This window comes from Nelumbo nucifera, chromosome 1 (assembly GCF_055504915.1).
Source record: "Nelumbo nucifera cultivar China Antique chromosome 1, China Antique-T2T, whole genome shotgun sequence".
Classification (NCBI taxonomy): Eukaryota; Viridiplantae; Streptophyta; class Magnoliopsida; order Proteales; family Nelumbonaceae; genus Nelumbo; species Nelumbo nucifera.
In genome coordinates, this window is record NC_142649.1 from 111,033,979 (window position 1) to 111,106,067 (window position 72,089).

A 72,089-nucleotide genomic window follows, 5' to 3' on the forward strand; every position below is an offset into this window, starting at 1 on the left:
CAAAGTTCAATTTAATGAACCCCAAAGCTGGCGGAGTCCAAGCTGGACTAAGGGATGTAGTCAAGGGAGCAGACCAAGCCACTTCTTTGCATTTTCTAAAGATGTCTCCTGCTGAATAACCTTCAAAGAGCTTGAGCTTCATAGACTTGACCCAGTGAACCACCCTAACATATATTAATTCAATGATGGCTTCCTTGCTTTTTTCGTCTTCATGAAAAGTTCTTTGATTTCTTTCTTCCCACACCGTCCAGCAAATGATGGCTTCATAGACTTGACCCAGGACCATTATGAGTTTAACAGCTTGACTCCAATGATTATTATGAATTTAGATTCTATAAATATGTATGGGCGTTTTACACAAAGAGCAATGAAGCTTATGAGTTTTCTTCAGCTTATGCTAACTATGGTGAGTGATTCCAGGTATTTTCTCTCTTCTTTCTCTCCATATTTTCTCTCTTATTCCTTCAAGAAGCCATTACAGCCATCAACAACCATAAAATTCTGATCAAAGAAGACCGTTCAACATTTTTTTGATAAGTAAAGAGTCATATTCCATTAATTCAAAGATCAGTTACATGAAAATCCCCTTAGAGATGCGTGCGAGGTGCTGCCTCTCCATACAGAAAACACAAAAACTACATCAAAAAGTGCATGACTGTTAAAAAAGACAAATTACAGTTGCGCCCAGAACAATGTTTCCCTGTTTGTCCCTTGTTTTGCCAAGACATCAACAAATGCATTAACTGATCTCCCAACCCACTGTACTGTTACAAACATATTCCTTGTCAATCATTTGAATTTCTTTATCTCATTCTTGTAGTCCCACGTGACATTCTCCGGATTATTTAACCAATTCACCACTGTCTTAGAGTCCCCTTCAACCAGAAGCTGCTCCACACCCATTTCTTTTGCAAGAAATATTCCTTGTACTGCAGCTAACAGCTCTGCCCGAATAGAGTTACCAACACCTAAAGGGCCAGAGTCTAGTACGACAGCCTCCCCAGCCTCATTCATCAATACACCTCCCAAACCAGAGGGACCCGGGTTGCCCTGGCTACTTCCATCAAAATTCAGCTTCAAAGAACCGTGAGGAGGGGGGACCCAGCTTGTCATTACCTTTACCTTTGAGGAGGAACAACTTGCTACTGATAACCAATCCCTCCAACAGTCAGCTTCAAAGACCATTCAACATTCCCTAAGGACTAGAACTGAGCTGGTTCTACATCACATTTTCTTGCAATACAACCCCCACATCCTAGGATTGGAGGATACAGAAGAGAATCTAGGAAGATGCCAAAAAAGATATTTTGTGTTTTTCTTTTATTTTATTACATTATTTGACTAGCAAGTAGTGTTAGGGTTTCTTTTCTCACTATAAATACTTGTATTACTTTACCAATAATGATATTTTGAAAACCACAAAATAAACATTACTTTGAATAAAGATAGTTTTTCTACCACTCTTGGAGTTTGTGCTTTGAGAAGTCCTCTCTCTTCCATTTTTGTAAAAGTTCTTTAACTGTATTAATATGAATAGTATCACAAAAGGATGAAGGACAAGATGGACATCAAACAGAAGAAATTTCTGAGCCCATCACAAAGATGTACAAGCAGCAAGCCATTCAAGTTTCCTAATGCAAATTAGCAATCAGAACTTGTCACGTATTCCATCTCGGATCATTTCATATCTATCTAAACCATCAGTTATAGCATACAAACCCCTAGGAATCCACCTCGGAACCAGAAAACAAGAATCAAAAGAAGCCAGTTTAGGAATCAGCAAGAGGTATAGTCTCCATGGTCCTCTTCCAAAACTGTTTCCCCAGTTAATGCACTAAAGGAGTGAAGGAGAATATTGAATTAAACTAGGAAGAAGGGCTTAAGATCGCCATAGTTCTAAGTTCATATTGAAAAGGTATCACATTCACTTTTGTAGAGCCTGCTTCACTAACAAGACAATTAAAGGCCCAAACCACATCATAGTTTATGTCTAAGGGCCCTTGATTGCCTAAGGGCACTGCCATCATCAAGAATCAATATCATCTCCCTAACTCCTCATTGAGAAAAAATCAATGAAAGTTTGGACAGCTTTTTTTTCGACCAACAAGTGAAAAGATTTTATTGATATTAGGAAAATGGGCAAGGCGTAGATTTTAGTTTCCAGAGATACATGATGAAAGATAGAAGAGTACAGCCAAAGCAAAAACCCCGCTCCCCCAAAAGCCTTGCATCATGTAAAGCTTGCTTTGACCCAAAGGGTATTCACACCCAAAAAAAACATCTGTCTATTCCTTCCTAGGCAAGGGAGTAAGCTAAGGAATTATCGTATTAGGGAATCCAGCAAATTTCTGCTTGCAATTTAGCAGATAGGTGCCTTGATATTTAGCAGACAGGTGCCTTGCTAGTTTGGACAACTATTTCTACTCGGGGAGAACTCCAATACAAAAGTAGCATGGGGCTGATGCAGACTGGAAGACTGGAGGAGTGAACATGTAGTCAATCCAGACAATCCCTTTCCAATGGATGGTGCAAGTACATGGATTTAGGTCCCATGGACACTGCGCTGTGAATATCCAAATAAGTGTCTACAGCGTGCCAAGAGCGCAGTGCAAAGCCAGGTTCCCATGTTTAAATGAAATAAATTGTGCTGAAAGATACCCAAATGACTGATAGCACAAAAGCTTTCTACAGTGTAGTTTCCACTTAACGCCTAAGTCACAATATGTGACCACACTTGCAACGAGACACGCTGAATCACAGTGCTGGCATAAAACCAAGCTCACTAATGTCCTACGAACCAGCGCATCAGCGCAGTAGTCCTCCGTGCTGTGATGACACACTGCCTAAGCGTTGTAGCACTGCAACGTGACAAGCACAAATGTATGTGACAACATATCACCTAAACACCGTAGTGCAATAACACAACATACTGCAATGAATTACCAATGCATCAACACTCCAAACAAAAGGCTAAGGCATACTGAGAAGCTTCTAGAGGCAAGGATGTAGCCAAGCACGTGCTCATGTGCAGGCTCTGAGGAAAAAAGTAGGAGCCCTGATCTCAGAATCTCCACGATGACATGTGGGGAAACCCTACTAGCGAACCTTCTGTCCTAAAATTAACCGACCGATAGACATTCTTGTCCTAGGAAAAGTCTCCTTTTCCAATACGTAGCTTCCTATTCTTTTAGGAAGTTCTCTACAAATAGAATAGATCTAAGCCCTCAACACACATTCATTATCAATTCCATGCCAAAGTACTGCATGATCATGATTCCAACCCTTCTCCAACTTCCATTAAAGATCCCCTCACAACTCCCTACAGCCTGACCCTCTCACCTTCTCCTTCCTGAGGCCATATGCTGCCTTTTAGGAAGACCTACATCATTGCCTTACCACCCCACTCACAAATGGTTTGGATAGGTTACAAGATTCTTTTTTTGAGAGAAAGGGTAACTTTATAAAATAGAGAAGAGAGAGTACATGAGATGATGTACAAAAGGCTAGTCACAAACAGGTTACAAAGGCATTATACTATTACTATATAAGTTTTCCCTATGAGCACCAGACTAGGGTAATTTATCTGCTACAGAGTTTAAATTCCTGGGAATCCAGATTAAAGATGCATTCAAGGAGTATATCAGATCTCTAGCCTCATCTATGTAGTGAGCCAAAATATGATATATATTTTATTCAAAAAAGAAAACATTGTGCATAAGTGAGATGATAAGGATGTAAAGAAGGCTACTAGGCCAAGAATTTTCCCGCATAGCAAATATGGGTGGCTCTTCTAGCAAGTTTCCCTACTTGACCCTATGAGGATACCCTTTTCTTTATAAGGTCAACTCTTTTTCTCTTTCTTTTCTTCTCTTTTGAAATAAGGTCTACTCTAACTTATAATCATACCACTTCTATAGTTTCTAGTTGGTAGGACACCAAAGAAATGAGTCTCAAACTCCCAAGGTGAGTATACCTTACCCCATTCCTCCCTAAAGTTAGGAAAGATGACCTGCAGAGTTTACAATTAAGGCATTGCTCTATTCTTGTTTACAACATAAAATTATGACCCTATACTTAAATATTATATTCTTTTAAATATTTAGTTACAATGCTAGTTAAAAATCCCATAACCAATTGAGTTGCTAGAATCCAATCCCCAATTTTCCATGCACATAGAACGGGATATTTTTAAAGTCATACATATCGAAGCAATACAAGATACAACTAGCACGTATAGAATCTTTCTGTGCATAGAGCAAGCATACCTTTAAGTTCAAAAGCCCAATCTCCTTGGCCAATCTTCCACATAAATCCCCTATCATCTCCTCCACCTGTTGCCACTAGTGCCGCATCTGTTGGACTGCATGCAACCGTATAAAGTTCACCTGCCCAATTTTTTTAATATAAAATGACAGGGTACTTATGATAAATTTCTCCTAATGCATAAAATGCAAAAACTAAGTATGTGTTTGGTTCCGTTTATGTTTATTGAATAAACGTTTGTACTTTATTTGCTGGTAAAACCGAGAAATGCAATAATTGCAACCGTTTATGACAACTAGGCACCACTTCAGCGTAACAGTGAATAAACGCCTGGCCGTTTGTGGAAGCTTCAAAAATTAACTTCTACAAACGGCTGGCATGCACATAAACCAAAGTTCACTTTTTACATTTTCGATGTATGCAGAAGAGCAAGAGAGAGAAAATGCTGAGATGGTGCCTATGTGGCACCATCAATAAACGTTTACTGAATAAACGTAAACAGTACCAAACACCATATAAGTCTAACAAAAAGCAGTAAATGAAGATTGATCTCCATGTTAACGTGGTAATCCAAACCCTGCCATGGGGACTATAGGCAAGACAAATGCAATGCCAAAAACTAAAATTCAAAAACAAAAAAAAAAAAAAAGTTAGAGAAAACAGAAAAGTCCACGCGCTTTATTGGAGTCTGCATGAAATAAGCTCTAAGGACTAAAGCGATAACAATTGGCACCAAGTTTGGGTCACAAAAACATAATATTGAAAGAACAGATATCAAACATTTTATATGGATAGAGATCTGGGTATTTTACCAGTATGGCCAGTGAACACGTGCATTGAATCGTCAAGTTCCTCTGCAACCACGTAAGAGAACAAACAACTTAATAGGATAACATACTCAATAATTCAAAGCACCACCCGATTTTTCTGGACCTAGTAGCGCAATCGATTCTTTACTTTCAGTTTGACTTGAATTTCTCAGTACAGATATATCCATTGAGACGGGAGTACACTATGAACATGAAAAGGAACAGCACAAGTATCGTAATTGAACATACCAATATCTTCAGCATCTGGACCGGCTTCATCTTCCACATCAGGAAGATCTGCACGTGCAGCTAAAGAATTTAGAACTATATTTTCACAAAGAGAGAGTGGAAGAGGAGAGAATCCCGCATAGGGTACCTTCTTCGTCGACAGTGATTTCATTGATGATGTCATCTTCATCGAGGAAGACCTCTCCATTGTCGTCCTCGTCATCACCATGACCGTGCATCGTTGCTGCTAAATTGCTCAAAGAGAAAGGGTTTTGCAGGGTTTTATTCTCCCTTCGCGGGAAAATGCCCTTCTGTTTTTAAAACCCTACTTGGTCGATCACTAGTGTCATCATAATCATATCCTTCGAGTTCAGGGCCGGGCCGCAGTAACGATCCAACCGCACCCAGGGCTGTCAGACTCGGTCCGGACCGGAGAGACAAACCAATGACCCGGTGGCCTTCTCCGGGTCCTGGTTGATTGACGGATTTTCACGGTCTGGATGAGCTAACCGGTAGAACTAGAACTACGACCCAATGAGAATTCCTGTTTTTTATGTCAGTCAGAGTGCCCGTTTGGGAGGGGCATTTTTAAGAAATAATTTAAGATAAACTATTGAAATCTCCCTTGAAGTATAATAATTCCAATTACCTCCCCTGAATTTTTTAATACAGTTGCAAGTGAACCCTTTCTGGTAGAATCTTCTAAAAAAAGGCATAAAAATGTCTAAAATACCCATATAGTTACTATTGAGACTGGTTTATATGGGAAAAATAATACAAACTTTATGAACAACAAAAACAAAGGGAATTTAAAGTTTTAGCTTTACTTTGAGTGACTGATATAAAGGGCAAATTTGGAAAATAAATCAATTTCAGGAAAAAAAATGGAAGGAATTGGAGTAGTGATTCATATCAAGAGAAAATTTGAAAAACAAACGTTTTTGTTAAAAATAATTGCACGAGTATTTTAGACATTTTCATGCCTTTTATTAGAAAATTCTACCAGAAGGGTCTATTTGCAACTGTCATAAAGTTAAAGGAAGGCAATTGCAATCACTAAACTTCAGGGAAAGATTTCAACAACTTACCCTATCTATCTATCTAACTAGGTAGTGAAGAAATTTTCTATTTTTTTGAATTTTTTATTTTTTATTCATTGTCATTTTTGAAACAACTAATGAGATGCACTTTTCCAATAACCTAAATAAGCTCTTCTCCTAAAATTTCTCCTAAACCTCCCCAACTATCCCCCAAATTCTCCAAAATATCTCTAATTCATATTTATCTCCAAAATTATCTCTAATTTTGTAGGGAGTTTCTCTCCTAAATTATCTCTAATTCCTATTTATCCTCTCCCCTACTTTTTATCTATATTTATCTAAATAAAAGTTTGGATTAAAAAATTTAAGAATTATTAAATATTTTAACAAAATTATATAATAACTTTAAAATATTTATCAAAAACACAAAAAATAATTTTATATTTTTAAAAAAATATATCACAAAATTATTTACTAACAATTTAAATTATGTTTTTTCTAGATTATCAATTTAAATATTTTTCAAATATTTAATAATATGTAATAGATTTAAATAAATAAAATTAAAATAACAAAAATTTTAAATATTTTATAGATTATTTAAATATTTAAATAACTAAATTTTAAATAGTTAAAATAATGAAATTATGTAATAAATTTAAAAAATTTCTTCAAAGTAGAAAAATAATTATAACATAATATTGAAATTAATAATAATTTAATATATTATAAAATTAATAATGAAATTATGTAACAATAGTATAAATTATGATTGTATGGATAATTAAATTCAATAAATAGTTAATATTTTAAATTTAAATGTTTTACGTATTATTTAAGAATTTAAATAACAAAATATTTAACATAACTATATTTTAAATAGTTAAAATAAAGAAATTGTGTAATAAATTTGAAAATTCTAAAAAATAGAAAAATAATTATAACATAATATTGAAATTAATAATAATTTAATATTTTTACGTAATATTGTAAATAACTAATTTCACTTATATCAAGTAATAATTTGAGGAAATAACTTTCAAAAAAACTTAATATTTATTAATAATAATTTTAAACTCTTAATATGTATTTATTATATAATTATATATACTAAAATTAATATTTATTATATTTTAGTAATTATTTATTGTTTTTTGTGATAAATGCATTTTCAATGATTATGTATAAATTTATTTTGTTTTATTATTTAACAAATAACTTTCAAAAATGATTAGAGATTGAACTACTATTATTGAAATTTTTAAATTTCATTTATTGTATTTTTGTTATAACTTATTGATTAATATTTATAAAAGATTAAACTATTATTTGAGATTATGCTAATTATTGATTAAGTTAATATGTTTTTAGTACTTATTGTTGTTTTTGTAATTACTTTTTCCTTATCAATATATTTTCAATAGTTGTGTATTTTCGCTATAAATTTTCAATAATTATTGGAGATGAAATTATTGTTATTTATCATATATGAGACTACTAATTTAGCCGAAATTATGAGTGTTCATTAGTTGGTTCGGTTTGGCCACAGGCTATTTGGCCAACCAAATTGACCTGATCAGGTTGGGGAGTTGGTCAATTGAAACCGATTGACCTTTTGTGAAAATCGACCCACTAAAGTTGTATTGGTTTGGATCGATTTTTTGGTTTGGCCAGTCAGTTCAAAAGATTTAAACTTAAGAATTAAATTAAATTTTAAAAATTATAATGAAGTTATTAAAAAATAAATTTAAAAATTAGATTTATGATATAAAACATCTTAGACTAAGAAATATGGGAACTTTCCCACTTTTTCATATTAAAATTTATATTTAAAATATAAAATATGAATATATATCCATGGTTAGATTGTTCGATTTTGGTTAGTTTACAAATGGCCAAAGTGAAACTGATCTAACTTGGTCGAATTGGGAAATTTTTTAATCAAAGCCGACCTAAAATACTAGAAAAATGGTCTACTCGAGTCGAGTGTTACATTGTGGAGATGTGTAGTACTATCATCAAGAGATGTTCCCAATACACAGTGGAGATGTGTAGTGTTACATTGTGGAGCGCAGATGTGAATTCTACTCTTATGTGTTTCTATTAGGGTCATTTACTATAACACACCTTATTAGGGGTGAGCATTCGGTTTTTTCGGTTCAAAATCGAACCAAAGAAACCAACATTTTAAAAACCGATTTAACTATATGATAAACTGAAATTTAAATTGAGATATTTGAAAATTGAATAAACCAAACCGAATTTTTTTTTTGGTTATTTTGGTTAAAACTGAAGTTATTTAACCTAAGTGAAGGAAGCAGATTTTGTGATTTTTTTATGGGAAAAAATTGTGAAGAAATTCATGGAAAAGGTTTCAGATTTTTTTATGAGAAAAAATTGAAGTTTTAAACACAGATTCCATACAAAATAAAAAATAAGAAAAAAAAACTTCAAATGAATTTATGTAAAAGGTTTCAAAAGAAAAAAAAGGAGTTTGGGAACGATGGCAAGTCGGCAGTACTTAACACTGGACGGCAGCCGACGCGATGACGCAGTTTTGGGAACGACGGGCGGCACCGACGGCAATTGGAGGTGAAGAAAAACGATTGAGGTCTAATGAAGGAAGGAAGAGCGGAAGTCTAGCCGTCTGGGTCTGGGACTCTGGTTTGATGGTCTCTGGAGTTTGGAGTCTGGAAGGAAGACTTAGCGGCTTAGTCTTTGTCTCTTTGACGCCCGCACAAGCTTTCACTCTTTCAGATTGAGGAAGGAAGATGAAGAGTCAAAGAGTGAAAGTGTGAAAGACTCTTTTAGACTTTACGTAATACATACGTTATGCTTATTTTGGAAATTTGGCAAATAGTAAAATCAAATATGTATTAATTTATTAAATATTAATATAAAATTATAAAATATAATATAAATAATATTAAAAATATATAATTAAAAAATTAAATCGGTTTTTTCGGTTAATCGATTTATCAAAATGATAACCAAAACCGAAAACTGAAATACAAATGAACTGAATAGTAAAATCAAATTCGACTGATAAACCGATTAAACCGAAACTGAAATTTTAATTTGCTTTTTCGGTTTTAACCGAATTATGCTCACCCCTACCCCTTATAGTTTTACATGCTTACTTAAACCTACCTTATAGTTTTCATTTTATTAAAACATCCCATATATTTTATAATTTATTTACTTAATCAACCTTTCATTAAGGAGTGCTTGTTTGTTTTCGCTTAATAAATCTTGTGCATTGCACGGGCCCCGCTAGTATATAATAAAACAAGGCAATAAAGAAATTTTCTCATTTTTTTGAATTTTTTATTTTTTTATTCCATGTCATTTTTGAAACAACCAATGAGATGCACTTTCCTAGAACCTAAATAATCTCTTCTAAAATTTCTCCTTAACTACCTCCCCTACTATCCCCCACTTTTTCCAAAATTTCTATAATTCCTATCTATCTTCTAAATTATATCTAATTCCTATTTATCTCCAAAATTATCTCTAATTTAGTAGAGAGATTATAATTTATTAGAGAGTTTCTCTCCTAAATTATCTCTAATTCCTATTTATCCTCTCCCCTACTTTTTTATCCATATCTATATAAAGAAAGTTTGGATTAAAAAACTTAAGAATTATTTAAATATTCTAATAAAATTATATAATAACTTTAAAATATTTATTAAAAATACAAAAAATAATTTTATATTTTTACAAAATATATCATGAAATTATGCACTAACAATTTAAGTTATGTTTTCCAGATTATCAATTTAAATGTTTTTCAAATATTTAATAATATGTAATAGCTTTAAATAAATAAAGTTCAAATAACAAAAATTTTAAATATTTTATAGATTATTTAAATATTTATCATTACTATATTAAATAGTTAAAATAATGGAATTATGTAATAAATTAAAAAAAAATCTTCAAAGTAGAAAAATAATTATAACATAATATTGAAATAAATAATAATTTAATATATTACAAAATTAATAATGAAATTATGTAATAATAGCATAAATTATGATTTTATGGATAATTAAATTCAATAAATAATTAATATTTTAAAATTTAAATATTTTACATATTATTTAAATAACTAAATATTTTAAATAACAAAAGATTTAACATAACTATATTTTAAATAGTTAAAATAAATAAATTATGTAATAAATTTAAAAAAATTCTGAAAAGTAGAAAAATAATTATAACATAATATTGAAAATAATAATAATTTAATATAATATTGTAAATAACTAGTTTCACTTATATCAAGTAATAATTCGAGAAAATAACTTTTAAAAGAATAATATTTATTAATAATATTTCTAAACTCTTAATCTGTATTTATTATACAATTATATATACTAAAATTAATATTTATTGTATTTCAGTAATTATTTATTTTTTGTGATAAATGTATTTTCAATGATTATGTGTAAATTTATTTTATTTTGTTATTTAACAGAAAACTTTCATTATTATTGGAGATTAAACTACTATTATTGATTTTTTTAATTTAATTTATTGTATTTATTATATTTTGGTTATAACTTATTGATTAATTAATATTTATTAGAGATTAAACTATTATTTGAGATTATACTATTTATTGACTAAGTTAATATATTTTTAGTACTTATTGTATTTTTGTAATTATTGTATTTTTTCATTATCAATATATTTTCACTAAAAATTTTCAGTAATTATTAGAGATTAAACTATTGTTATTTATTGGATATAAGACCATTAATTTAGCTAAAATTATGAGTGTTCATGAGTTGGTTCGGTCTGGCCTTAGGCTATTTGACCAACCAAATTGACCTGGTCAGGTTGGGGAGTTGGTTAGTTATAACTGATTGACCTTTTGTGAAAACCGACCCACTCAAGTTGTATAGGTTTGGGTCAGTTTTCACAAAAGGACAATCGGTTCAAAAGATTTAAACTTAAAAATTAAATCTAATTTTAAAAAATTCAGTGCAATTATTAAAAAATTAGATTTATGAAATAAAACATTTTAGACTAAGAAATATGGGAAATTTCTCACTTTTTCATATTAAAAATTATATTTAAAATATAAAATATTAATATATGTATATATATCCATGGTTAGGTCTCTTGATTTTGGTCGGTTTACAAATGGCCAAAGTGAAACTAATCCAACTTGGTCGAATTGGGAGTTTTTTGAACCAAAGCCAACATAAAATAATAGAGAACCGATCAACTTGACCGCAATTATTAAAAAATTAGATTTATGAAATAAAACGTTTTAGACTAAGAAATATGGGAAATTTCTCACTTTTTCATATTAAAAATTATATTTATAATATAAATATATATATATATATATATATATATATATATATATATATATATATCCATGGTTAGGTCTCTCGATTTTGGTCGGTTTACAAATGGCCAAAGTGAAACTGATCCAACTTGGTCGAATTGAGAATTTTTTGAACCAAAGCCTACATAAAACAATAGAAAACCGATCAACTCGGGTTGAGTTGATCGGGTTGGTCGGTTTCATAAGTTTGATGAATAAACTTAATTGAAATTAATTATTGATATTTTTGTATTATAAAAAATTTATCAAAAGTAGTATATAAAATATGAATAATTATTAATTATTTTAAAAGTTGAAAATATAAAACAATTGTACACTCTTATGTGTTTCTGTTAAGGTCATTTACTAGAACATAGTTTGTAGTTTTACATATTTACTTAAACCTACCTTATAGTTTTCATTTTACTAAAACATTCCATATATTTTACAACTTATTTACTTAATCAACCTTTCATTAAAGAGTGTTTGTTTTGCCTTTAGGACGATAATTTTTTATTCCAAAAATACCTTTTAACACTTTTTTATACATAAAACAAAATTGGCTAAATATAGCAAATAGAGTGGTTGCCTGTGTCTTATTAAGGGCAAAAATGGTATTTTTATTTATATTTTATTTTGATTAAATTTATTTAAATGAACACTAGGGTCAATATTGTCATTTTTCACTATCATCTAATGGAAGATTGATTAAATCCATTGCAAATTATAAGTGGTGTTTTAGTAAAATGCTTATAATTATAGGGTAGATTTTAGTAAGTCCATGAAACTATAAGGGTATTTTAGTAAATGACCATTTCTATTTTTTTTTTCTTTTGCTTAATAAATCTCGTGCATCACACGAGTCCCGGCTAGTTTTTTATAACAGAAAGAAAAATAATGCAAAGGAAAGCGACAAGTTGAAATAACCCACCTGAGAAGTGAATAAAATAAAACAAACACTCACCACCCAAAACTAGTGTTTTAAGACTCAGCCCGGACCATGAAAAAAAAAGGACTTTTCATGGCGGTTTTTTACATGCTGAATGGGCAAAACCGTTTAATTAACCGGTAAATCTAACACCAGTCCAAGTCTTGAAACATTAACTCAAAAGTCAAAATCCTAGAATTCAAACGATACAAACACAACACTCACCAGTCACCACCCGAAATTCAACTACGAAAATCCGCTTCTTCCATGGGAAAAAAAAGTCAAAGCCTCGTTAATTTTCTCAGCTCCTTTTCTAGTTTTATTCAACTTTTTCGAATGCCTTATTCCAAACTTCCAGATTGTTACCATTTTAATGCTTCTTCTCGCATCAACTGCCTCCAACCCTTTTAAACCAAAAACTTCCAGATCAGTCTAAGGTTGCATTTGGCATTTTTTATTTTAAGGACTTATCTGTCAATTTTTTGCAATTAAAAATTTTGTATTCTTTAACTGCAAAAAAAAAAGATAAATCCTTAAAATAAGGAATGTAATCTAAATGTTTTCCTGAAAGTTATTCTTCCATTCCCCCTTACCTTCACATTTCCACTTATACTCTATCCAATCTCGTTTGTCCCCCTCAATCTAAGATATATGGTTTTCAATGGCTTCGGGTGTTGCAAGGTAGGCTCAACACCATGGTTTTTAAAAATGAATCAGTGATCGAACTGGTCAGAGGTCCGGTTATTGGTTCACAAAAAAATTAAAAAAATTAAAAAATTGGAAAGCGGTTAATTGGCCGGTTCAGCGGTTTGTTGACTAAAATCAACGGTTTTGAGGGAAAAAGCGGTTTTGGAGGAAAACGGAACCAGTCAGGTGACCAGTTCCCGGTTTTCCGGTCCGACCGTCCGGTCTGGTCCAGTTTTGAAAACAGTGCCCAACACTAAAAGCTCTGGAATAGTTTTTGGTGCAAAAAATAGAAAGTCAATAATAGATTTATATGATTTTGAAATCTACTTTTTTCTAAACAGCAGTTCAATCAACGCTAAAATCTTTCCAAAATAAGCCATGATGAAATCGGATTTACTCCTCACAGAATGTGCCTTACACCAACCTCAGAGCACATGGTAGTCATGCATTAAAAATGTTTCTCAGACTTGATGTTATCATTCATGGAAAGATGTTTCCTATGCATAGATGTTGATGAAGGGTGATTTGGCCCGACCTATTAATAGGGGGACACGTGGACACGACCTAACTAGTAAGATGACAACTTAGCCTGACATGCCAAGTCCGCAACAGATCGAGTTCGGATAGTGAAACCACCTCGGGACGAGTGCACCTCGGTGTAAGGTTGCATCAGGACCACCTCGGTCCCAAGGCACTTCGGTGTTCACCCCAGGTCGAATCTAAAGAGCACTAGCTCGGGTAATATTGACGGACCACTACATGGCAACCCCAAAGATCTAGCCGTCAAATTCCGAACATTGTAGGATCACACCTCGTAATGGTAAGCCTTATCTCCTCCCCGCCCGATTCGGGCAGAATTGATAAACCCTATCGGTTATCCCCCATTAACGCGGAAACGGATCTCATCGTGACGAGGATCCTGGAACCGCTCCGCGAAACCCGCGAGGACTCCACTATATAAAGGCTCTACCCCTGGAGGCCCAAGGTATGTGTGATTTCTCTGCTCTCTAAGTTTTTCAGCTCGCAACCAAGTATACTGACTTAAGCATCAGAATGACCTTGTCGGGCAAACAACCCCGGGTTCTCTGATTCTTCTTTTGCAGATCGGCCTAGTCCGCCGTTTACTGGATGCCAGATCACCTTCAGCAGGGAGTAGTCAGATCGCGCTTCATCAGATGTGATGCAATGTAAGGTTGGTGTGAGGTGAGCTTTGTGAGAAGCAAATCCAAATCTGACAGGACTGTGATAATATTGTCTAACTAACATGACAAATGTGGATAGATGCATGGAACTAACTCAGACCTTGTAGAGCCAATAAACAATTGATTCAAACCAACTTAATTATTAAGAGAAAATCTATGATGCAGAAAAAATACGGTATGAATAGAGTTTTGACCAATCAAAACCCACCCATGAACTTTGATAAATAACACATTATTCGTTACCATATTTATGATTCCAGTTTGTTGGTTAGTTGTTTTTTGAATATCATATCTTTTCCATATCATAGTCAAACCCATTTATTAATCTAGATTATTGGACCTAGAAGATGGAGAACAAGCTGAACTCATAACAAGGAGATATAGAGAAGCCCTAAAAGGATTGGAGGAATGAAACTTAAATTTTAATAGAGGCCTGACGTTCGAAGCAGAGCATAGACGATTTGTGCCATCTCCCTTCGTCCTCTCTGTAGGCCCTTTCAACTCCTCTGTTCAAAGTTGTTTGGATTTCTTCTCTATCTCATTTGTAATCGTTGTTCCTTTAATTCCCTGATCAAAATATATTGGCCATGATCTTTTATGAATAAATTTGCATGTTTCCATCACTTTTATATTGAAGCTTTGACAGATCAGTAAATAAACTTGGTAAATGCAAGTAGTCAAAAATGACATAGTAAGCAGGTTTCTTTGTTTTGTACTGTGTTGAACTATGAACAAGATTATCTGTGATTTGCATTATGTTTAGTTGTAATAAGTCAAAAAATGCAAGAAAACATAAAAAACGGCTTTTTATTTTTTAAATTATTGCAGTGGTAAGCACTTTCTATGACAAATAATAATCAATCCACAAGTTTAGTTCCATCTTGATTTTCTGGGAACAAGCTTGTGCATGGAATCCAAGGTTCCAATTAATTACTTTGTTGAGGCATGTGCTACATTCTGTTTGATATGGGAAATCCTAATTATGTCCAGAAAAATATTTTACTTTTGAAGAAATATTTATTCCACTAATCATTATTTCGGTTTGATTATTTAAGTGATGAAATCATTACTTATTAGCTTTTGAATACTAGATTTTGTAAAACTTAGAACGAAATAATTTTCTTCACATCATTGAAAAAGAAGATAGTTGTCTTGGCATGATTCTATGTCTAATAAAATTTATGTACTTGCAATCTATTCATAGTAGTAGTATTCAATATGCACTTCACATATTCTGGATAATGTGACAAATAGAAAGTTATTGCAACATAGGAACTGGTTTAGTAATAACATAGATTTAACATGGTGAGTAACAAAGTATACATGCCATAACAAGTACTAGGATTGGTTCTATCATGTATCAATAGGAGTGCCAACATCTGGAAGCATTCGGGAATCGAAGGTTAGGTTTTGCCCCTGCTAAATTTTGAATTCAAACTAGCTTTATGTTCTGATAATAACAAGATAGGAAGAAATGACAGGATTCTTGGTGGTAAAATTTTGAATTCAAAACTAGCTTCTGTTCTTGTTGTTCAGTACTTTATAGCAAGCTATGTTGTTCAAAGTTTGTTTCTGAATTTTGATTGCTATGGATTACAATGATGGAGATTTCTCCCCTGCTAGTTATTATAGTTCATTTCAGAAAGCATGGTCAATCCAGACCATCTCTTGATTCTGTTCCTTGTAATATGAAACAGTTAAATTTGTTCTTTTTTTTTTCCAACAAGTCCTATGAAAAGGCCACTGTGGTCAATGATGATGATGCCAATGATTTTCTAATGATTCCTATGGGTATACCATGTGGACATTCAATGGTTGGTACTTTTATTGGGAATGCCAACTCCACTAGAGCTGTAGTTGTTTCTCTTCTTACTGGGGTTAGGATTGCCAAGTAGAGACATTTAATCTCCATGGCCATTGGAGGTAGACCTGTTCATAGGCCAGGCTTCAGGCTTGGCTTTACACTATTTTGGGTTCAGGCTTTGGGCCAAGCCATTCAAAATTTGGCAAAAGCTAAGCCTGAGTCTGGCCCATGAACAAGTCTAATTGAAGGTAATTCCACAAATGCATTCAGGTGGAGTCTATGTATGTTGAAGTGGATCTTGAAGATTAATGTTCACTACCTCAACCAGATAAGGAAGTACACCTTACTACTTTCATGTACAGTAAGATGGATTCATCTACTACATGATTTTGACTATGATGGTATCAGAGGATCTTATTGTTCTTGAACTAGAACAACAAGATGGTATCAGAGGAAGAAGATTTTGACTATGATGAAAATGTTGATATTTACTAGCAGGGATCTTATTGTTCTTGAATTCATTATAAATAGAACTATGGGAATTGCTAAAAACTGTAAGTTCAATACTAATTTTGTATTCCTTACCATCTTTTGATATTTACTATCACGGAAGAATCACAGTTGATACAAGCTTTAGTTGAAAGGATTTTGACTGTTTCAAGTAATATTCCATTAGGTGTGGCTAAGCATCTTGTTGGTCTCAATTGCAGAAGTTGAGAAAGATTCTTCCAGATGACCTCCATAATTTGTTAAAGATCAGTAATGATGCATTGGATGAAGAGAATAAACGGATATTCCTTGACATTGCATGTTTCTTTTCTAGCATGGGCATGAGCAGAGAAAGTGCTATTGATTTAAGATAGAGAAGATTTAAATGATATCAGAAAGAAAGTGAACTAGAAGTTAGGTTAATCCAATGTCTCCAAGGCAAACCAGCAAGTTTTGACCCCAGAAGTTTGGCTACAAGAAACGTGATTACAACATCAATGTTTCTGTAAACTAAAAAATCACTAATGAACTTTTATCTATTTTTATTCTTTAGACTAGTTAACTATATTCTCAGGCAATTATTTTTGATAATTAACATCAATTATATTAATAAGATATAAGAACCCGAATCTGTCCGGAATGGACAGAAGGGGAAGTACAAAGACAACACAAATCTGAACACACACAAAGATAGTATACATAAGACAGATTACAAAGGGATCCCTGGCCCAGGCCAACCCCATTCACACCAGCTGAAACTAAACTATCAGTTAGGGAGTTGGCTGATCTTGTGACCCACTTGAATGAGCAGTTCAGGTTTCTTCCCTAATTTCTGGACTCCCTAACTAAAACTCTAAACTTCCAGGCTGGATCCACATCATAGTTGAGCCAAGAAATAACCACCTTACAATCGTTTTCCATGATGACCTCCCTATATCCATTTCTGCAAAGTCAACATTTTAAGCCCTTGAATTACTGCTAACAGTGATCAGCCTTCAGAGAAATACCAAAGCCAACTGAACCATAAAAGTTCGTTTAATGGATCCAATATCATCACTTGCCGCAACACCAATCCTGGATTCACCAGGGTTTCCTACACAGCAATCATCAAAATTTAACTTGAGCTTGCCTGCTTGTGGAGGCTGCCAGTATATAATAATCTGTGGACAGTGTGGACTTTCCCGATGAAGAGCAAGGGAAGATTGGATGTGGTTATTGGAGCAAAGCTTCTGGACTGGATGCTGATTCTACCAGAATTGAAAGTGGTTGGATTCTTAATGCCAGAGGTTATCTGCTAAGAGCTAGCTGAGGTAGTTGGTTGAATGACTTACTGTTTTGTCTTTGTAGTGAACTAGTTGAATGACATATATATGCAAGAGGAGAGATGACAAATAAATGTGCGAACTATTCGTTACAACTATATAAACATGAACAATCTAGTTATTTTAATAGAATGTTCTATCTCATCCCACTTTCACGTGGCAAATATATATGTAATCTTACACGTGCTACCCTCTAACATATTATTACTACATAAGATGCCAGGGAAAATAACACCTGATTGGCTACCACGTTTATGATTAATTTCAATTGACTGATCAGAAGTTTTTCAGATATCATATCTTTTCCATATCACAGTCGAACCTTTTTTTTTTTTTTTTTAATTTGGTTCTAGATCATACAGATATTTGGTGTTTTAGCACAATTTTTTTTAACACATTTTTTGTGATTCCAAAATCTAACTACACCGTGCTATTTTAACCTTATTTAGCATTGATTCAGTACATTTCACATTGAAAACCAGTTTATCTCAAATCCCAATATTTAGGGGGTGTTCTTTTTTTTTGGATTTTGAGAGGAGGGAAAGTTGGTCAATGGGATTATGGTTCCCATTGACCAAGAATCCCATATTCTTTTTTTAGACTTATGTGGGAACCAGGGAAAGTTTATAGGTAAGTGATACCCACCTCTTAGGTGGGTAAATAACCTTCCCACCTAAGGGGTAAGTTGCCAACACTTGAATGGGACAAAAATGCCATTTTTAATAATGGATTTTTATAACTAAAATGGTCATTGCCTTATTTACAATAGAAACAAAAGAACATGGGTAAATGCACTTACCCGAGTAAGTGTTTCCCAATAAAAACTTATCCAAGTAAGGTAAAAACTTAACAAAAAGCGAACGGGGCCTTAACACAATCACACCACGACGTGACTTGATATGCAAAAGACCATTAAGAGTTTAGTAAGTTAATTAGAGCCCATCCGGTTGAAATCTAACCGCTTCATGACTACTTCCTATAAGGTTTAGATCTCGAAAATTATCAATATAATATAAAAAAGACATGATACTTGAAAGTTTTATAACCAATCAATTGGTATCATAAAAATGATAATTAATCAGGTGGTATTTATTGCGCTTCTCTATTTCTCAAAGGTGTTTTCAATATCTCATGGGAAATCATAAATTTAGAGATATTTTATGGATTCAACACAACAGTAGTAACAAAAAGACATAATACTAGGAAAACTTATAACCAATTAGGTAATTCACATAATTTTCTTACTAACTGTTTGTGCTTTTCTTTAACATCAGTGTTATGTAGGCATTTCAACGTTAGCTAATATTTTTTGGGTAAATTTCTGAAACCTCTCTTGAAGTTATTGGTAATTGATGAAGCTTCTCCTAAAGTTTGATAATTGCAATCACCTCCCTAAACTTTCTGACATAATTGCAAGTAGACCCCTTTTGGTAGAATTTTCTAAAAAATGCATAAGAATGTCTAAAATATTCATGCAATAACTTTAAACAAAAATGTTTGTTTTCCAAATTTTCTCTTCATATGAATCACTATCTCAAACCCTTCCGATCTCTTTTCTAAGATTGATTTATTTTTCAAATTTGCCCTTCATATCAATCACTCAAAGTAAATCTGCAATTTTAAATTCTCTTTGTTTTTGTTGTTCATAAAGTTTGTATTTTTTTTTATTGTAAAAACCAGCATCGGTAGTAATTGCATAGTTATTTTGGACATTTTCATGCCTTTTATTTAGAAGATTCTACCAGAGGGGGTTTACTTGCAATTGTATTTAAAAGTTCAGGGGTAATTGCAATTAAAGATTGGTGGGGCACAACTTTGGTGGGCCCAATCCAAGTCTAGACCAACATAGTCTGCAATTTTATATGGATTGGGCTTGGATTTTTGGTTTGTGGACTAGGTTTAGGCACAAAATTTTGGATATATATATATTTTTTTTAATTTTTCAGGTTGGACTTACGCCTAGCCCTTAGGTAGCCCAAATTGATCTTATCCCAATCCAAGCCCGGCCCGGTTATATACATGTATAAATGCATATATATAGACACATATATACATGCATACATGTATATATGTATATTTTTGTTTAATAAATCATACATATATGCATATATCCATACACATACACATACATGCATGTCAATTTTTTGTGTGAACTGACTAACCAAACTGAACCTAGCTCGGGCCCAAGCCCAACCTAAATGCATCAAATTTTAGTGCGGGTTAGGCTCATGTTAGATAGTTTGGGCTTGACCTTAGGCTCAAACCAGACTTAGGCTTTATCTTAGGGTTGAGCTAAAACCCAACCTAATTGTTGGACTTGCACCCCAACAAAATAGAATGGTGAAGATAAGATTAGTCTCAAACCCCACATACTAGTGAAAATTAAACAACATTTAGGGTCTATTTGGTTCACAGTTGGAATTGGAATCAAAATTGGATTTGAAATGGTCTATTCCCATAGTCTGTTTGGTTTAGACGGAAATAGAAATGGGAATGAGAATTAGAATAAGTAGGAACGAGATTTCATTCCCAAGGGAGGGGTAGGGAATGACCATTCTCTCAAATGGGGGAATGCCATTCCAACAGGAATGAGAAAGGAATTCCGGTTCCGCCCAACCAAACAGTTGGAATTGGAATAGCCTATTCCGATTTCGATTCCAAACCCCTATTCCCGCGAACCAAACGGAGCCTAGTGTTGAGGATTATGATAATATGAATATTTTTAGTTTTTTATTTTTATAAACAGGATAAATAATAAAGACTCAAAATTCATTGCGAGGATCTTGGTAAAAAAATCATTCCAAATTTTCCGAGGACTGACCCACCGGGTAGAGGATGTAAGAGAGACCCTGTAATTGTATAATAGTCAGAGATCGGTTCGGGTCGGCCGGATCAACCCGTCTCATTGATAGGTCTACCAAAAACCTAACAGTCCTTGGGTCAAGATAGCGTTAGAACGGCATTTTTTTTTTTCCTCTAGAGAAACCTGTTAATTTCGTGTGTGGGCAACCGTAGCGCAGTATCTTACATTCTTACTCGGCTGGTCCACAATCTTTCCCGCGTTAAAATTCTGGAGACGGATTTGCGCGAGTTTGCATTATACCGAACGGCGCAGCCTAGAATTTTTATTTGTCTAGTGTTCGATCAAATTGGATTTGGGTTCGATACTTCGAGCTTAAGGAAAGCGCTTCTCGATAGGACGCGTTTGGAAGCCGAGGGAGGACGCAGCGTGAGTGAGTTTTCCTATATCGCCATCTCTTCCCCTCTTTTTCCATATTTTGTCTTTTTTTTAATGAATTAATTTAATCTATTTTTTTTTTCGCTTCCAATCTTAGTTCAGTGTTAATTGAGATAATTAACTGCAATATCCATTAGGATTTGGGAGGATTTAAGAAGAAAGCCGTGTTGCATATAAATCATATAGAAATCGAAGAGCATCTTCCCAACTGATCGATCTCTATTCTTTCGCTTTCAGATCTCCAATTATTGGATTTTTGATATTTTTAGGAGAACGCTTGTTGTTGTGGTTGCTGGGGTCGTGAAGGTTGTTGAATTAGGGTTCTGGAGCTTCAGTTAAGGCCATGTCGATGCTCGATGCATTCTTCAACAAGGGATTCAAAGGAGCCAAATGGTAAATTGTTTCTTTGAGCCTTGAATTCCTTGATTTGTTCTGTTTCTACTGATTTTAATGGATAAAATGCGTGGCACTGCTGTGTATTCATTTGAAATGTAAATTACGGTATTGGGTTTTGAAACTTGTTTGTTCGATCGGTTCCTGTCTTTTCTTTGTTTTCCGCAAGTTACGAAGTTCAAGAGTTGAGATTGTTTTCGATTGGATCATGGCGCCAGTCATATATACGTTAGTGGCTCAAAATTTCTCCTTATTATTTGCCTAGATGTTGGAGAAATAAGATATTAGTTGTTTCAATTTGTTAGGCATTTTTTGTCTGCTGAATTTAATTGTGATTATTGTTTGTGTTTCCAGTAAAACCCTTCTGAAGCTGACTATTCCGCGCATAAAGTTGCTGCGGAACAGAAGAGAGGTTCAGATAAAACAAATGAGGAAGGATATTGCCAAGCTTCTTGAGGCTGGGCAAGAAGCAACAGCTCGCATACGCGTATGATAGCTTTCTCTCCTGAATTCAAGTTTTATAAACACCTTATCCACATATAGATAAATTATAGATGTCTCCCATTTACTTAACTTGAATGCGATTATTTTGGTCTTTGGAATTCCTTTCAGGTGGAGCATATTATTCGTGAGGAGAATATGATGGCTGCGCAGGAGATTATTGAGCTGTTTTGTGAACTTATTGCCGTCCGTCTTCCCATTATCGAGGCACAGAGGTGATTTATCAACTTCAAATTGGGGCTGCCAAATATTTCATGATGCACAGATTACAAATATTTCATGTTTTACCTTGATAATTCTTGTCCTTTTTTCTGGTGGCTTGGTGATTTTAATGCATCTCCAGAATCATTAAGCTAGGCTATTAAATCATGAAGGAAAAGATCAAAATACAGTCAGGACCAATGCATAAACAAATTTGTGGCGTCTGTTATAATTCATTGGTAGGCATCCACCCTGGAAAATGTATGAACGTGCTAAGAAAAGAAATCTTATTTGCAAGGAAAAAACTTCCTAGTAACTACTGTCCCTGTGTTGAATGAATTGAAGGCCATTAATTAACTCCACTGGTATGTAAAGCTAAACTGTCAAGTAGCATTGGTGTGTTACCAATACCTTTTCCCCATTCAATAAATAACCATCTTTGTAGGTCTTTTTTAGTGAATGCCAATAACTTCCCTTACACTGTTCCTAACAATTTATGCTCAATTCAACTCAACAAGGCCTTATTTCAGTCCAGCTATATGGGTTCGGCTGCACAAATCCTACCTTCTAACTATATCTGTGCAACTATAATTAGAGGAAAAGAAGAGAAAAGATCAAGCCTCAAAAAAAAAAAAAAAAAAACAAGGGAATATGATAGACACCAGCTCCATTGAAGGTATCCTTCTTGGGTTGGATCATAGCACTTGGTAGATGTCTTACAAAGGAAAACTAGTAGTTCCATTAGGATCTCTCACAGACTTGCCTTTTCTATGTTTTTTAATGATGATCAGGACTTTTTATTACATGCATACTATTTGATGCACATAAAGATGTTTGAGTGGCTCTTAACCATCTGATTTATTGATTGTCTTCCAGAGCTTTGTAATAATTGTAATAAAATGTCTCTTTATACAAATAGATATTGGTAAATCCACATAGAGATGATTCTATTTTAATGCAGTTTTGGTCTAATTTATGTTCAAGTGGGACTCCTCCAGTTTTTGGTTCTTATCCTCTTAATATATGCAACCTATACTCCTGTTTTTATGGGTCCTCTACTTCCCGATCCAGGCTTTTTTTTTTTTTTTTTTTTTAATATCATCGACCTAAGTTTTTGACTCTCTGATAAATACTTAAATACTTTCTACTGACATTACTAGTTGTACAGGCTGGGTTTGATGAACTAAATTCAAATTATACTTTTATTTTTCCTTGGTTTATATCAATAGCAGGTGAGTTTTCTAACAGAAAGGTAAAAGGAATACAATTATCTCATTCTCAGAATGGGAAAGACCAAACAAGGAGGCAAACTTTAAGTACCGAAGCAACAAATCCCACAATAAATAGAACATCACTCCCAGATATGTTTATCACATGGATTATTCTTATAAAACCAGAGGCCTTGTAGTAAAATATGGTGTGTATTAAATTACATGGCATACTTCCACGGTCCATTTATTGATAATGTTTTCACCAGTGTTAGTTTACAAGTGCAGATGTAATTTTTGAATTGCCTAATCAAAGCGATTGGTTTAGAAAATAATATTCTTAATTTTTGGTACATAAAAGAAAAAACTAGAAGGAATGGTTCTTAAAGATCTTATACCACCATTTTGTTCAGGGAATGTCCTCTAGACTTGAAAGAAGCAATTTCCAGTGTGTGTTTTGCTGCACCTAGATGTGCAGACTTGCCAGAACTACAGCAGGTTCAGATGTTATTTGCTACCAAATATGGAAAAGAGTTTGTCTCAGCTGCAACTGAACTCATGCCAGACTGCGGTGTTAATCGCCAGGTTACATCAATTGCAATCTTAGACTGGAATTTACCTGTGAGGAGAATTCTTTTACTATGTTCTTATGCCTTATTTTTTTCTAATGGACAAAATAATGTACTTGCAGCTAATTGAACTGCTCTCAATCCGTGCCCCTCCTGCTGAAGCAAAACTGAAGTTACTGAAGGAAATAGCAGAGGAACATGAGTTGGATTGGGATCCAACTGCCTCACAAACTGAGTTATTCAAGACACATGAAGATCTTCTGGTAAATACAATATTTCACTTGATTTTTCTGTGCAATCAAGTTTTTTCCCCCCTGTTGCTTATAAAAAAAAATCAAGTTTTTTTCATCCGTTTGGTTAAATTCTTTGCCTCCTTTTGACAGAATGGCCCAACACAGTTTGCCAGTGGGTCTAAACTGCCTCTCCCTAAAGAGAAACATGATGAGTCACTGTATTCAGCATCTACTGAAGCACTTGACCAGCAATCTGATTCTGATACAGGCTTTGATACATTAGATCTTCCTGAAGTCCCTAAAGTACCATTGCGACCTAGTGCCGATACTACAGCCCCAGAACTAGTTCCTCGGTCTGGGTCATCTTCTCCAGATTCCGTGAATGTTTCAGGACTGGGGAAGCATTCTGAGAATGATCATGAAGTAACAAAATATTCAGGAGTTGATCATGAACTTGCAAAGCATTCTGGTACTAATGAGAATCCCTTCCATGAGTCACATATGGAGCCTGAGGAAGTTGTAAGAGAACCACCGGTTGCTTCCCCAGCCAATATTTCAACTGGAACAGGTGAAGAGAAACAATTCCTGCCATTCATTACTCCACCTTCATTATCCTCTGCCTCGTTTTCGTCAAGACAATGCAATCCAGCCCCCTCTCTTTCAAAGACAAAAAGTGAAGCCAGTTTTGACCTAGAGGATGTCTTGGCTGCTGCTCAGGCCGCTGCAGAAACTGCAGAACGTGCAGCAGCTGCAGCTCGTTCAGCAGCAAGTCTTGCACAGGTCAGAATCACCGAACTCATCAAGAAAAGGAATGACCAGGCGTCTGAGAAGGATGAGCTCGAAATAGACAATCAGAATCAATCAGCCGGTGTGGGGATGCCACAGTTCGATCACCGGCAGTCTTTTGGTGATACTGACGGCGCTTCGTATTCCTTGGATTCACATCCAGAAAATGGATCCAACGAGAGATCAGATTCTCCAAATTTTTCTTTGTATGACACACCTCAAGTGGGATTTGAGCCTCCTTCTAGTGACCAAATAAACGAACATGAGTCCACCCGGCACCAGCCTCAGCGGTTGCCTTCAATGGAGGATGACCCATATTTCTCGTACCCAAACTTATTTACTTCACAGGAGTCAAACCTTGGGTCTAGTATATATACGATAGGCAATTCAAGAACAACCCATTAAGTCTGAGTTGGATTGTCATGAATAAACAAAGCCCTTGTCTTTTCTACAGAGTATTCCATGTTTCGCTGTGTTTATGTAAGTGATGTAGCCTACAGCTAGATATATTGGTTATTTTAAAGTTTTTGGTGGTGTATTATGTCTACGGAGTTGGGGATTGATGTATCGAACACTTTGATATGTTGAGATATTTAGGTGTACCCTGAATCTTCGATCCAATGCATCATGATATGTTTCAGGTGATGATTGCTTCTGTATAAATTCGTTGCCATGGATTTACTAGATCTCTATACATACGAAATGGAAAGGTGACGAAATCGTAAGAATTAAGATATGAGTTGACGACAGCTAGGGAAATGAGTGGGTTCAGACTTCAGAGCAGTGTACGTGAGGTCTACCCTGTTGGGAAATTGGGGTCATAAAATTTTTGGAGGATAAGCTTTGAGGTATATATATAGTTGCTGTCTTTAAAATGTTATTTGCCACTGTTAAGTTAAAGGCAAATTCGTTTTTAGTAGACAATAAAACTTTGAATGAAAAACTACAATAGGCAAAGACAGTAATAGATTGGACTGAGAGAGAAGAGAAATGTGTTGGAGAATCATCACATTTGCCAAAAGATTAAAGTCAACACACCCTATACTATAGAGAGCTATGGTGTTACATATTTGCATCAATTTGATCTCGTGCATTTTCTCATATGGAGGTAATAGGGACGGACGCTGAGACAGTGAGACTACAGGGTCATCCATTGGCATAGCTGTGGAAATTGTGTGGAATATAGACCTGGCTTCATTGTAGCATTGATCATAGGAGATACATCTGTGGTCAATTAATCACTTCACACCCTCCGTAGTTGTTCACTTCCCGTTGTCTTGTTTCTCTTTGCATTTGCCATTTCTTACTATAGCCTTTGACCAAATGCCCCGACAATGCACACAGTTCACTAGATGAGTAGCAGACTAACTCGGCAAGTTCTTCCAAATTAGGTGATCGCTCCAACCTCAACGTCAACTATGGTAAGCTCTCAAGAGTCAAGTCTCACCTACAAGGCCACAAACCGCAATTAAACCCCCTGCCCCAACCCCACTTGGTCTTGGTGTATACTGCTGTAGTGCATCTGCAGGTTGCTATCCAATTACAGTAGGGAGAGGAAATATCCCAAATTGTAAGCGAATCTTTGAGAGCAAAAGAAGACATGATTCAAAGCTTAAGTGCCTTCGGCTGTAAACAATCTATTATTTTATTAATGACATTTGACAAAGAATTACAATTTTCAAGCTCAAACCTCAAATAATATCAATCAATCAATGGATCAATAATCCCTTTACATGGATAAAAGAACAAAGATTAGCCCAGATCGGGAGGGCTCGGAAACCCAATTACGAAAAAAAAAAGGAAAATAGAAGTCAAGAAAGCAAAGCGAATTCCTAGATACATCTACAAAAATTTCAAACTGATATGGAACAAAGATCCTCAAAGACTTGTCTGATATTAGGCCTCTCATTTACAGGGAGAATACACCGGAGAGAGATGGCAAGCAAATCATCCATTGCTTTCGTTGGTTCCTCCCCACCAGCAATGTCTCTGTCAAAGCACTCTATTCCTCGTCCTTCGTGGACACAAAGTCGAACCCAATCTGTAAGGTCAACAGCGCCTGATTGGCCCGAAATTATGTCACCGGCACTTCTTCTGGTTAATAACTCCATGAGTATCACACCAAATGCATAAACATCAGCCTTTAATGTGGGCAATGGTTTTGCTGCAGAAGCTATTTCTGGGGCTCTGTATCCAAGCGCTCCCAAATTTAACATCTGCTCTGCAGTCCCAGCAGGGGTCATTAGACGGTGGAGACCATAGTCTGTGAGACGAGCAGTAAAATCAGGTCCTGCTAGAAGTATATTTGTTGGCTTTAGGTTACCATGAGGTAGGCCTCTATCATGGAGGTAAGAGAGACACCTTGCAACATCCACTGCAACTCTTATCCTTTGGCTAAACGATAGTGGGGAGTACCTTCGAGGTGTGGTCTCTACAAGACACACATTGACCAAAGATTTGTACATGTTAATTACAGATTCAATCTCCCATGTACTCAAGAGATCTTGTTAAATATGTGTACAGTATCTATAATGTGTTGGCATTGGTAAGAGTCACACAAATAAACAACAAACTTAAATACATATACCAAGTAACTCTCATGCGAGGTGGACAGTTTTTATAAAGCAATGCATCTATTAGAAAGTAAAATTTTGCCAAGAGAATGATAATAGTGGCATGAATACACACATCAAGTAAATTGTGCATGGGATCATTTTAATATAGGAGATATTGCATACTGATGCAGTTGGACAATGGTAATTACCAAATCCTTAAAGTTGGAGGAAAATAACTGACAGACCAGGCAAAAAATTGTGTCATCAGTCATCCATTAAAAACTATTTTAGGTGTTTCGAAACCTCCAAAGGCAGACAGCTGAGTATTCATACCTTCTACATTAGCATCATTAGTGCTTGTGTGGTTTGTAGCAAATAAACAAAATAAAGATTTGGTCAATAAACAGAACAAATATGCATCCTCTAGTTCACACTGATTGAAAGATGGACAAATTGGATTTTGGTATTTGTTAACTGTAAAATAGGAACTGAAAATAGAATGCTGGAAAAGATTCCAAATTTAAAATGTGTCGTTTAGCATTTCAACAATTAAAGACCTACTTAATTGTTGAATGAAGTACAGGGATAGGAGCGATTATTTTGGAAAAACTATGGCTGTTGGGGCAAACAGCCTGGGCTATTGGAAACATTCTTGGGCATGACATGTTACCATGGGTGTGGGGTAATAGAGTAATTGCCCTCAAAATTCTTTTGATCAAAGAGACAAGCCATTTTAGCCACTTCTAATCCTGAAGTTTTTTTTGAGCACTCCACTTGGCCACCCATTTCAGAAATGATCAAAAGTCCAAATTGCAACTAATCGGCCAACTTTGATTCATCCTTCAGGAATTAACTGATAAATGCACCGTCAACCTACACTACCCAATCAAGAAGTGTGGACTGCATCACTAAATTAGGGACCATTGCTTGGTGCAATATTAAAATCTGAGGCTGACAAGCATAAGATGGGTTCAAGTCTAAGAGCAGTCACCATGTACCCAAAAAAGAGCCAAAAGGTTGGCTCTGTATCCAGTCTACCACTACCAAGTTGCTGAATGATTCCAAAGAGAGCCTTTATATATATGTAGGAAGCCTATAGTTGAGTTTGGTTTCTTTTAGAAAAATTAATTCATTAATTACAAAGTATAAGGGCATGTAATGAGTTGATGCCATAAAATACAATTAACCTTGCCTTCTCTCTCTTTCTCTCAAAAAAAAAAAAGTATCAAGGGTATGTAACAGACCATGACAGAGGTTATAGGCTTTTTGTGTTCTTGGTTAAGTGTACACAGGGCATTCAAAGGTGTCCGGATTTTCTCATTTTTACAAGCTGGACCTTTCTTTTGTTGACACATTTTTGTATATTCCCATTGTACAGGCTCTCATTGTACATGGGCTGTTATTTATGTTTCTTCCTCATACTTTAATACAATTCAATACCTTAACCTATTTCAAAAAAAAAAAAAGCAGACCATGACAGAGGCCTCAACTTAAAAGGCTATGATCGAGCTGATGCCATTCTCCCGTCAAGCTGAAGCCAATCTTAGCTCAATCAAACAAAATGACTTACATTTTAAAAGGTGCAAATTCATTCTGTGATGTTGTGCACTCTAGATTTTGGTAAAATTTAAACTTCTCATGTTTTACTGACAACCAAGAAGTGAGAAATTCACATTTCCCAAAATAACCATTTCCAAAATATTCTACATCCAACCAAACACAACCAGCTATTTGCATATTGGACAAGATTCTGAGAATGGACCTAGTAAGTTGGAAGATATTACTTAAAGGATGCATCCATTGTATGCCTTGAGGGTGGGAAATCAGTTGGCAATGACCTCCTTCCTTTCCCCTTTGTCATCTGGAACATGACAAAGAACTCCTCTAACATTTTCTTTTATTTTTATCTTAAACAAAACCCAAGAACTTTGTTGATATGTAATACAAGAATACACTAGTCTAGTTTACCCAAGGAAAACTAGGCCTGAAACCTCTTGAAGGAGAAGGCCACCGAATGAATAACACCTTTTAACATCTTTTGTTTGAAAAGATAATGAAAGAACTTCATAATAACAATAACAATAACAATAACAATAATAATAATAGATGTAGATAAACAATGAATAATGGCTCTTAGATACTAAATATAGAAGCAAGATAATTGCAAAACTTTGAGTAAAGAATAGAGATAGAACACAATGCAATGCTATATTTATTGGGTGGAGTTTAAATATAAGTTGTTGGAAGATCTTACCATAGAGGTGAAGAGACAGACTATCTCCATGGATATAATCTGCAAGTACCAGCCTTTCTTGCTCCCTGGGCCCCCAATAGTATGCTCTTAAGGGGATGATGTTTGGATGTCTAATAGACCCAATTTTTTTCACTTCCTTCGCAAATTCTTTCTTATGCTTGACAAGTCCTACACGCAACCACTTCACGGTCAACATATGTCCACTATCTAGAGTAGCCTTGTATAAAGTCCCATGACTGCTTCTACCAAGGACTTCTGCTGGGGCTCTAGACAACTCCTCGGCTGTGAATACTACTGAATTATCTAAAAAATGTAGTTCTCCAGCCAGCCGATCTGGTGAGTACACATTTAACATTACAGGTCGCTCACATGCCTCAATAAAACGGGGTGAGGAAGATAAAGGGGATCCTGGAGATGACTTCCACTCAGATGTTGGAGGATGATTATCTGGAAAGTCATATTTCTTGGACTCTGGACCTGCCTCTCTTCCCTTGGGTAAAGCAAACTCTGCAGTTTCAGCCACAAGCTCTTTCTGCCCAGACAATGGCCTTGCATTTGATGTCAGCAAGTGATCATTTGAAAAAGTCAATGAAGTTGGAGAGGGTTCAATGTTTTTGTGGAATTTGAAAAGGGAAGTAGGTGTAAACATTCCAGATTTAATATCTCTTCCCATTGTTTGGCCATTCATTTTACTTTTTCTAGGAAATTGTTGGAATTGTCCACGATAATAAACTAGTAAAACAAAAGCAATCATCAAAGTGGCACTTACAGAGGCAATAATAAATGCTACTCTGATATTAGATTTTGAACTGTGATGTTGCCCCTTACCATTAAAACTCATGGGGCTGTTGCTCTGTGAAGGCACAATATTTGCAAAGATTAGTAGCGTATTTCCAGGATGAAATGAAGTATTTGGAAAATGCACCAAATTTTTAGGAACTTGTCCTGATAGATCATTATAAGACACATTGAAATCCTTTAGACTAGATGGAAGCTCGTCAGGGATCTTACCATTGAAATTATTATTGGATAAGTCAAGGTACTCTAAACCATTAAGCTTGCTCATTGCACTTGGTATCTCTCCTGACAAGCTATTCCTTGCCAGATTTAGCAACCTAAGCTTCCCTAAGTTACCTAGCTCAGAAGGCAAGGAACCTGTCAATGAATTACCAGAGAAATCAAGTGACTCCAACTGCAAATAAGAAGGTAAAACCAATAGCTCTGTTGTCCTTGAGCCTTGAAGAGGAATATTTCCTGTGAAATTATTTCCTGAAATATTCAAGTTTATCAATGACAATGAAGTGAAGAAACTACTTGGAATGGGTCCAGTAAGTTCATTTGAGCTGAGATCAACTATAGCTAGTCTTGGATAGGTCCCAAATTCAATAGGTAGGTCACCTCTTAAAGAATTATTCATGATCTTAATAGAAGACAATCTCTGAAATTGATAAGTAAGGATTGGAAAGGTTCCAGACAATGCATTTGAACTCAAATCAATGATCTCTAAAGTATCACCCCAGCTTTGCATAATAGATATATCACCAGAGAGACCATTTTTGCTAAAATCCACCATCACACATTTTCCAAGAGTAGAAGGCAACGGGCCTGAGAGCATATTTGATGAAAGATTTAAAAACTTCAGAGTAGTCGAATTAATTCTGTGAATCAAACCTGCAAAAATGAAATTTTCAGAAATCAAAAGCTTCAAATCCAACATCAAATAAAAAAAACCACCAAAGAAAAATATTTATTAAGCAAGCATATGGAACCATAAAATATCTTGCGGTTCTACATTCTATTTAAACAACATTTTGCAAGAAACAAGGCCATGCTATTAAAAGGCAGCTATAGAATCTTGAATCCCAAGGTTGAGGCCAAACATATATATCAGATTTTACAAGCAATACATAATAAATGCAGAAGAAAAACAAACAACATATTGTTTTTTTTTTAATAAATAAAACAATAGATTGTTTCCAATGAAAGGAATATAGTTCAGGAATCCCACAGTGCTGAAGATCTCACTCTCTTCTCCTCACCAACTTCATCCATACGCAGCTTCTCTTTCACCAGAACTACCATAATTACTCAGTAGCTTTTAATCAGAATAATTCCTTGCTGCCTCTTTGCATTAACATATGACACCTAAACCTTTTGAAAACAAATATTTTTCGAAACTATCTCTACTAGCCTTGCTCCTCTTTGCATTAAATCCCATTTTCTCTTATTAAATCCATTATCTTTAAGTTATTTTTTACTAATAAATGCTACTAATTAGATTTATGTCAATATTTTTGACAGCATAAATCCATATATTTTAAAATTGACTCAAAAACAAAACCATTCTTTATCCAAGTGGTGGTTAAGCAATTGAACCATCCGAATTAAATTGATCAATCTACGAAGTCATAGTTAGGTAATATAATTTTTAAAATAGAAATAAATATAGAAAATCACAAAAAATGTAGAAAAAAGTAGACACATTTATGTAATCAAATTAAAAAATAAGCGTAATAAACAACAGTTATTTTTATTGATAATGAAAATGAAACACATAATTTAGAACTAGCCAAAAATAAAATATAAAAATTAACAATAAATAGTTCAACTTTTGGGTTAAATGTATTAAACTTTAACGCCATAAATAAATAATAAAATATAAAAATACAAAAACAAAAAAAATGCATACATCTTGCAAAAAAAAAGCATTTAGACACATGTATAATATCATATATTTATCTTATTAAACAAAAAATAAGTGTAAAATTTCAGAATTAGTTTTACACACAAAAGTACAAAAAAACTATAGTAAAAATTGAGCACATCTACAATTCTACATTTGCACTACTATTAAAAATATGAATAAGATTGTGAAATTTTCTTTTGACTAAAATACTCATTTTTGAATTTAGTCCCTATTTAATTGTGAGGTTTAAATTATAAATTGAACTACTACTTTTTACCACATTCAATTCACTCTATTTAAATCTTACATTTTTTTTTTTGATAAATGAACAAAAAAAAAAAAAGATACACCAAAAAAAATAATACATTACAAAATGATGAATCTAGCCAAACAATAGAGGTGCAAATGGATCAGATCATGATCCAATCCGATCCTTTTTGTCGAATTCGGATATCCCCAATTCAGATCTTCGAATCGGATTGGGTTGGATAATAGGATCTGATCAGGAACTGAATCAAATTCGGATCACTCCCTATCCAATCCTATATATATATATATTATTTATATTGCATTTTTGTAAATTTGTTATATTTTTTATAAAAAATGTATATATATGATGAAAATAGGTGAAAAGATACTTGTATTTTTTTGTTTTTCTTTATTTAAATTGTTATATTTTAGTTTTCTTTTAATATTTTATTATTTTTTTTAAATTAAATTGGAACGGATCAGATCCAAATATCTAACTTCCTCATCGGATTAATATTCAAATCCGTGTTTATGAGAAATGAGATGCAATTAGATCTTCTGTTAATAATATTGGATCATATTCGGATATACCCTAAATCAAATTCAATCCAATCGGTTTGCATCCCTACCAAGCAGATAGGCTTGTCAATGATACCTAAAACTTCACAACTCAATCCAATTATCTCATATTTGGATGATGTGTTTATATAATCAGATTTAGATTTTGAAATCTACATCCAATTAATAATAAAAAATATAAAATGTAAAAACAAAAAATACATAAAATTTAATAGAAAATTTTGGATATATTATTACTATCATTATCATCATCTAGAATTGCCATGTGCAAAGCACATGCATGCTACTAGTGTGTATATATATAGTTAATTTAGTTCATTCAAGCTTCAAATGAAAACACCTGACTTCACCATCTCATTACTGGCTTCAAATTCTTCTTCCCCATCTAACTCCACTTTCATTTTGACCATCTCCTATTTTGAAATGCATTAAACTAGCATTTTACACCCCTGGTAAATGCCACCGATGACCATTACACGATATCAGACCATCTCAACCAACTACCCTCTATTTCAAGACAATAAAGGGCTATCACTACATTCCTTTAAACGCAGAGAAAAATAGATGTGGAAATATCAGTAATTTTCTATCAAATACAATGGATTACTATATGGTAGAATTGCCCAAAGCACCTTAGCAGATATCTTAAAATAAATCTTTCAAGAGGATAACGGAGTGCTACTTTGCAGTTTGCAATGTAATAGAAGAGGAATATTCTTCCCTACATAAATAATTACCCAGGAATATTTAGTTGGTTCCATATTCTCCATCATCGTTGTGTCAAGTCCAAATAATGAACCAAACGTGCCAACATGAGTTCCAGCATAAAACAGAACATAGTATTGTTTTTCAAGGTAAATATTGAAATCTACAAAATCCTAGGTTGTCAACATTTTCACTGTCCACTGGGTTCAACATGAAAGATTAGACACTGGAACAAAGTGGGGTTCTTCTACTCTCATTATTTTTTCCTTTTAGGTATTTGCTATAGTTAACAGTATACACTTTTTTCCACTCCACTTCCTTCAAATTGTAGAGAATACGACTTTTCCCTCCAATAAGAGCTAGCTTGCTTTGGTAATTAAGTTACTTGGCCTATCATCACCATCAAAAACACCTTCAGCATATATATACCAAACCACGTTGTTTATGTGGTCCCCATTTCCTTTCTGATATGTTTACAACATTCCACTGGTTAAAAGTTCATAATATTTCCACAGTAAATGCCATGATGAAGCCCCAGATAATCCACTCCCAGATACCAGTAAATAAAGTATCAAGAAAAAACAAAAAACAGAATGCTAGAGCCACTGTAAAACGTATCGTAAGGCCAGAAAAGCTGACCATTCAATCTCATAAATTTGTCAGAGAAGATGCGTAGTTCATTATAATTAATTTTCTTTTCAAAAGTAATAATAAAATTTTCAATTATTGGTACATTATGTGTTTCTTTAAATCAAGAAAACCCACTTCTCTGTGTTGTATGCAACTTTCAGCCCATTGTATTCTTGTACTCCTATAGATAATTTTCTTTGTTTCATTATAGCTAGATTTGCCCACTTATACTCCAAATCATTTTGTTTTCTATTTACATACAATATACGATAATAGTCCAAAAAACCAGAAAGATATCTAATATGGAGAGACCCAATAGAACAAAACAATGCTTGATTTTTTTGAAAGGCTACAAGAAGATGCTACTACTAAATAAATAAGTTTATGCACGCAAGAGTACAAATTATACTTTTTCCTCATTTTCCTGCAAATACTTTACCTGAAAAGCCATTGACGCTGAGATCCAGTTCTTCCAACGGAATCACACTTTCAAATAGCTCCCCCGGTATAGATCCATATAAATGATTGTCTCCAAGCCGTAAAACTCGAAGATAAGATAAAGAGACAAATGAAGGGAGCTCTCCACTGAGATGATTGTTACCCAGGTCCAAGACTTCCAAGTTCCTAAAAGATTTGATTGTATCATCCAAAAGGAATTTCCCACTCAACCTATTGTGGCTCAAATTCACATAACGTGCGGTAGTCGCCAAGCTCGAAATGTTATCCGCACTCAACGGGAGCTCCCCATAGAACATATTATAGCTCAAATCAACGTGTTCGATATTCCTCAGCTCAGACAACAGATCCCCAATATCCGCCCAAAGCCCATTGGAATGCAAATCCAAGACCCTCAGCTGTTGAAGGTTTCTAATTCCGCTAGGGAACCCTCCTGTGAAATTATTCGACGAGAGATTCAAATAATTCAAAGTCCAAATTTCATTAATCCTAGCTGGGATTGGCCCATAGAATAGATTCCTGGACAGATCCAAATGCTGCAAAGAAACCATAGCTCCCATTGCGGGCACAAGCCGGCCAGTGAAGAAATTCCCCGAAAGACTCAAATTTCTCAGCATTTTCAGTCCACTCAAGGTGGAGAACTTCAAATCGCCACTCAAGTTCAATCCGTCAAGAGCAATACCAGCGACGGAGCCTGACTCGTCGCACGCAATCCCGTGCCAGTCCCGAGGGCAGCCGTTGGATGCCACTGAAGATCGGTCCCATGATTCGAGTACATAGTGTGGATCGTCTCGGATCCCTTTCTTGAATTCGAGTAGAGAACGAACTTCATCTTCTGAGGAAGCTAAAACACCAGAGAAAAATACCACAAAGAAGAAAATAAAGAAGCAATGCAAATGGAGATGAAGATACATTCCTCTCCAGATAGAAATCCTTAATTATTCCCTCATGGAGAGATTTCTCGAAACCCTAGAAGCACAAAATATCCTCAAACTAAAAATGGAGGGGGGAGCAGAAACAAGACTACACACGACACAAGTAGTGCGGGAGAAATGCTTACAATTAAAAATTACACGAAGAGAAAGTTTAGGGTTATTATATTGAAGTAAAACTCAGAACTCCAGTGCCAGAGAGAGAGAGAGGGAGAGAAGGAGAAGGGGAGAGAGAGAGAGGGAGAGGGCCGGAGTGGAGTGAGGGTGAAGTGTATGCCCGACTGCGCGTGTTTTTCAGAGAGAGAAGAGAGAGAGAGAAAGGAGAGAGAAGGGATGCGTAAATTCCGTTAAATTGGCAGGTTAGTCTGAGAATGTGCGCTGGTTGGTGCTGGTAACTACAGTCTACAGTCTGTAAAGAAAGAACCGCCCGGCCCACCAACCCACATGCTTCTGGCTTAACGGCATTAACGCCGTTATCTCTTCCTCCTTAGTAGACAGCACTGTAGATTGTAGCCGTCCGATTAGTGGAAATGGGCGGCTCATATTTTTGCTGGCTGTGGCTCCCGACTCCTACAGTAGACGGATCCGTAATTCCTCGTTGCCTCCTTAGGGGGTTGCAAAAACTTGCCACGTGTTACATGTATTGATAGATCGAGACAGTCATTGAGTGGGTCCCACTTATGAGAATATATGAGACCGACCATGTGCTCCTACTGCCAGTTGCCAGTACTTTGGGAGGATTAGGTAAAGAGGCCACCAAGATAATGGAAAATTAAAAAAAAAGAGTAAATTGTTGAAACTTGAAAGTTGAAACCCCCCATGAGGTTTTAGGTTATTGCTAAAATATCCTCTGAATTTTAGTAATTTCAATCACTGTTTTTGAACTTTATGATATAATTGCAAGTTGATCCCTTCGATTAGAATCTTATATTTAAAGGCATGAAAATTGAAAATATCTAAAATATTCCTGCAGTCATTTTGACCAAAATATTTATTTTTCAAGTTTTTTCTATATATGAATCACTATCCAAAATCATTTCAATCTCTTTCCTAAAATTAATTTATTGTTCAAATTTATCTTCGATGTCAATCACTTAAAAGTAAAGCTCAATTTTAAATTCATTTTTTATGTTTTAATAAATTGTGTTTTATTTTTTTCTCTAGAACCAGCCACTTGTATTGTGTAAGTATTTTGATCATTTTTATGTCTATTTTTAAAAGATTCTAATAGAGAGATCCACTTGCAACTGTAACAAAAAATTCAAGGGAGATCATTACAATTATCAAGTTTTAAAGGAATTTTTATCAACTTTTTAAAATTTTAGGGAGATTTTAGTAATTTACCCAAAAAATAAATAATGTACAAATCAGACGGTTGAAAACACATCCTCGTATTATGCGATGATTCTTGGTGTAGGATTTTGTCGTTTTGTGAAGCAACCAAAGTACCAAACAGTGCAGGAGTACTTGAAGTCATGCTTTTACACGTGAATAACACGTAGGAGATAATTATATGCCTTCTACACGTGGCATACATCCAAGAGTGAAGAGGATAGTACTTTTGATGGACGCGAAAATGATGGTTGAGATCTGGGGGCTCATAATCATCTACCACGTGGAAGATACTGAGATGATCAAGATACACCGAGTACCAGATAAAGAAATCAGAGTGATCAAATGAATTTAGACCTTCTGATTGGTGCATCATTTTTTATGGTGGGACTTGATTAACCCTAACATAAGACAGATGCCATATACCAAACCCAAAACCTTCGCCAAAAAGCAGTTAAAAAGTCTTTATTGTATTGCCAGCACCAAACCCTCGCTACTTTTTCCCATAGTGATCCCTGGGCAATGTCTGCCGACTAATGAAGTACAGTAGGCCCCTAATGGTTAATGTGTTCTTAATAAATATCTTCTCATATTGCTTCAAGCCTTCAACAAGGAAAGAAATGAGAGTATAGAGAGAGAGAGAGGTGGGAGGATGGCCAACGTGACTATCTCCTCTACCTTATTTTTTATGAATAAATTTTTGGCCCAAAATATTTTTGCCACGTAGGCAAATTAAGGTCACTTTTATGGAATTAAAAATTTTGAAGGGTTGATGTTTTATTTTATCTATATTTACACTTAGGCCTTGTTTGCTTTTCGGTAAGTTACTTACCCGGGTAAATGCAATTACCTGGGTAAGTTTTTCCAGGGAAACACTTACCCAGGTAAGTGCATTTACCCATGTTTTTTTTTTGTTTTTATTTCTTAGGTAAATAAGTCAATGACCATTTTAGTCATACAAATCCATTATTAAAAGGGGCAGTTTTATCCTATTCAAGTGTTGGCAACTTCCCCCTACGTGGTAAAGTTATTTACCCACTTAGGAGATGGACATCACTTTTCTAGGTAATAAACTTTCTATGGTCCCCACATAAAGCTGAAAAAAGAACATGAGATTCTTCGTCAATAGGAACCAAAATCCTATTGACCAATTTTCCCCCCTCTCCAAATCCAAAAAAAGAACGCCCCCCTTAATGAAAGCGTTGAAATTTTATTTCATTAAAATACCTTAATTTTTTTATATTGATTTCTCTCTAATTGTAAGGATAGAAATGCAATTTGAACAACTACTTTTTTTATTCTTAACTATTATTTAAAGTATTAACTCTTATTAAGATTCATTGAATCTTATTCTTAATTATAGTATACCAATTTTTGAATTTGGTTTTTAATTTTGATGGCACAGAATGTAATTTGAACTACTACATTGATCTTAGTCCAATTCTCTCCCATCAAGTCTTATATTTAGGGTATATTACTTTCCATTCATTGAATCTTATATTAATTAACCATATTAATTAAAGAAAAATAAGTGTAAAAATGAATAATTGTCTTTATTGATGTGAAAAATAAAATACAAATTCAAAACCAACTCAAAAAATTGAATTATTTTCTTGTTTGGTGGCAAATCAACAATTCAACCATTTAGGTCAAACGTGTCAATCCTTGATGTCATAGTTAAATAATAATAAAAAAAAAGATGAAAACACAGAAAAGTATAAAAGATACAAGAAATTATAAAAAAACATTTGAGAACATCTCTAATATTGTATATTAATCATATTAATTAAACAAAAATAAATGTGATGAATAAGAATAATTTTTATGGACATAAAAATATAAACAAATTGTAGAAAATTTTGAAAACACTTTATTTGCTATGATCATCATCATAAAAAATTGGTATTTGCAAAGCATATGCACACTTGCTAGTGGTTTTAATGCAGCTATTTGTATAAGCTTATTCTCTATTCCCCAACAATGCTTCCAAACCCCTTTAGAATTTTTGTGGTTTTTTTATTTTCTGAAATTAAAAAAATCAAATATGGTACTATTTAAATTCACCATGACCAATTCAGTTTCCCTGTTACTCCCCAATAATCATGGACATCTTTCAACACTTGTGCATCCCATAGGGTTAATCCATTGGACTTTTTATCTAATAGATGCTTCATATCGGCCACAAGATCCACCTATATAGCCGAAATAGGTGGATTCATATTGAGAATCTCCCTACTTAAAGAAAGGTTTTGCTAATTAAATCAGTTAGAGAGACTTCATAAATGGCAAATTTCATTTATTCATGCTTATATTAAAAACAATGTCCAATAATCAGCAAAAGATCCAAACAAATGACTAGAGTAGAGAAAAATGAAGCAAAGACAAACAACACCTAGGAATAGACCATACTAATGAGAAAATAAAGTAAACTCAGCACTGGGAACAAACTATTTGTGAGGACTCTATAAATGGCAAAAATGTTTAATAAATGCTAACATGGAAGATCATCTTCCTCCAACACCAGAAATAGACCATAGATGAACTTATTGACCTTGCAATTTCAGCCATTTAGAGGAATGTGTCTAAAGGAACCATCCATCACATAGAATGACCCTTTAGTTGGGCAATTGTGTTTACCCTAATTTGAATCACTTATATAGCCTGTCTTGTATAGTGGTCTTTGAGCTGATCAAGGTCTCATAACTTGAGAAAGAAAGCCCTAGGGGTTTTTTGTTTGATCATGTGACAAGGTATTTAAACTTAAAATTCTCCATGAATAAAGAAGAGAAAGAGGAATATCATGTGGAAGACTCATAGGTAACTTTTTTTTGAAACAAAATGGAGAAAGATTATTGGATCTTTACTTTACAAAAGAAAAAGTATAAAAATCACATTATATCTCAAAAGAATACTTGTCTTTGATAGATCTTCATTTCAATGGTAAAAAGAGCAAGTATAAAGAGAACTAAAGAGAAATAAATGGCAATAGACCAAAACTAGCTTTTTATTCAATTAACTAACTAGATCACATCCCATCACAAGTGCACTCACCTCTACAAATAAAATTGGCCCTTAATAACTAATAAACATGTTGAAAAGATATTTTATTACTTAATAAGAATCATTATTTAAGCAAATGCCATAATAAAAATCATCTTGTAACAAAGCCACTTGATTAAGGAGCAAGAAGTAGGGTTGAAAGTGTAAAACAATGATTCAAATACAGGTAAGGCTTAGAAGTAGAAAATACTTTTGTTTTTCTATTTTATTTCTATTGAATGGGGATGTCAAAATAAATAGCAAACTTGGTTGCCCCTTTCACTTCTTTTATAGTTTAGCATATCAATTTCCAAGAAAATAAAGGCTATATGGTATTTTACATACAAAATAGCAAAACAACATTTCTTAAGGAATTTTATACATACTTTAATTTATTAAATGCTTTAATTGGGTGATTATATACCATATAAATACATGGAAAATACATTCCAATATCTTATATAGCAAGGGAAAATTCCTCAAAACATTAATTGGTAAATATTAAAGAACATGTTATATGAATCATTTATTTAAAACTTCTTGTACACATAAATTTGAAACATGACAGACACATCTAATATAAAATAATTTAACATTTAAAAATGATTTTAATTGATATTTTAAAATATGTATAGCTGAATCATTATACTAGCATTATCAAAACTAATAGAAAGAACTTTATTTTCAATATACAAGTATGTAAAGTATTTAAAATACTTATAGTGGTTGCTAAACCGGTATGTGGCTATTCAACTCTTGTAAAACCTAAAATTATTTATTGTAAAAGCCATGATTCATCAATAAAATACCCCATAATACAAATATAACTAATATTATATTTGGAAATCCAAATATATATCAAATGTAAGTGTAATTTTAAAATTAAGATTTGACAAAGTAGAAATTAGATTATGTCTATATGAATACAAAATTTTTAAAGCATCTACTTAGCCTCTAATAGTATTTTTAGAAACTTTTTATTTAAATTGGGATTTATAGATTGTTGTAAAAATTTTCAAGCCTAAGGTTTTCATCTAATAAAAAGGGTTGTTCTTCATGCACAATACATTTTGTTAATTTTTGCCTCATAATTTTCTTGTGAATATTGAAAATTATAGAAAAAAAACTACACTTAAATCTGTGTTTGATTTTCATTATTATTATTTTTCTCAAATGTTTGGCCATGTCTCTAGCCAAATGGTCAATGCCACCTTTGTTACTATAACTAAAATCACTTCTACATTTTATGAAAATTGTTCTTTTTTTCTTTCCCTCAACATTTTCCATATTAAACATAGTCTAGATTTCACTGGTCTTTCTCTTGCCACTTATAACAATAGTATTAAGAGTGGCTTCATTAACAATAATACTACTAACACCCATATCAATACTATCGTATTGCAACTGGGCATCATCCAAATTATAGGGTAAGGGAGTTTAAGAGGAACCAGCCATTTAAAAAAAATTAAAATATTAAAATCCTAAAAAATGAAAATTAATTACCACTGATCACCTGGTTTGATATCTTAGCTTGATTTAAACTAATGAAACTTCTAAGCCTCCCAAATTGTTGACTTGAGACACTTGTGCAAGCCTTCTCCTTGTTGAAACTTTAATAAAGTTGAGATTAGGGACTAAGGAGTAGAAACTAAGAGAGTATGAGAGAATATGTGAGTATCTAATAGTATGAGAATTGGTGTGATGGAAACGAGGGAGGGTAAGGTTATTTATATGAATTATAAATAATTTGATTGACCAAAATACCCTAAAATTAGCCATTTTATAGTTGTTGGAAGGGGTATTTTGGTATTTCACATAGGTAATTTATTACTTTACCAAGATGTCCTCTCAAACTAGTTGTTATATAGTTATTAGGGGCATTTAAGTCATTTTTCCTCCCCTAAAGCGAAAATATACAAATACCCCCAATCTAGCTATTTATAGCTAATAGGGTTTTTTTTTTTTTTTAAATCCCCCAAGAAATAAAAAACAACCATTTGGGGGTCCCCAATGGCTACATCCATTCGAGTGAATTGGTGCATGCCATCTTTGTGCACTACCATGCTGAACCACTATCCGGACCATGCTGGGCCAACACATGAGTTGTGCTAGCATGACCCACTTGTTCGTGTCATGTCGTGTTAACCTACAGGCATCAAAACCTAAGCCTGGCATGGAACCAAGGTTTGGTTCGAGCCTGGCATGACACGACTTGATTGCTATAGTGTTCGGGCCATGTTAGCCAGTGGGCAGCTCGAACCACTTTACCACTATGCCCTTGTGTCTCCATGTAATATGTATTGTGTAATATTGTCTACTTGTATTAGAGATTAATTTATCTTTTTTTTTAATTTAAATCGTTGCCCTAATAAATTAGTACTTGCAATTATACAAATGAAGAAGAATTTATTATTTGAAATAAATCTTAAAGATAAATCATTTTTACAACATTTACTTATAATTGATGCTTTCACTAGTTACATGCAAAAAGGAGTGAGAAAGGAAGAGAGGGATAAATAAAGTGGAGAAATATGAAAATAAATGGACTAATTTTCTTTCATAGACCTTTAGACTTCAACCCAAGGCAAGTATGAGCATTATATATTAAAAGATTCTTGGAGCCGATTAAGCAAGAGACGTGGGATGCATACTTGGGATAAATGTTTCTGGGTTAATTACAAAGATTCTTGGAGCATTCTTACTTTAGTCACTTGGAGAGGTGGACCAGATGGTGAAGTTATACTTGTTCGGGCGGTGCCCTAGCTGGTTAGATCTGCCATGTGGGCACCTCCATGGTCGATGTCCTTGGACCACATCAGCGCACTGCTCACCTACAAGTGTGAATAACTATGTCATTGAAGACCTTAGATAGAAGCGAAGTCTCACATGGACAAGGACAAGCACCACCTCCCAAGGATAAGTGCCCCTGTTGGGGAAGGTGGAGCTCCACGAAAACCTTGGCGGGCAACCTCATCCCAATGATCCCGCAAGGAGCGTGTCTAGGTAGAACTAGGACACTCAATTATTTAAAGGCATCTCTCCTCAAGGTAAAGGGGTTTCAACTCTCGGAACACTCTAAGCCCTCTAGCTCTCTTGTTCATTTATTGTTCTCCTTGGTTTTGCCAAGCTCGGTCTGACCAACTACATCACCCCATTACTGACTTGAGCGTTGGAGTGCCTTTCTTGGGACCTTATCCCTGGGCCTTTGACTCTATCATTCTTGTAGATCTCCTCGGTGCACGACCTCGTCCTTCCACCTTGGTTTCATCCAGTGGCAGTATTATCTATTGCGTGCCCGATTCAACAAACCTCGGTTCAACACACCTTGGCTCGACACACCTCGAATCAAACAACATCAAATTGGCACCGTCTATGGGAACCAACACAAAAAGCTGATTTCCAATCTTCTCTCTCCCCATGTACCGAAAGCAATCATGCATCCCAAAAACACCTTCTATCGCTCTAGCGCTCACTCCCCATCTCAGGGATCACATTCTCGACATAGCTCCCCCCCATGAGGCTCAGTTGTAGAAACAAATAAATCTTGAAGAGTTCAACGCCCTACAGAAGAAGGTCGACCACCTCATTCTAATGATGGAAGTGCTATGGCAGTAAGGACACACCCCTACAGTAGTGCAACCAACCCCACTGGTGCCTATGACGGCTGATCCTCATGCCAAGGACCCCAAAAGGTGCCCAACGGATCCTCTGAGACCCAAGATTGAGCCTAAGAGGCCTTAACCACCTTGAAAGTTTGAGTTCCAAGCTTGAACTTGAGCCCATAACACTCACTCCCAATCACACCACTCCAAAGGAACTCGATTTCCCGTCAAGGTGTTAGACAGTGTATGCCCTTAGCTCCAATCAGAATGATGTACATTATGACATTTAATGTAAATGAATAAAGTACATATTTGATTCATGTTATAATGGTGTGTTTCTGTGTAATACCCTTAAACTGGACACATATGAGACTCGTGTTAGTTTAGAATCTTCACATCCGTTGGATAGATCTGGGGAGATTTATCCTGCCAAGGCTGACACTGATGTGCCGCCAAGTCAGTTGGGGTGGCAGCTGCCAGGGTGAGACCTGAGGTACATGCAGTGTGGGTTTTCTTGAAACCCTGAACCGGACTAGAGTTCCAGTATTGCCTTGGACCTTGGAGATAGATGGGCAAAACTAGAATGTTACACCTGACCCCTAGACTCGATTATGATACTGCACTAGGTGTCAGATTGGGCTGTCTTTGATATGCCAATCAGTGAGATCCTTAGAGAGGGTCAAAACCTGGGTATACTGGGACATTCCGAGAATTCATCTGAGTGGGTGATCATAGTGACAGGATCAACCCCTTTGTCGGACAAAGTGAATGATCGAGGATGCACTCTCTCTATTGGAAACCTAAACTGTCGGAAGTTGATTTCAACTGTTGAAATTTGTTTTGCAAAATGTTTGCAAAAGGTTTTAATTCCTAGGATCCATGTGAGTAGAGAGTGCAGCATTGTACCTTGTAGCCGAGGGAGAGGTCCTCTCTTGTTGGGCAGTGTTTGATCATTATGGGTTGAGAGGTTAAGTGTAAGACCATTGAGGGTAATACCTGATGGACTAATCTTGCATCTGCCCACAGTCCTTGGGTTTTTATAAGGTGGTTTGACCCAAAGACCATTTAGTGTAAATGTTGGGCCCATTAAGAGTCCATGGTGATGGACTCAGGGGTTCACTATTTCCTACAGTGAATTCGGCCTGGCCTTGTAACAGAGGATGAGCTGAACCCATGTGGCTGATGTGTAGATCAATGTTTGGGTCCCACGCCATACAAGGATAGCCAACTGGGCAGCAGTTAGGAGGTTAAGTGAGCACATAGACTTAATGGGCCTAAAGGCCAATTCGAACTGGCTTAATAAGATTAATTAAAAGGGGGCGGTTCTGGGATTTAGATCAACAGATAGAATAAGGGATTATCCCTATCCACTCAAAGAGTCCAGATCCAAATAAAGATTTGGATCAGGAAACTCCTAATTTGATTAGGAAGGATGATCTTTATCTGTAGATAAGATAAGAGATTATCCTTATCTCTTAAAGAGAGTCCAGATCCAAATACAAGATTTGGATTAGGAAACTCCTAATGGGATTAGGAGATGCTCTCTTTAAAGGCTATAAATAGAGGAGCAGGGAGAACCTCCAAAAAACAATACTCAGTTAGCAGATTACAAAGAGAGAAGAATCTGCAGTTTGACAACTCCTGCTTTCTGCTCTTTCCTGCTCTTGTCGCCCCTGTCAGTTCGATCTCCACCTGTGGGAGTGATCAAAAAAGGTTCTTGATATTACCTTTTGGTAGAAAAGGTAATCCGATGTCGTGCTCACCAGCCCTCCATCACATTCTTGCTAAAGAGCCATCCTGCTGATTCTGCTCCACCTCACACTGTGTCATATTTAGTGGAAGCAGTCTTTGGTTTTCTCCTTGGGCGTGAACACCTTCGTTGGGAGTTACTATTACTCCGTATCAGGTATATCCCTCTCCTACCTTTTGGTTTCACATCTGGTTCAGTTTAGCTTCAAGATTGATCATTGAAAATGTAGTTTTATAAAATAGGGAATGTGATTCCCACATGGGAGAGAGAAATTTTTGAAATTTCGCCCAACCTTCCTGTAGGGTTCAGCCATCCATATGATGGATCTCTCATCCCTTCAGTGGTATCAGAGCCAGGTTCAAATCTTGAACCAAAATTAACTAGATATGGATCTGTGCAAATAGGCAGAAGGCGTTCTACCCGATTTGCGTAAATTAGCGTTTTTTGGGAAATTTGTTCCCTGTTTTTGGGTGATTGATCTGAAATTAAATATCTATAAATCTGATTTATATTTAGAATTTTTCTATATATTTCTTGATTTTTGGGTTGTTCATATGGTGGAGATCGAATTCTTTAATGGTGCAAGAAATCTGCGCACCTGCTGTTCTTTTTTACTCTTGGTCTGTAATTAATTATTTTTAATTTTTAGACGGAATGTATAGGAATTCAATTTTGATGTAATATTAATAGAAAATATGTTTTTCTATTTTATGCCATTCTAAGTTGAAGCAGATTGCATAGAGGAGAGATTTTTGCAAATATGGGTTCGGCCATCTGCGATTTGCAGTTTTGGAAACTGCATACTACGATCCAACTTTCGTTTTGCAGGGTAGCAGTCCTACGAACAACCCTCCTACTGATTCTTGATTGTCTTGTTTTGGTTATTTAATTTCAGATCAATTTTTCTTGAATTAAATCTTGAATTAAAAATCAAACCCTAGAAACTTTCGAACTAGATTGGACCAAACTGGTTGGACTGAATTTGTGGTTCGATGGGGGCTGTTCTCAGCCCTAATTTTTCACTCATGGGTCCAGGAGTTGATGGTTAATTGCAAGATGCAATTCATCCCACATTTGTAAAACCCAATTTTAATATGTTAAAACTACTTTAGCCCATTTCAGGATAAAAGCTATATGGGCTGAACTGCTATTTGCAATTCAACCCATATACCTAGATAATATTAATCAGTAATATTATTTTATATGGGCTTTAATTATGGGTTTTAAAGTTATTTAATTGATTGGATCAATTATGTTTTTCATGCATGTGATGTATGGATGTGTGATGTGCAACGTTCATGGGCCGTAAGTGCTTGGCCCATGCAGATACGATAGTGGCTCTTGTGCACACCATGACTGAATGCACATCATTTCCATGGTGTCCTTAAGATCATTGGACGATCTCCCTTCATGGTGGGCCCCACACCAGCTTCCTCCCCAAGAGAAACCATGTAGAACCCTAGCCATCTAGGGCCCATCTAAATATGGATTTATGAAAACCAGTGGAAGCCACTTTGGTTTGACCTAAATCAAATTAGGGCGTAATATTTCGTTCCCTCCACTGGAATATGAGTGCATGTGATAGGGAGATTCATATAATGTGTTAGACAGTTTTGTATGCCCTTAGCTTCAATTAGAATGATGTACTTTATGAGTTTATTGTAAATGAATAAAAGTGCATATTTGATTCATGTTCCCTTGGTATGTTTCTGTGTAATACCCTTAAACTGGACACTTAATGAGACTCGTGTTAGTTTAGAATGTTCACAGCCAGTGGGTCGGTCTGGGGAGATCTATCCTGATAAGGCTGACACTGTGGTGCCACCAAGTCAGTTGGGGTGGCCTGTCTCAGCTGCCAGGGTGAGACCCTAAGCACATACAGTGTAGGATTAATTGAATCTTTGAACTAGACCAGATTTCCAGTATTGCCCTGGACCTTGGAGATTGATGGGCAAAACTGGAAAGTTACACCCGACCCCTAGACTCGATTATGATACTGCACTAGGTGTCAGATTGGGCTGTCTTTGATATACCAATCAGTGAGATCCTTAGCGGGGGTCAAAACCTGGGTATGTTGGGACAGTCTGAGAATTCATCTGAGTGGGTGATCATAGTGACAGGATCAGCTCCTTTGTCGGACAAAGGTAATGATCGGGGATGCACTCTCACTGATGGAAACCAAGACTGCCGGCAGCCGATTTCAATCGTTGAGATTTGTTTTGCAAAATATATTTTATATGAGATATAAAAGTATATATATTATGGTTTCTAAAATGTTTGCAAGAAGGTTTTAATTCCCGGGATCCATATAAGAAGAGAGTGCAACACTGTTCCTTGCAGCCGATGGAGAGGTCCTCTCTTGTCGGGCAGTGTATGATTATTATGGGCTGAGAGGTTAAGTGTAAGACCATTGAGGATAATACCTGATGGGCTAATCTTGCATCTGCCCACAGTCCCTGGGTGTTACAAGGTGGCTTGGCCCAGGGACCACTTAGGGTAAGTGTTGGGCCCATAGAGCCCATTTGATGGGTTTCAGGGGGTGCACTGTCCATAACAGTGTATTCAGCCAGGCCTTGTAACAAAGGCTGGGCCAAACCTATGTGGATGATGTGTAGATCAATGTTTGGGTCCCACGCCATACAAGAAAGCCCAACTGGGCAGCAGTTAGGAAGGTTAAGTGAGCACATAAGCTTAATGGGCCTAAAGCCCATTTCGAACTGGGCTATTTAATTAGTTAATTATGGGGCGAATTCTAAGATGGATTAGTAGATAGGATAGGGTCTTGACCCTATCCACTCAGAGAGTCCAGATTTGAATGTGATTCAGATCTAGAAACCTCCTAATGAGATTAGGAGAAAGTTAATCTAATCTACAAATAAGATAAGGGTTTATCCCTATCACCTAAAGAGAGGGCTGATCCAAATATGATTTGGATAAGCAGCTCTTAATTGGATTAGGAGCTGATCTTTTAGGTTAACAAAAGAAGGAGGGGGCGGCAGCCTTGAGAAGACAGATATTCACATCCTCTTTAGTGCTGCAAAACACAGAAGAAAGAATTAAGCAACCCTGTAGAATTCTTTCTTGCCGCCTCCTTCCTGTAGCCGCCCTGTTTGCCAGTTCGATCTCCAGTTGTAGGAGAAGTCAAGATTCGATATTGACATCAGTTCTTTGAGAAATAATTGACAGGAAGCTGTGCTCACATGCCATCCTGCTATTTCTTGCGAAGGACAGAGTTCTTGGAGAAGAACACTACTAATTCTGCTCCATCCTGCACTACGCCATATTCAGTGGGAGCGGTCTTTGGATCTTTTCTTGGGCGTGAACACCTTCGTTGGGAGATATTATTTCTCCGTATCAGGTATAATCCTCTCCTATTCCTTTTGGTTCAGATATGATTCAATTTATGGTTCAAGAATGATCTTTGAAAATATGATTTTCTAAATAGGGAATGTGATTCCCAATTGAAGGGAGAGAAATTTTTTTTGAAATTCGCCCCTTATTCCGTAATCTTTGGGCATCCATATGATGGATCTCTCATCCCTTCATGATAAACTCTCTAAAGGCCTTCCATCATTAACACGAAGATGAGTCCTTCAGTAATGAGGAAACACACCATAAAATTGGGCTATCCATTTGCTGTTGGATCTATTTGATTGTTTCATAAGATGATAAGGGCATCATAGACCGATGTGGGAGGGGCCTATCCTAAAATGAAAGACTCTCTCACGGTACCTTGGCGTTCACGAATATGATGGGTGAGCACTCACTAGACAGAGAGGTTTAACCTAAAATGGCAATGAACCTTGTCTGACAGAGGCCAAAGGGAAAGCTCATAAGATGAGTGGATATGATCCTTCACAGAAAGGTGGTGGGGTTATGCATCTGAAACAGTTGGTTCCATGCAGCCTATGTGATTTCCCACATTTCCAAAGACATTATTCGCAGTCTCCGTCACTGAGATAGGAGGGAAATCTCAGAGATGAACAAATGGAAATGGAACATAGATTAAAAGCTATATCTATGTAGATAACATGAATTAAATAAGGTTGTGGACTAATATTTGCTTTTCCCTTTATTAGAAATGGCAAACGGTTAATTCGCTAAACTGTTGGATGACAACAAGCTTATGGGCCCAAATTATGCTAACTGGTTCTGTAACCTTATGCTGATTCTAACGTCTGAGAAATTGAACAAAATCGCTAAAAACCCTGCTCCTGATCGTCCGGGTGACAGGGCTTCTGAGGCCAGACGAAGAGAGTATCAAGAATGGGTGGAGAAAAATTCTCTTGCCTGGTGTTATATTATAGCCTCTTTGGATAATCCGATACAACGACAATTCAATAAGATCAAAGTGTCCAAAGACATATTGGATAGTTTAAAAACTATGTATGAGGAGCAGAACCATTCTACTTGTCAGAAGGTCTTAAAGTTGTCTATGACCGCACAGAGGACCGAGAACCAACAGATTCATGACCATTGTCTAAAGATGATGGGTTATATTAATGAACTGGAGGCTCTTGGGTTAGGGCTAGACCATGACACTAAAATTTATGCTATCCTCAATTCCCTGCATCCCTCCTTCATGAATAAGCTAAATGTTAGCCTTTAGGAACTCAACAATATGTTGTAGAGGGTTGAAGAACTGATTAAGAAGGATAAGCCAAAAGCCATGCTTGTTGAAGGTGGAAAATCGGGCAAGAGAAAGCGGAAGGGTAAAGGGAAGGCTCAGAAGAAAAATAGCAAAGTTAAGAAGCAGAAGAAGGATAAAGCATCAGATGCCTGTCACTTCTGCAGACACGCCGACCACCGGAAGAGGAACTGTCCTCAATATCTGAAGACTAAGAAGAAAGGTAATTTTGAATCTTTTATCATAGAGACCAATTTGTTGGTCACTTCTACTTCCTGGTGTATTGACTCTGGGGCTTCAACTCATGCGTGTAACTCACTGTAGGGGTTCAAGATAAGCAGAAGATTGAGTGACGGAGAAGTGACGCTCTACTTGGGGACTTCTGCAATAGTTGTAGTTACAACTATATGAATTGTAGAATTAGTTTTCAAAGAAGGAATTATTGTACTATAAGATTGTCTTTTCGTACCAAATTTAAGAAGAAATTTGATTTTTGTCTCAAAATTGTGCATGGATGGTTATTCTATCTTATTCAGTAATGTGATTACTATTAAACGGAATAACAAATTCCTCGCATACGGAGAACTTGAGAATGGTATCTATGATCTTCATCCTTCTTTGGAAACAAACCTTACCGAAACTACCTTAGAATAATCCCCAAGAAGAGGACCTGTGATACAATGAATCCCACATGCCTGCGGCATTACTGACTTGGCCACATTAATATAGATCATATCACAAGGTTGGTAAAGGATGGTCATTTGAATTTTCTAATTGTAGAAGATCTTCAAATTTGTGAACCTCGCCTTCAGGGTAAGATGACGAAGCAACCATTTAACGGTAAGCCTGAAAGATGTATAGGAACACTTGACCTTATACATACTGATGTATGTGGTCCCCTGAATATTAGGACACGTAACTAGCATGTTTATTTCATAACCTTTACCGATGATTACTCACGGTATGGTTACGTGTACCTAATGAGACATAAGTCTGAATCTTTTGAAAAGTTCAAAGAATTCAGACAAGAGGTCGAGAAACAATTAGGGAGAGAAATTAAGACCCTTCGATCATATCGCGGTGGCGAGTATCTCTATGACAAATTCAGGGATTACTTAAAGGACAATGGGATAGTATCACAAATAGCTCCTCCAGCTACACCCGCAGTTTAACGGTGTCAGAAAGGAGGAACTAGACTTTATTGGATATGGTCCAATCACTTCTCGTACACTCAGAGCTACCCACATCCTTTTGGGGTTACGCATTAGAGACTGTGATATACGTACTGAACCGAGTTCTAACCAAATTCGTTCCGAAGACTCCCTATGAGCTTTGGACTGGTAAGAAACCAAGTGTGAGACACTTAAAGATTTGAGATTGTCCGACACATGTTAAAAGAACAGGTTGTTCGGCTCTGTAGGTTACTTATTCTATGATCCAAAAGAGCAAAAGGTGTTTTGTAGTCGAAATGCCCACTTCTAAGAAGAAGAGTACATCCTGGATAATCATCATCAGGAAGTTGTTCTTGATGAGGAGAGTCCAGGGGTAGTGGAAGATGTTCCACCAGCTCCAAAAAATAATCAACCTAGGAGATCTACCCGGGTTTCCAGGCCTCCATTCGTTTCGGATATGACCAAGAAAGTTACTTGGTGGAAGCCACGACCCGTGAGAAGGATACCGTGACTTATACAGAAACTATGTTGGACATAGATTTCTTGAAGTGGGTAGATGCCATGAGAGCTGATATGGACTCAATGGAGACCAATGGAGTCTAGACTCTAGTAGATCCACCCCCGGGGTAAAAGCAATTGGTTCCAAATGGATCTATAAGAGGAAGAAGGGCCCTGATGGTAAGGTTGAGACCTACAAGGCTCATCTTGTGGCGAAAGGGTACACTCAGAAAGAAGGAATCGATTATGAGGAAACCTTTTCGCCTGTGGCCATGCTTAAATCCATTAGGATCCTGCTAGCTGTAGCAGCGTACCATGATTACGAGATTTGGCAAATGGATGTCAAAACCGCGTTCCTGAATGGAGCTCTTACTGAAGATATCTATATGTAGAAACCACAAGGTTTCATAGCTGTGGGTCAGGAACACATGGTTTGTAAACTAAACCGATCCATATATGGACTTAAGCAAACTTCTAAGAGTTGGAACATCCGGTTTGACTCTACCATCAAACAGTTTGACTTTGAGCAAAATCCGGATGAGCCCTGTGTGTACAGGAAAACCAGTGGTGATAAGGCTACGTTCTTGGTTCTGTATGTAGATGACATTCTACTCATTGGGAATGATGTAGGAATGTTGACTATGGTGAAAGTGTGGCTTTCATAACAATTCTCCATGAAAGATCTTGGAGAAGCCTCCTACATACTGGGTCTTCGACTCTATAGAGATAGATTGAAGAGGATAATAGGATTATCCCAATATGCTTACATTGACAAAATAGTCAAGAGATACAGCATGGAGAACTCCAAGAAAGGAAATGTTCATTTTAGGCATGGAGTCACTCTCTCCAGGGGTATGTCTCCCAAGACTCCCGAAGAGATTGAGGGCATGAAAGAGGTTCCCTATGCCTCAACCGTAGGGAGCATTATGTATGCCATGCTATGCACTCGTCCTGACATTTCTCAGGTAGTGAGTGTGGAAAATAGATACCAATCTAACCCAGGGTAGGAGCCTTGGACCGCTGTGAAAAACATACTAAAAATACCTTCGAAGGACAAAAGAGTTTTGTTTGGTATTCGATGGTAGTTCACTACAGATCCAGGGGTATATTGATCCGACTGCCAGTTAGATCCAGATGGTAGAATGTCATCATCTGGTTACATCTTAACAATGAGACCCTAAGTAATAAGAATAACAGTCCACAACCCAAGCCGAACACATTGCCGTAAGTGAGAATGCCTAAAGAATAAAGATGTTCATTCTGAAATTTGGAATTCAGCACATCACCCATTCCACTGTTATGTGACAACATTGGATCTACGGGACATTGATGTTAAAAGGGTAGCATCAGCGGAGAATGTGGCAGACCTATTGACTAAGCCTCTGACACAGAAAGTGTTTGAGAAACACGTTGAAAGTTTGGGACTCCGTCTTGTACTCGATTGGACCTAAGTGCAAGTGGGAGTTGTTAGACAGTGTATGCCCTTAGCTCCAATCAGAATGATGTACATTATGACATTTAATGTAAATGAATAAAGTACATATTTGATTCATGTTATTATGGTGTGTTTCTGTGTAATACCCTTAAACTGGATACATATGAGACTCGTGTTAGTTTAGAATCTTCACAATCGTTGGATAGATCTGGGGAGATTTATCCTGCCAAGGTTGACACTGATGTGCCGCCAAGTTGGTTGGGGTGGCATGTTTCAGCTGCCAGGGTGAGACCTGAGGTACATGTAGTGTGGATTTTCTTGAAACCCTGAACCGGACCAGAGTTCCAGTATTGCCTTGGACCTTGGAGATAGATGGGCAAAACTGGAATGTTACACCTGACCCCTAGACTCGATTATGATACTGCACCAGGTGTCGGATTGGGCTATCTTTGATATGCCAATCAGTGAGATCCTTAGAGGGGGTCAAAACCTGGGTATGCTGGGACATTTCGAGAATTCATCTGAGTGGGTGATCATAGTGACAGGATCAGCCCCTTTGTCGGACAAAGTGAATGATCAGGGATGCACTCTCTCTGTTGGAAACCTAAACTGTCGGAAGTTGATTTCAACTGTTGAAATTTGTTTTGCAATATATATTATGGTTTCAAAATGTTTGCAAAAGGTTTTAATTCCTGGGATCCATGTGAGTAGAGAGTGCAACATTGTACCTTGCAGCCGAGGGAGAGGTCCTCTCTTGTTGGGCAGTGTTTGATCATTATGGGTTGAGAGGTTAAGTGTAAGACCATTGAGGGTAATATCTGATGGACTAATCTTGCATCTGCCTGCAGTCCTTGGGATTTTATAAGGTGGCTTGACCCAAAGACCATTTAGTGTAAATGTTGGGCCCATTAAGAGCCCATGGTGATGGACTCAGGGGTTCACAATTTCCTACAGTGAATTCGGCCAGACCTTGTAATAGAGGATGGACTTAGGGGTTCCCCTGTCAATTCGATCTCCACTTGTGGGAGCGATCAAGAAAGGTTATTGATATTACCTTTTGGTAGAAAAGGTAATCTGAAGTCGTGCTCACCAGCCCTCCATCACATTCTAGCTGAAGAATTTGGTTCTTGCTGAAGAGCCATCCTACTGATTCTGCTCCACCTCACACTTTGTCTTCTTTAGTGGGAGCAGTCTTTGATTTTCTCCTTGGGCGTGAACACCTTCGTTGGGAGTTGCTGTTACTCCGTATCAGGTATATCCCTCTCCTACCTTTTGGTTTCACATCTGGTCCGATTTGGTTTCAAGATTGATCTTTGAAAATGTAGTTTTCTAAAATAGGGAATGTGATTCCCACATGAGAGAGAGAGAAATTTTTGAAATTTCGCCCAACCTTCCTGCATGGTTCAGCCATCCATATGATGGATATGTCATCCCTTCACAAGGATCACCTTGTTTTAGTGCACACTGGCTCAGCACACTTCTGTCCGCATGTGCGACTCTAGTAGCCACAGGTCACCCTTGCCGAGTCCAGCCCTGTGAGAGATCGCCGCATAGCACCAAAGGCAACGAAACTCATAGGACTTGGCATTGAGATTAGAGACATGTGGGAGCGACTAAATGAGTTAGAGCAAGGGAATGCCAACCAGAGCGCAACTGCCATGGCAGCTCATCCTCCGAAAGAGCCGCACCCTTCGAAGAAGCTCGCCTTAATGCAAGAAATCATGTACGAGTAACCCCCCCCCCCCCGTAGGATGACGTCCCCTTAATTGGAGTACGATGGGACCTTGGACCTTGTCGACCACTTGGAGGGATTCAAGGACTTCATTCTCCTACAGAGATCTTCCGAGGCCTTAATGTGAAAGGCCTTTGCCTCTACACTCCCGGGAGCATCTCGGTAGTGGTACGCCACGCCCCCCCCCCTTGGTTGATAGCTGCTTAGGACTAGTTCGAGGAGCAATTCCTAGCACAATTCACCAGCAGCCACCGACATTGGAAGACGTTGGCCAGTTTCATGTAGGTCTGGTAGAAGCAAGGCGAATCCCTATGGGAGTACTTTGTGAGGTTTAACGCCGAGTCCATCTAAGTCTAGAGCCTGAACCAGTCTGTGGCCATGGCCACCATCATGAATGGGCTACGAACATCTTAGTTTAACCTTTTTGTTACAGAAGAAGCCCCCTACCGGATTGACCCAACTCATGGCACACACCCAAAAATACATCAACGCTGAAGAGGCACAAGCACAACGTTGACAAGAAGAAGAAGGCCGACATGACAAGAAGTGCAAGCACTAGAACGACGACCAAGTTGACCACGGCCGCGACCACCATAGAAGTCGCAAGCTAAGGACTCCACCCTCAACCTTCAGGAACTTTACTCCACTTAACACCACTTGGACCGAGGTGCTAATGCAGATTTGTGACTGTAGGTTCGTACAGTGGTTGGAGAAGTTGAAGTCTTAAGGGAATAGGAGGACCAATAACGAGTACTACGAGTTTCATTGAAACCATGGCTACAAAACTGAAGATTGCTGGGACCTCTGCAACCCCATAGAAGAGCTCACCCGAAGAAGGTACCTCGGAGGTTTTGTGGGCGACTATCAAGCTACCGACAGAGGCAACTCAAGCCGCGCCAACATGCCTATTGATCGAGGCTAGCCTTTGACTGGAATCATCGTTGTCATCTTAGGCAAGGTGACTCTTAGAGAGGAGAGACCCCTGGGCAGGGTGATTACTGCCAAAACTAGCTAAACTCCTTATAATTGATATTTGAGCAATAAAAGTTAATTCTTGATGATATGTGTTCGTCATATTACACAAACCAAGTGCCCCCCCCTCCCACTGTGACCCGATCGAAACCCAACGGCCAACCATGGACACTTGGGATTCTTAGCTCGAATGACTAGGTGAAGCAGGAATGACGTCTTCGCTACTCATGGCCTAAGGATGACCAGAGAAGACCACTCCATAGTGTCATAATGGCCTTAAGGAGCCGAGGAAACATGGCACGCCCCTTGACCTGGTGTTGACGGAAGAATCGGCTGAGCACCACGGCTGACCTAATAAGGAGTAGCCAACCAGCTCCGAGATGACCAAGCTCTCGAAGAAGCCTGAGAGCCTGGAAGTTCCTCAGCTAACTAGGCTTAGAGGCCACCTAGCCACCAAGTCCGAGACCTTGGTTAGCATAAGATGGAAGGCCACCTAGCCGTTAAGTCTGTGACCTTGTTCATCCTAAGACTTTGGTCACCTAACCATCAAGCCTAAGACCTTAGTCAGCATAAGGCTAAAGGTCACCTAGCTGTTAAGTCCGCGACCTCAACCATCCTAAGATTTCATCCACCTAACCATCAAGCCTGAGACCTCAGTCATCATAAGACTGAAAGCCACCTAGCTGTTATGTTTGCGACCTTGGCCATCCTAATACTTTAACCACCTAACCATTAAGCCCAAGACCTCGGTCACCATAAGACCGAAGGCCACCTAGCCGTTAAGTCCGCGGCCCCGACTAGCTTAAGGCTTCAACCAACCTAGGAGAATCAAAGCCAACCAATGACTGAAGCTAGTTCCTTGGGGACATTGACCTTACCTTCGTTCTCCTCAACCTCGGCTAACTCAACCCCACCTTTGGTCTCCTCGACCTTGACCAACTCGGCCTCACATTTGGTCTCCTCGACCTTGGCCTCATCTTTGGTCCCCTCGACCTTAGCCTCATCCATGTTGGCATTAGTCTTTAGCACGAGCCCGACAACCTCTAGCTGAGGCCTCAACTCAGATTCATTGTTCAAAGTGGAACTACTGAAATGAGAAGAAAAGGAAGAAGAGGACGAAGAGGAAGACATCATATCAAAACAAAGAGCATGGAACACCTGAAGCATCAGACCCAATTTAACCAAGCTTCGACCAGCTAGAGATATCTACTAGGTTCCTCAGCTGAACACTTTAGGAGCTCTTCCACTACACTGCGACCGAGCACCTCACTCCTCGACTTTGGAATTGGGGGACTGGTGTTCAGGCGGTGCCCTAGCTGGTCGGAGTAGCCATGTGGCCACCTCCATGGTCGATGTCCTCGAACCACATCAATGCACTACTCACCTACAAGTGTGGAAAACTACATCACTAAAGACCTCAGATAGAAGCAGAGTCCCGCATGGATAAGGACAATCACCACCTCCCAAAGATAAGCGCCCTTGCCGGGAAAGGCGGAGCTCCTCGAAAACCTCGGTGGGCGGCCTCATCCTAATGACCCTACAAGGAGCATCTCTAGGTAGAACTCAGACACTTAATTAATTAGAGGCATCTCTCTTCAAGGTAAAGGGGTTTCAACTCTCGGAACTCTCTAAGAGATCTAGCTCTCTTGCTCACTTACTATTCTCATCGGCTCGACCAAGCTCGGCCTCACCGGCTACATCACCCCATTATTGACTTGAGCATCGGAGTGCCTTCCTGGGGACCTCATCCCAGGCTTCTAACTCTTGTCCTGTTTGGAGCCCTCCTCAGTGAATGACCTCATCCTTCCACCTTGGTTTTGTCCAGTGGCAAGATTATCTACTGACCACAAGATGTTGTGCACAACATTTACAACCGGACATCCTGAACATCCATTGCACTAGTTGTTGTTTCCTAATCTATACCTATGGTGTTTTGTCATGAACAGGAGATAACTAGCATTTTAAGGTAAGCAGATAAGAGCTCAAATAAGGAGGAAGACAATAGAAAATGTGGTCTGAAACCATAATAAGAAAAATTGAGTTAATGACTAATAATTTGATAGAAAACATGACTCCTAATAGAGCACAATGAAGGAATAGGATTTGTAAAGCCAACCCCAGTTGTGGTTAAAAATGAGTCGAGTCGAGAATGAAATGCTTGAAATGGTGGTAATGTCCTAATCATTTTTAACCACAAGAAAAGTTCATACTTTTCTATAGACTTTTTTTTTGAAGAATTCTGGACTTTTGAAGCAATGAAATAGAAATTTTTATATCATCCTAATGGAGGAATTCTTTTTTTTTTTATTTTATCTTTGTGATAGCATAATTTATAGGATTGATGGAAAATTCATATGATATCTTGAAGGGCTTAAGAGATTAACATTCTTTAACCAATTAAAAAACCAGAAGACCACCTTGAAAAGATTTAAACTCATATATGGGTCCTGAATAAATATTTTCAAAACCTATAGAAATCATGAATAAAAAAAACATCAAACATATGAGGAAAGATTAAGATACTTAATCTGACCCATCAAAAAATTAATTAGATCAGTTGTAGTTTTGTAGATAAATTACTAATTAGCCTAGAGTTTCCCTTACCAATTGTCAACAAGTCAATCACAAGTTTTGAGCCTCCCAGTTCCATGCTTAGAAATAAATAGACAAATAGTCACTTCCTTTTCTTCTAGGGACAAATAATACCCTCAAAACCATTTTTTTAATGATAACCATTTGCATCCATCTGTAAAATATAGTCATCTTCTATCTATAAAATATAGTCACTACTCAAGTTAAATGGTAAAACAACAAGAAAAGCCTTTCAGAGAGAGAGAGAGAGAGGGAGGTTGCATGGATAAGCTACTTAACCAAGAAGTGAAAGAAGAATCAAGGCAGTTTTCCAATAAAGGTACGCATATATCTGGTTTCCATTGGTGCTGCCCTGCAAATAATAGAATGATCCTTTATAGATTTGAATTGGGTGGTCTATACTAGAAACTAGGAAGGAACTAAAGGAGTAAGGCATCTGTTGTTGGTTACCAAAGGAAAGAAAAAGAAAAGAAGAGGACTCTTTTTTGGAATTTTTCAAACTGAGAAATCTAGAAAACCAACAAACAAGTCTCCACACTTTCACTGTAGCCTGCATTATAAGTAAGAAAACGACCAAAGGAGCCAACACATACTCTTGAAGTTCGAGTTTATTGCACTAGAATCAGGAGACAGGACAAAGGAAATTAACAGACTTCTGATCGATCGGAACAGACCGACTTTGGGAAATTAGGTGCATAAGATTGGATTGCTCCTACCCATGCACATTATTATTGGATCCTCTCGGGATCCTGCCGGTGGAGTTTGTTTGCTTCTCTCTCTCTAATCAAACTTCCAATTCCATCCCCTATCATCCCACTGTGTATTGGAAACATCTCTCCATAAATAATTCCATAAATGATAACATACAAGTATGAGAGATATTCCCGATTTGCGGCTGGGACATGCAGTGAGGAGCCCAAAGGGAGAGTATAGGCTGTGAGCCTGTGACCCTGACGGAGAGTTTGGGCCTATGGCCGTTTCCTCCATAGCTGCAATCTTGACGTCTAAAGCTCTTCCATTCAACTGTAATACCAAAGGAAAATGGTGGGTTTCCACCTTCATATATTTCATTTGGAAGTAAGGATGGTGATATCAATAGACAATAATAGATCCTGAATGGATCTCCCAAGCACGAGTCTATGATATTCATAAATCGTCTTCTGATCTGGGTTCCAAGTAATGTTGCAGTTGAGGGTCGTCTAGCATTCGACTGCTTTTACAAATGCTGGTATGTTTTGAGCAAGGTTCAAATTAAGGTCACCCAAAGGTTAATACTAGGAATCAGGGCCTCTATAGATTTAAATATATAGTAGAACCCCTCCTAATATATCTACTTGAAAACATCAAAATGAAGTTTGAAATTTGTGCATATTTTGGGTATTGTGAATATCCATATTCTGAACCATGGTTTTGAGGCACAACCTAATGGGTATTGTGAGTATCCAATGGAGGGTAGAATTGATTGATTTGATCGAGAAAGAAAACATGATGATTAGGGCAGAATTGTTGTAAGGGTTTTCCAATAATGCAGCCTTGACATTGCTTGTTCAATAAGAACTTATACCTACAAAAAGAAGAAAAGGAAGACAAAGGGAAGAGAGGGTTGCCATGTGTCTTAAAAAGGGAAAAATGAGAGAGAGAGAGAGGGTTGCAAACTTGCAATGAGTCATCACTGGGAGCTAAGGTCCTATCACTCAACAGGGTCCACCCAAAAGCTCTGTGGCATAAAAGACATGGTCAATGAATGCAATAGGTATATGTTCACAGATTCTCTTGGACTCTAAAGAGATCTCTTCCATTTAAAAACTAGAGTTGAGACGGCTAAAAATCATGATATTGGAAGACTAGCTAGTCTGATCTAGAATCACAGTAGATTTTTGGTGGATTAGTTGGTTCTAGAACACATGGGCCATTACTTTATGCATGAGGGTTCAAGTCTGAGAGCAGCAGCTACTTTGTGCAAAAACGAAAATGCCAAAGGTTAGGACATGGCTAGGACCAACATTGGGCAATGGCCTTTATAGTTGATTCTGGAACACATCAGACCTGTTGAATGTTCTTTTGAGGGTGCTGTGCATTTTGAGACCATTCATAGATATTTCTGATTCACAAAACATAATCCACCCATGGTAATTAATCCCTTGCATAAATTGTCCAGAGAATTTTGGCCATGCACAAATGTGGTAGTAAGACATTTTATGAATTTTCCTACTTTTCATTGAACAATATATTAAGAAAATGAACCCTTCAGAACATACGTAACAGAATGATTCAAGAAACCATGCATCAGAGGGAATTATAACACAAATAACAAAGAAAACAGACTTACATTGATGTCATACTTGAATTGAATTTAGATCTAGCAGCTACTGCCCATTCAGGGAGAGAGAGAGAGAGAGAGAGAGAGAGAGTCCACAATATGTTCCGGTAATGCTTGTTCTGCAAAAGGTGCTTCTATACTTCTACCCTGACCTGTTCCTTTGCATCAGAAAACAGCTTGATCTTCTTTAAAAGTTTCTTTCCATTGCTAGCTCTATTCTATGCTTGATAGCTCTAAGCTCGGCTTCACTGCTTCTATTGGAAAAGCACAACTGTCTTGATACTGTCAAACCAGAAGAATCAGCAGGTCTTAAGACAACCCCATAACCTGCCCTTTCTGTTGCTTCCACATATGATCCATCAACATATTTATGAGAATGGTCATTATAATCTTGTTGAGATCCAGATGCTATTTGGGATGTTGCAGTTAGATTAGAACAGTTATTTTCCATGATCTGAGATGTTTTTTTGTAAGATCTCAGTGGGAAGAGGATCAGATTTGTCACAGTACTTTTTGTTCCTGGCATCCCTTACAAGTCTCACCAAAATCATAAATCTTGCCAAACAACTGATTTTCTTGAATTTTATCGACGATTAAAGAAATCGTACACAACTAGTCTCTTGCCAATTCAGCAAAAGAAGTGGGTTTCAACATATCTGGATTAATACCACTTTGAATTTGCAGCGAAATTGCTCTGGCAAAAGCACATTGAAAGAACAAGTGAAATATGTTCTCCTTGTGTGCTAGGCAGAATTAGCACATGTTACCTGCAGAGATCAAAGATTGATACCACTTGTCTCTTGTGAACACTCCTTCATGTATTAGTTTCCAAAAGAGTACAAGGGATTCTAGTTTTCCATATAGTCTGGACCATGCAAAGAGTGGTCTTGATGTTGATGGTAAGGATGAGAGAAAACTTTTGTTAGTTGACTTAACAGAGTAATGACCATTACTACTTCTTTTGCATGGGATTTTGTCTTTGTTCTCTATTCTGCTACAGTTTATTTGAATAATGTATCCTATTTCAGAGTCTCTGAAATTTTCTCTTGGGCTATGTTTGGTTTGAAGGGAAAGGTAAGGAAAGGAAAGGAAAGGTAAGAAAACCTATACAATGTTTATAAAGGTTTTCTTACCCTTCCCTTCCTTTCCCTACCTTTTCCTTCAAACCAAACACAGCCTTAATTTTTGAATATTTCATGAAATTTTCTCTTTATTTATTCTCTGTTCTGTTATTTTCTTTAGCACTTGGTATTCCACCTTTGATGGTAGGAACGCAATGATCTGTTGATGCCTGAGCAGTGGTGCCATCCCTGATCTGATTTAAGCTCTTCAACAATTCTTTCATCAATTTTGAAAAAAAGGGCAGCCCAATGCATGAGGGTCCCGTCAATACGGGGTTTGGGGAGGGACAGATGTACGCAGCCTTACCCCTACATATACAGATGGAACAGGTAATTTGGAATCCAAGGCAGACATAATTAAAATAATCATTTTTCTGTTAAATTTCAAAGGAATAAAGGCATTCAGATATTAACTATTCAATGCATAAGTGGTAAAAATAAGTATTTGTCTTTTCTTTAGAAAAAAAACTATATATATATTTATTTATTTTCATATATCTATATTTTGTTATGTAGTAAATATAATTTAAATAGTTAAATATTCAATCATATTATTTTGAAAAAAAAATTGAAAGCTACGGTTTTATGCACTATTTCATTACATCTTCATGAGATCTTTCACTTCTTATAAGCTACAATTCAATAAAGCATTAATAACTTCAGACTTAGTAAACAGAAGTTTCTGAGTTCTGACAACATTTAAATATATTGGAAAATTTCATATTTGCATTGATTAAATCCTGAGAACTAGATCCATGAATGTAATCTGTAGTAATGTATGAAATAATAGCCATGTTAGAGAATAAAAATAGATTGAGAGACCTCAGTTAACAGTTTAAGCTTTTAGATTGACCAGTTCCTTAAGATGGTATTAGAGCCTGTTTGATCAAGTGATCTAGTGTTTGATCCTCGTATTACTTTCATTATATATAATTAAATTCCAGTACAAGGTATGAGTGTACCTATGGGTGGGGACCGGAAACTAAATCAGTTGGTCAATCAGTACAAGACTTTGATACTTTGATACTTGAGTCTTTTGAAGTTTGAACAGGAGCAAAACTTTGAAAATCCCTTCAGATCCCAAAATTAGAACCTTAAGCTTCAGATTGCCTTGCCCCTATAAAAAGAGATACAAATGCAGTTAAGGGAGGAGTCAAAGCCCACAACCAGCGGTGCAATGAATTATCCAAATCGGACAATGACAATGCATTAATTTGTTGTTTGTCACCAGCAACAAATAAACACCGTCGTACCAAACACCGTCCAATATTCCTGTGTTGGATGGGCAATATCTGACTCTACTCCAGGATGAAGCCCACTACAGAGCCCAATAAGACATTTAGCTAATTTCCATTTCAGAAAATAAAGCTCATTAAGAAAAACAAATGTGAAAAAATGGATCACCAAACTTCAGATTCCAGGATTATCGTGAAACTCAGGGAGATTCCAAAATGCAAATATTTTCTTCACTCAATAATAGGACCCCAGTTTTTATGAAATGGGCCAACCGAGGGGTGGCTCGGTTGGTATGTTAGCTGATTTGTTTCATTAGAGATGCGATTCGATACCCACAATCACAGAGAGGGGAGTATTAGGGCCTATTTGTTTGCTTTAAAGTATGGCATCTGAAAATGCAATAATTACATTAAGAGGTATATTGGTATTGGTGAATTTTTCTTTCCTCTAAATTTTGAATGCAAATAATATTTTTTCTTAATTTTGAAAATTATCAAATATTCATTTTGACCCCATACATGAGAGTTTTTGTTTGTCTTTTTAGGGTATTATTGGAAAACAAAAAATATATAATTATACTTTAAGAGATAAGAAATAAGAGATAAGAGGAAACAAACAACTATTTTTTCTCTTAAAGTTAAAAGATTTCTCTTAAGAAATAAGAATTAAGAGGAAACGAATTGTGCTATTCAAACGGTCCCTACGAGAGATTCGGGCGTATCACCAAGATACTAAGAAAAAGTTTCCGTAAAATGGCACCACAAAAAAAGTGTCTACATCAGCAAATACCACCCTAGAATCATGGTAATAGAGAGGCTTTGGCATATCTGCAACAGCTACTGTAAAGTATGTGCAAACAGTGGGTTGCCTTTTTCAAGCTCTTTTGCGACACCAATACATTGAACCTTACTACTAATAGTCATGGTGACGGAGGTGCAACCTACTTTGAGTGGGTAAGGTGGACAGTCTTGGTGAATGGTGATAGCAAGTTGTTCAAACTGGGACCTGGGACTAGACAGAACTAGAATGCTCCCTAGGATCAAGGTCTCACGGATGGCTAAGGTTTGGTAGGAAGTAACTAGAGGTCATGATATGGGTATATTCAGCTTAGAGGACTGGTTTTATTTATTTATTTTTTTTTCGGGTTTATCAGGTTGGCTTGAATTATCATTTTACATTATTTTAAACTTGGGTTTTGAGTTGGATCCATTCAAATTTGAACAAAATACCAAATCGAACCTATCCAAATTGCACCCCTAGGGGGTAGCCCATCCCCAAACCCATCTCCGCTACAAGAAGCCAGAGATCATAGAGCCACCATCAGTTGGCTAGAGGATTGAATTATGAATCCATATTTAATATTTTCCAAGTGGTTCTGAATTAATTTGCCTGCTCTTGTTGGGTTGAGTCATCGATTTTAGGGGCAAAATAGATATGGACATGTGCATGGTTCCAAGGTTCAAAATATCAATACAGGCTAATACGTCAGTATCTTTGCTCGTTTTTATTTTGTATTTTAGTTTTTCTTTGAAACTGGTTCAGAGGGATTGATTTTTAAGATCCCCATCTACCCCTGAACCAGGTTAAACCCCGAAACACCTCCTATAGGGGCATATTGGGAAGCCACTGATACGTATTGAAATTTTGAATCTTGCATGATTCACAAGTATCAGTACAATATGCAAAAAGTGTATTTATATATTGTAAATTTTCAAACTTTGATATATATATATATATATATATATATATATATTTTCAGTTTAATGTTTTCATAGTAGATATGTTAAGAGGGATTCTGCCATTTAAACCTATAGATCCCCTGATTCCTATATTTAACATTTTGATAACATTGAAAATCGATACACATCATATGATAAGCTGACACATACTAATAGCTTGAACCTCAGATGTCTGGATGGTCACAACTAAGCACAGCAAGTCAATTAGGAAGAGGACACTAGCTTATATTCTTACTGTTTATATATTATTTTACTTGGTTCTTATTTTGGGTGAATTACAAATAGGCTACATGTGGATTTCAACTGTTATAAATACCCACCCTAGATTTTTAGAATTACTCTATAATTACCTCAAGTTTTTTGATAATTACAGTCTACAGATACCCTCGCTTTGTGAAACAGCATGTTGTAATAATGTTCGGACTTTATGATAACAATTTTATCAACATATGGTTCCTTCAGCCCTTTTTGAGGATTAAAACCCTTTGATGATATATGAATTGGGGCATACTTGGTATTTGAGAATCAGGATTCAATATATAGCTTCAATTTTAGGGGTATTTATGTCATTGTGCATTTTTCACTAAAGTTGTCTCCTGAACAGAGTGGTAACCCTAGGTGGGGTATGCAATTCACCCATTTTTTAATTTCTTCTTTATATGTGTAGTGGACATGGTACCTGCAACACTCTTTATTACTTATTTATTTAATTGGTTCTGTCTGGATAGGTGTATGCTAGAAAATCCAGTACAAGATTTCTGTCTGGTTACGTTTGATTTGAAACTTTGGGAGACTTTAGGAGTAATTAATTTAATCATGTTGATGCATGAGAAGTCAGACACTCAGTTGGTTGATGGATAGAGCTCCAGCACCTTCCCCAATAACGTTTGCTGTGTAAGAGATATCCTAGTTTCTGTTTCTAGACCTCTTTAGGAAGGTCAGCAGTCGGCTAGATGTCCGAGAGACAGTAGTTGTCCTGGACCTAAGCTGAAATGAGCTTTTCCTGCAAGGGTTGCGTTGCGAGATGCCTAAAATAAGCTAACCTAAGAGGAGATTACTATCTAGATACCTACCCAAAACGTACAAAAATCCTAGCTTCATCTGCAACAAGATTCTAAAGATGAACAGAGACTGCTGAAGAAGTCAAGAGATTTCACTGCAGGTTGTACTGTGGGAAGATGAAAGCTCTATCAATGAATAGAAGAAAACTCTAATGGTGATGGTGTTTACTAGATTTTACTGCAGAAGGTACGGACAAAGTATTAACAATGCTCTCTGCTTCTTTGAAAAACATTTACCACTTCAACTCTTTGAGAAGCAAATCCGGATCCCCTTTGAGTTTGAGGACTGAAGTCCCCACTTCCCCCTCAGAACTTTTGATCCGCATGGGACTGCTACTTTGGTTTTGCCATGGTTCAACCATTTGTTTAATACAACACATACACCTAGAGAATCATGTGAGAAAATATCCCCACTTTTGTTATCAACTTTGAAAATTGAAATTACATCTTCTTTTTTTGTTACCCAATAAAAAGGCAACACTGTATTATATTATATATAAAAAAGAAAAATAAAAGGTTTCTAGTGAGGTCAGCTCAGGTAGGCTTTTTCCTTTTTGACACAGCCAATTAGGCTTCGTTTCCAAACCACCCGACTACCAACCCATGCCCTCATTATAATATTAGGATTCTTTTGCCAGGAGATATTAAAAAGCATGTATTTACATTTTTTTTTTAAATCTACCCTACATACAAAAACATTGATACAATGATACCCTTGACAAGAATAGGTGGTAAGGCCAAACCGGGGCACATGGGCCCAAAATCGAAAAATGGATATTAGTTGATGGCCTCAACTATCTCATAGACATGACTAGATTAACGTAACCCAATGAGCTAGGTTCAGTTGGCTAACGTGTCAACAGGCAGGTTATTTGTTTCTTGAAGGAATCAGGATGTTTCGATCCCAAGTAAAGGTGAATCCCTTGGGGCAATTGGTTGCAGAGGAAAATTTTGTTCAAATTCTTAAAATGCTGGAACGACCCCTCCCCAAATTTTGTTTAGAAATCCAACTTAGCTAGTGGACATATCCTCTGAAATGCCATGCTAAAACCACAGCGAATCCATTTTATTGCAGGCCAGAAAAAGACAGGAAAAGAAAAATTCAAAAACAGGTCGAATGTTAGTCATCTTAAAATCCTTGGAATGTTTTGGGGACGGACAGATATGCGTTAGTAATCTTACAGTCTTTTGCCACGAGGCAGTTCTGTTAAGCACACAAACCATTTGAACTGCATAACATGACATACAGTGATGCGTTCTTTGGCTGAGTTTGCCTTCGGCACCTAGTAAGGTCAAACTGCAACAGATCATCTCTTTCAAGTATTACATCATCATTGAGAAATGGCTGCAGATGATAATACAAATGGCCCCGGAAAGATTCATATTCACAGACGTGATGAATTTCACTTTTGGATACAGGATGCGCTTACAAAAGACTGACAAGATGGTAAGAAAGGTGAAGAAAAAAAATATCAAAAAAAGTGGTAAATAATTTCCTTCTTCTTTACTTTGGTCCTGATAAGGTCATCTTGGACCAGACAATTCGACAGGATGAAGGTTTTCCGTGGAATCAACTATCCATTCCGAGTTCCGATGGGGTGCAAAATCAACCTCCTGGCGGACCACCTCCACTTTCTGCCACTCCTCCCACCTCTCTGCCAAGCCATCGCCTTCAAGCATTCTCACCACCTCTGACATCTTGGGCCGGTCCATTGGGGAGCCTTGCGTACAAAGCAATGCTACTTGGATCAGCTGCTCCACTTCCCCTTCAATATAGTTATTCTTCAGATCAGGATCAACCAGCATGTCCAACTTCTTCTCTTTCAGAAGTCCTTTTACCTGAAAAAAAAAATTTGCACAGATGTATCAAGGAGTGAAAAGATGATTCTTTCGTTATCCAACTACTGGACTACATGTTTTCTGTGATCGAATACATGTGTAAGCCAGCTCATACTTGGAATAGCACTGAAATGAAGTAGTGATGATTGCAATATATAAAAATAAACCTATTTTACCATAAATGCTAGACATGCACATAACCCAATGCCATTGAATACAAAAAGAGAACTCAAGTTGAACAATTCTTTCTCACAAAACTTGATTATGACCAATACTTGGTTATTACCGAATGAAAAAAAAAGGTCATCAGTGTGGGCAGACATTTTACTTCCAGTCTCGGGCCTAAGTGCTCAAAAAATGCTTATACCACATGGACCTCTTCTTTTAATTCTTGATAATAAAGGGTCTATCATCTGCATATCTATTGTCTTAAATGGTTAAACCAAATCTCCTTCAATTCCTACGAGCCATCCAGCACAGAATAGGAGAACTGTACAAAGAGGGAAGCTACTAGAAAGTAGAAACCAACCAAAAACAAAATACGCCAGTGTGAATTACATTTGAAGCTGTAAAATTAGGATTTCAGAATTTAATCAGCAGAGTGTAACTAATATAACTGAACCCTAATAGCCAATTTAATATAATGGTTAAAATAAGTTTTCCAAAATGATATATTTGGCATGAGAATCGTATGTATAACTGAACCCTAATAGCCAATTTAATATAATGGTTAAAATAAGTTTTCCAAAATGATATATTTGGCATGACAATCGTATGTGCAGCAATAAATTTGTCGCAATCAGTAAATACATACCCAATCTAGCAACATGACATCATCATCATTTGCAAGCCGAGCAAGGTCAAAAGCCCTTTGTCCAGTGATGAGCTCTAGAAGCATAATTCCATAGCCAAAAACATCAGTCTTCTCTGATGACTTCCCTGTGGAAAGGTACTCGGGGGCTATGTGTCCAATTGTGCCCCGGACAGCAGTTGTAACATGGGTATCCTTGTAGTCCATAAGCTTAGCCAAACCAAAATCTCCTACAACAGCCTCAAACTCCTCATCTAATAATATATTTGCTGCTTTCACATCACGGTGGATGATCTTGGGATCACAATGATCATGCAAATATGAAAGCCCTCTTGCAGACCCTAAAGCAATACGCTTCCGTGTTGCCCATTCAAGTGGTGGGTCTGATGGTGGACGTTCTACAAAAAATGCATCAATTATTCAATAAACAATTATGAATGTACAAATTCACCATCCATTCGAAATAACCAAACCAAACCATACTATAGAGAAAGGGAGGGAGGGAACACAAAAATAAATCAAGGAGAAATCAATAAGAAGCATGCAAAAGGAATAGCATGGAACCTCTTAAGCATGAAGCAACACTTCCATTGGCCATATAGGGGTAGACAAGTAAGCGTTCAGTTGGTGTCATGCAAAAACCACGTAACCGGAGGAGGTTTCTATGAACAGCCATACTGATCATCTCTACTTCTGTCTGAAACTGTAGCTCCCCACCTGGTGTGCGCTCTTCTTTTAGACGTTTCACGGCAACTAATGAACCATCAGCAAGGCGTCCCTTGTACACCTTACCAAATCCACCTCTACCAAGAATGTTTTTGTTGCTAAAGCCATCAGTAGCAACTTGCAGTTCTCGTAGTGAAAACCTTTTGAGCTGGCCCAGATGAACTTCTGGATCCTCCTCAGCTGCAAAAGATGTAAACAAGTTTATAGTATGTTCAAGAAATATGTTCAACTTACTTTTATGGTCAAATCACTAACCAGGAACATCAAAGAAATGTTCTTGTGGTTTCCGTCTACGCCACCATGCAAACCCAATGGCAGGGGCAGCAAACAGTAAAGCTGCACCAGCAGCCACTCCTCCAGCAATTGCCCCAGTTGCACTATTTCCTCCTGAAATAAAATTCAACAAATGAACTTGGTCTCACATTCAAACTGGATGACTAAAATCTGTTGTGCCCCAGAGAGAGAGAGAGAGACCTGGAGAAGAGGCAGGTGGTGGTGGAACAAATGGAGGTGGTGGTGAAAATGGAGGAGATCCTGGGCAAGGTTTTCCAGTAACCGGGCCACAGAGACCTTTATTATTAGCAAAACTGCAAATTAGGAAATAAATAGAAGTCAATATAACACAATCAGAAAATATTGATACACCTCAAAATTATATCAGCCCCAAACCTGATGGGAGTGAACAGTGAAAACGATCCATTGTCTGGAACAGGTCCTGACAGATCGTTGTTGGAAAGATCCCTGATAGTTCACATTGCAAAATATTAACAAGATATCCTTCTGAACAAGAACATGCCAGAAACAAGAAAGAAAGATCAAGCTTTAGATTGAAAGAAAAAGAGGTTGGTTAAGAACATACAGGACTTGTAGTGCACTGACATTGGTCAAGGACATTGGAATCTGACCCGTCAAACTGTTATTGTTAAGACGGCTATCCTTGCAAAGACATTCCAAAGAACACAATATTGAGTTTCAAATTATTACAATGTATTACAAAGACGAAAATAATTAGACAATCACAGAGACATATTACTTAAGACTGTTTGACCACTGGGATAGACCCAGGACTTGCAACCAGCAAAAAATCATGACATGCTCTAAGTTCTCTATTTTTCTTGGAAATGATATTTTAATCAAAACCCTATTGCTGGACCATTTTATTGGCCGTTGATATCTCAATACAAAAAACACGCATGCTTTGCAAGAAAAAGGAAGAAGATATATGCCATCTTTTCATTCCTTGAAAGCTCTTAATGGAAGCTTAGTGTTAATCACTTTTGGGTCTTTGGGGTCAATAGAGTGATTTGCCAATATCTAAATTGGCCGTGGAAGTAATGCCTTGGAATTGGAGGGTGAAAAAAGCCCAATGGTTTTTGTAGCATCAGGTTTCGATAAAATGTTTTTATGATGTCAAACGGTTTAATCTGTTTTGCCTTCAAATTCTTTACCCTGGGAGCATTCCTGAAATTGCATGACCTTGACTACGGCAATATGTATGCTTTTCTATACTGTTTACAGAGCTGTTTGTCATCATTCTGTTCATCTCATTAAAAACAATTTCTAAATGTTAGAGAGATAACCTTCTATTTTCTAGGAGATATTGAAGACAATACCATCAGTTTATCAGTAAAATCTGTTGTGGAACCATATTGAATTTCTCTCAGAAGTCGGTCTTCCAAATTTGACTTTGATGGTAATGAATTGACAGAAGGGACCATGAAAATGACGAATATACTTGATGTTATTAACTAATCTTCCGTCACAATTTAACTCTGGAGCACCCAACAAATCACAGAAATTCTGGGGATTTTTAAATTTTGAATTTAATATGTAATAATTGTCCAACTCCTAAAACAAGCATTCTCTTCTCTGAATCTAAAAGTAATAATTCTAAAATAACCCTCTTGGTAACAATTTTTTTAATAACATTGCTCTTCAGTATTAATAATTCTACACAACAACAAAAATGATTTGTAATTTGATATGTGAAAATCAAAGAACTACCTTCTGCCTAGTAGGAAACCTATAAAACGAAGGATGCCAACTGAAATGAACAAGCAGAAAAAGAAACAATTTTAGAAATAATCATTCACAAGAATAAGTTGAAGGATGATCATTCTTACAGGAAACGAAGCTTTGTGAGCTTCCCCAATGAGTCTGGAATGGAGCCACTGAAATTGTTCAAGTAAAGATC

General features: G+C 36.6%; 4 protein-coding genes across 6 annotated transcripts in view; 1 reads left to right on the top strand and 3 right to left on the bottom strand.

Annotated features, from left to right (window-relative positions):
• LOC104589306 (transducin family protein / WD-40 repeat family protein) overlaps positions 1-5,641 on the bottom strand; it is an 18,199-nt gene extending 12,558 nt beyond the window's left edge. Inside the window, exons 1-4 of the mRNA XM_010247569.3 lie at positions 5,449-5,641; positions 5,322-5,369; positions 5,076-5,117; positions 4,266-4,385 (exon numbers count right to left, since the gene is read on the bottom strand). Of these exons, the coding sequence (XP_010245871.1) occupies positions 4,266-4,385; positions 5,076-5,117; positions 5,322-5,369; positions 5,449-5,539 (301 nt within the window). The 5' untranslated portion in view covers positions 5,540-5,641. The remainder of the gene's footprint in view (positions 1-4,265; positions 4,386-5,075; positions 5,118-5,321; positions 5,370-5,448) is intronic.
• Positions 5,642-21,210: 15,569 nt separating this feature from the next.
• LOC104589305 (Regulator of Vps4 activity in the MVB pathway protein) lies at positions 21,211-25,908 on the top strand. 2 transcript variants are annotated; one of them, XM_010247568.3, is made up of 7 exons: positions 21,211-21,349; positions 21,592-21,747; positions 22,102-22,234; positions 22,360-22,463; positions 24,071-24,242; positions 24,349-24,489; positions 24,610-25,908. In XM_010247568.3, the coding sequence occupies exons 2-7, from the start codon at positions 21,698-21,700 to the stop codon at positions 25,648-25,650; spliced, it is 1,641 nt and encodes a 546-aa protein (XP_010245870.1). In that variant the 5' UTR covers positions 21,211-21,349; positions 21,592-21,697; the 3' UTR covers positions 25,651-25,908. The 2 variants fall into 2 exon arrangements, with proteins under 2 accessions (XP_010245870.1, XP_088748530.1); XM_088892404.1 differs by having other exon boundaries at positions 21,219-21,345.
• A 964-nt stretch (positions 25,909-26,872) lies between these two features.
• Positions 26,873-36,561, bottom strand: LOC104589315 (putative inactive receptor kinase At5g10020). The gene is made up of 3 exons (XM_088892397.1): positions 35,343-36,561; positions 30,055-31,725; positions 26,873-27,676 (listed from the first exon to the last, which is right to left on the bottom strand). The coding sequence occupies exons 1-3, from the start codon at positions 36,271-36,273 to the stop codon at positions 27,099-27,101; spliced, it is 3,180 nt and encodes a 1,059-aa protein (XP_088748523.1). The 5' UTR covers positions 36,274-36,561; the 3' UTR covers positions 26,873-27,098.
• Positions 36,562-67,831: 31,270 nt separating this feature from the next.
• Positions 67,832-72,089, bottom strand: part of LOC104589304 (LRR receptor kinase BAK1) — an 8,933-nt gene continuing 4,675 nt past the window's right edge. The window contains exons 4-12 of one of the 2 annotated variants that reach the window (XM_019196313.2): positions 72,019-72,089; positions 71,900-71,939; positions 70,755-70,831; positions 70,565-70,636; positions 70,370-70,482; positions 70,151-70,282; positions 69,734-70,075; positions 69,173-69,567; positions 67,832-68,358 (exon numbers count right to left, since the gene is read on the bottom strand). The exon at positions 72,019-72,089 is cut by the window's right edge and continues 73 nt beyond it. In XM_019196313.2, coding sequence (XP_019051858.1) covers positions 68,044-68,358; positions 69,173-69,567; positions 69,734-70,075; positions 70,151-70,282; positions 70,370-70,482; positions 70,565-70,636; positions 70,755-70,831; positions 71,900-71,939; positions 72,019-72,089 — 1,557 coding nt within the window. In that variant the 3' untranslated portion in view covers positions 67,832-68,043. The remainder of the gene's footprint in view (positions 68,359-69,172; positions 69,568-69,733; positions 70,076-70,150; positions 70,283-70,369; positions 70,483-70,564; positions 70,637-70,754; positions 70,832-71,899; positions 71,940-72,018) is intronic. The other variant, XM_010247567.2, reaches the window with a different exon arrangement.

Excerpts from the sequence above, each read along its gene's own strand:
- LOC104589305 (XM_010247568.3), top strand. The coding sequence starts at position 21,698 with ATGTCGATGCTCGATGCATTCTTCAACAAGGGATTCAAAGGAGCCAAA. Across the intron at positions 22,235-22,359 it reads AAGCAACAGCTCGCATACGC|GTGGAGCATATTATTCGTGA; the intron begins GTATGATAGCTT and ends AATTCCTTTCAG. Across the intron at positions 24,490-24,609 it reads AGACACATGAAGATCTTCTG|AATGGCCCAACACAGTTTGC; the intron begins GTAAATACAATA and ends TCCTTTTGACAG.
- LOC104589315 (XM_088892397.1), bottom strand. The coding sequence starts at position 36,273 with ATGTATCTTCATCTCCATTTGCATTGCTTCTTTATTTTCTTCTTTGTG. Across the intron at positions 31,726-35,342 it reads CAGCGTCAATGGCTTTTCAG|GTTTGATTCACAGAATTAAT; the intron begins GTAAAGTATTTG and ends TCATTTTTGCAG. Across the intron at positions 27,677-30,054 it reads TCTGTCTCTTCACCTCTATG|AGACCACACCTCGAAGGTAC; the intron begins GTAAGATCTTCC and ends TGTGTCTTGTAG.